The sequence below is a fragment of the Vigna angularis genome, chromosome 5 (assembly GCF_016808095.1).
Source record: "Vigna angularis cultivar LongXiaoDou No.4 chromosome 5, ASM1680809v1, whole genome shotgun sequence".
In the NCBI taxonomy this organism is placed as follows: Eukaryota; Viridiplantae; Streptophyta; class Magnoliopsida; order Fabales; family Fabaceae; genus Vigna; species Vigna angularis.
This window is the reverse complement of record NC_068974.1, coordinates 13187450-13259538: the sequence shown is the minus strand read 5'-3', so window position 1 is coordinate 13259538 and position 72089 is coordinate 13187450. Positions and strand designations below refer to the sequence as shown.

The 72089-nt window shown below is 35.3% G+C and overlaps 1 protein-coding gene and 1 pseudogene across 1 annotated transcript; both read right to left on the bottom strand.

The window, feature by feature from the left end:
- Positions 1–6656: 6656 nt before the first annotated feature.
- On the bottom strand, positions 6657–8163 carry LOC128196638 (ethylene-responsive transcription factor ERF113-like; annotated as a pseudogene).
- Positions 8164–14922: 6759 nt separating this feature from the next.
- On the bottom strand, positions 14923–25681 carry LOC108319825 (glucan endo-1,3-beta-glucosidase). Its single transcript, XM_052877377.1, has 2 exons — positions 25599–25681; positions 14923–15912 (listed from the first exon to the last, which is right to left on the bottom strand). Exons 1-2 carry the CDS (start codon positions 25648–25650, stop codon positions 14975–14977), a joined length of 990 nt encoding a protein of 329 aa, XP_052733337.1. The 5' UTR covers positions 25651–25681; the 3' UTR covers positions 14923–14974.
- Positions 25682–72089: the final 46408 nt, after the last annotated feature.

The window sequence follows — 72089 nt, the reverse complement described above, 5'->3', positions numbered from 1 at the left end:
ATAAAAAGATAGAAGATAGAAAGATAAAACAGATAGAATTAGAAATACAAAAAGATAAAAACAAAAACCAAAAAGATAAACTTAAAGATACAAAAATAAAAATAAAAAGATAAATCAAAATTATACAAATCAAGTCAAAGTTAATCAAAAATCACACAAATAGACTAGTTAAACCACGAGTCCTCGGCAGCGGCGCAAAAAACTTGTTAAACCCTCGGCAAGTATAACTGAATCGTATCAAGTAATAAACCTGGTAAGACCAAGTATCGTTCTTCCAAAGGACTCACGACCTAGACAGTTGTGTGGTTTGTTGATTAGATAAGACTTGTAAAATCGATTGATTAAGATTTAAATGCAAATACTCAAAAGTAAATATGAATGCATGGATTGATCAATGGTAAGAAGAACCAAAACACGTGAATTGAAATATATGGATGATTATGTTGTTGGGGTTTATCAATTTCATCCTATCTACTCTCATGTATTCAGGAATTCATCTTTCTTCATTAATTCTTAATGCTACTTTCTAAATTACCTTAAACCCGATGTCTCCGTGAAGAAAGCCTAATCATAATCACTAGTTTACAATGTCTTGTCTCCCTAACAATTAATCATGCATTATAGTGAACAGAAGCTTAAAGGCAACCAACCATCATACTCCTATGTCTAGGTTTATACTACTATTGGTAGAGATTCCCCATATCTAGATTTCCCCGTATGTGTCCATATCGGCAAAATTAATGATCATGACATCGAAAGAGTTAAACAATGCATGCTTTGAGCAAAGAGGAAAAACCCTAACAATTAATGAAAGAAAGCATGTATCTTAAAGAAGATTTTGAAGAACAAATTCCACACATGAGAGTTTCAAAAGGATTACATTGATTCCCCAACAACAATAAATGTTTAGTTCACCATATTCATGGTGAAACTAGATGAAATACAATGAAAGAGTGAAAGATAGAACCCTAGAAAGTTGAGAAAGGAGCCTTAGCATCCAAAATCCTTCTCCAAAGGGTGAAAGAGTGTGTTTCTGCTTCGTCCCAGCCAAAGATGACTGACCTAGGTTAAGTAAAACCTTATATAGTATTCTAAAAATTACAGAAAAGTGAGCCCAACCCCATCAGAATGCCGCTCAACGGTAAGTGCGTGTCCCCTATTCCACCCCTCAACTGCAGTTTTCCCCCTCAGCGGTGTCAACGAGTCTTGAAGAACACCGCTCAGCGGTAATTTCCGCTGAGCGGCACTTGGTTCTTCTCTTCTTGTGCACTTTTTATGTCCTTTTTTGATTCCATCTCTTTCCTACTTCACTTCTTTCATCAAATTCATCTCAAAATTTGCAAAAACAAGGAAATCAAGCATAAAACCTGTCCAACTCTCTTATTTTCAAAAACATAAGCAAAAGCATGATTCCAAGCTAGTTTCTAAGCCATAAAGATTTTTTTTATATCCATTTTAAGTATAAAAATAACAGTTTTTCAACTGTTATTAGAAGGGGTTGGTTTTCCCATAGTTGTTCGATGGTGGTGGGGGATATGATGGCGGCTTAATCTGCCAAAACGCAAACCACCAAACTATAATCCTAACCGGATTGCTCAAAATAAAAAGAAAAATCAAAACCAAAAAAAAGGAGAGAAAGGGGATAACAACTGAAGCAATGTAGATTTGAGATTGTTCACCATACAACACTAAAATTGGGGATGAGGATCTGGATTAGAAGCCTAGGAGATGTTATCGAGAAGTAGCTTCACTCCCAATGGCCACCGCTTGCTCTTCACTCTAGAGGCGATGCACTCGTAGGCAAGGTGGAAGTTGCGCTCGCAGCCGTCGAACACGACGAGGTGTTGGTGGCTCCCAGTGGTGGCGTGGCAGGGCTTGGAGCAAGCAGCACAAGGAGCGAGGCCACCGCTTTGGAGGGCAGTGGGGGCTCCCGGCGGTGGCCCGAGGTTCTCGTGATAAGTGAGGACGACGTCGGTGATGGAGTCTGGTAGGGTTTCGGTGAACAAGGAGGAAGGCGAAGGGGTCTCGGTTGATTCTAAGATCGAGCATCCTAGTGGTGGTTGTTGTAATGTGTCTGCGGCGGGCGTTAAGGTTGGAGCATAGAGAAGAGAGAGAAAAAAGAAAAGGAAAAGGGAAATGGAAGATGGGAGAGGAAGACGCTTGCGCAAGAAGAAGAATAAGAAAATATCAAGATACTGACTCGGTCTGATTAACCGGTGCCTAAACCATTTAAAGTTCATATTATATGCCTCGGGTTATAGACATACCGAAGCATAAAGGCCCTACTTCTTCGGGTAGGCAGGGCAATATCGATTGGATTTGGGAGCTGTGGAGATGTCAAGTCTGGCAGGCTATTATGCCTCGGTTCAGAGCAAAACTAAGGTAGTATCTCGTTGTCAGAAAAAAAAACCTGATTTTGTAGTTGGGGCTGATGAAGTGACGCGAATTTTATGCTTCGGTTGGCCTTCTACCAGAGACAGTAACATCTATAGGCATCAGTTCATATATAACCGAGGCATATAAACACTCAATATTTATGGAAATGTCACCGCGCTTTTATACGCTTCGGTTTCAATAAAACCGAGGTGTATATAGCGCGCTAAAAAAGCTTTTCTTTACTACTGGTTTTACGTTTTTATTTAGATTTCATTTTATTAATTACTTTTTTCCATACCTTTTATAATTATCTTTCCTATTTCTTATCATTTTAACCATTAACTTTACTTTCTTACCAAGCGCTTATGGTCTTGCAAATAACGTGATGAATACATGCACGCAAGAGTGTAAAAAAAGTTGTAATTTCTAAGAACTTTTGAGTGAAAAATTCATAGAAGAAATTGTATTCCTACACAATTTTTAGAAATAATCTTGATCAATAAACAATGTTGAATTATTTTCATACTTATTGTCTAACTACTTCATGCATCTTATGTATTCCTTTTTAATATTGCAACTTGAGTATTAATAAAATTAATAAAATAAAAGAATTTGTTTTAACAACATTATAAAGAAAATTACATGATATTCTAAAAAGAAGTAGTGATATTTAAGGTGTGTGAGCAAGATATTAAAATATAATGTGAATTAAAACTATAAATAAGTAACATCCCTTATGGATTATTATAGTGTTTTAAGACAAAATTTTATCGAAAGAGTGTAATGTAATTAAGGTAACAATTTAGTATTTTATAAATTTTAAAATAGTCTAGTTCAGGTCAAAACTATATTTAATAGATTATGCTGTGATTAAAATGCTTTTAAGGATAATCTAGCTTTACACATAACATATGTAATAGGCTCAATTAAACTAAACTCTAGATATGAAAACACATAACATACCTTATCATACAAAAAAAGAAATATTTGAATCCAATATAATAATAGTCTGAAGTTACATTATTATTATTATTTTATAGTTTTTTATATTCTTAATAGATCTAACGTTTTTTAAAATAATTATTACTTATACTAATGAAGAAATATGTGTTAAAAACTTTATTATCTTCTTTACCTAATTCTGTAATTGTAATAAAAGTTTATCATTATGTAATAGAAAACTTTTTCTATCAAGACATCGTTATATATATATATATATATATATATATATATATATATATATATATATATATATATATATATATTAAGCATAAAAACATTATGTTTGGGACATATTAATTAAATATATTTTATGCTATTAAATATTTGATTTCATGAAATATAATATTTATTTATTAATTTAACTGTGTTGTGTAACATCCCATAATCTCACACTTGAAAATTCATAGTTGATATATGTCTATACATGTTTTAAACTCAGATTTCAACTACTTTATTCTTCTACCTTTCTCTTCATTGGCAATGAGTCAGACGACATTCCTTCATCTGCTCCTGTATAACGAATTATACGATCATCGCACGTACCCAAACACAAACACAAATAAGTAGGGTGAGCTAACATGCAACCAATCATTTATAAAACAGGCATATTTACTTTGATGCACTCAACAAACCTCATATAATAATTATGTGAGACACACTCATACCATCATACAACAATCGCATCATAGATACTCATCCCACAATACCACAATTATTAATCGACACTCATCCCACAATACTTAATAGACACCTGTTCCACAATACTCAATGGACACTCGTTCCACAATACTCAATGGACACCCATTCCACAATACCCAATAGACACTTATCCCGATGATATGTTGATGAGCGGTCAACGGGAGGTTACGCACTTGTGATGCCTTCTTAGTCCTCAACACTATGTCCAAAACTGGCACATAGACCAGGACCTCCTGCCCCTCTCACCAGATAGTTCATCCTTTCTGGATGATTATTAGAGTATTAGGATAACCTCCAACTTCAGGACCCTCAACATCAACATATACACACATACCATGGCATTACAGAATCTCTCCATGAGACTCATACCATGCTCACATTCCTCAACTCATATTATACCATTACGAAATCTCCCCATAATACTCATATCATGTTTAGATGCATAAATTCAAATCCAATATAATAAATTACAATCATCACAGAAATCATACAAACTGAATATATCACAAAATAAATTAACAATACTAAAATATCACCATAAATGGTCACATGAGAAGAATTAAATGTTTGACGAATCAAACTCACCATAAACGTGAGTACATATGACTAGTCACAACTTACTAAATTGGACCAGGGCTGCTCTATGATCAGGGATGTACCAACTCCGGTTTTTAAGATTCCTCTATCCTACCATCACAATTATAATTCATAATTCCGTATCTACCACAATAGCATGAATCCATCAGACATTTTCATTACAACGAGATATATTGCATAATAATTTAACAGTACTCAATCTGTACAACAAGATTTAAGTTAAAAACATATCGAGTAGACTTCCAGGAAAGAGAGGTGTGTCACAATGGACAACTTAAGTACCAAGTCTTTCCTTAGCCAAAGTGTTCCTCAACTACTTTTTAACAAATTTCTTATTTACAGATTCAAAACAACAGCATATAATATTAACACCGAAATTCAATATAGATAGATATATAGTAAGCATTAACAGTATTCACATAGAATTTCAAGACATGAATAGTAATAAAACAATACTAAATCATAATATAAAACCTTAGAAAGGTTAGCTCCCCTACCTCTATTCCAGACTTCTCTTGCTCCGAATTTGTTTTCACCGAAAACTCTCAAGAACCTCTACTCTTCTTGCAACTAAAAATTTCTTCCTAACTCTTTCTTCTCTATTTCTCAAGGTTTCTTACTTGATTCTTCCTTTCTTTATGCAAAATAGCCTCCCCTCTCATGGCTATTTATAGTCCAAAAGTTTTACTATTCATCAATTTTTTAATATTATTTATTATTTTAATATTATTTTATTATATTAATATCTTAATCACCACTTACATAATGGATTCCTCAATAATGCTTTAAAATCTGAAGTGTTTTATCCACTATCAATATTTAATTTTATTTTTTTTTAATTTTTTTAATTTTTTTTAATTAATTTTTTTAAAACAAAATGGTAGAAAAGAATTTGAACCCATGTTCTTGAAATCACTACAATTTTCTACCAATTAAGCTACCAAAATTTCTTATTTAGCTTTCCACATTTAATTTTTTACATAAATTTATTATATTTTTCATTCACAAAGAAATTTATTACTGCTAGTAATAAAATTGTTACTATTAAGGTAAATATTTTTTCATGGGTCTTACATTCTCCCCAACAATAAAAAAAATTTCGACCTCGAAAATTCCATACTTCAAGAAAAATATATGATAGTACGATATATATATATATATATATATATATATATATATATATATATATATGTGTGTGTGTGTGTGTGTGAGTGTGTATTTATATATATATATATACTAATTTTTTTTTTAGTTTCAAGTCAATTATAACTTTTAATAGTTAAGTGTTACTACAGAATGATTATGGTAATATATTTTGATTCTTCAAATAATTATTCACATAAGTCATACTATGAGTTATGTATATCAGATGTACTATATATTACTGTTAACTACCTTTATGGGTTACCTAGTCAATTGAATTTACACTAATTACTCTACATACAAATACTAGAGCATTTTTTTTCTAAAAAATATAACAAACATAGCCCTTTCACAAATCAAAATACCATACACAAGAAATTTATCCAATAATTTCTCATACTCCTCACGTATACCAATATCATTATTATTATTATTATTATTTTTATAACCGACACTGTGACACAATCGGTAGCAACAACCGGAACTGTTGCTATAGTGAAAATGTTTGGCTATAAATAGAGCATTCCTCCGAGTTGAGCGACACTTGAGTCTCATAGTGCAGCGTGAGTTTACTCTCCTTGAGTGTCTTTCGAGAGTGTCCAAATTCTGTGAGGAGCGTCTCTCTCTAACTGTGTCTTTCGTTCTTCGCATCCGTATAAGTGTTTCATCTTCTCAATCTTTCGTTTTGTTCTTTCTTTCCTTTAAGTTTTCTTTTAATCCACACAGCATAGTACTTACACTTAACATTGTGTTCAATTCTTGCCGTGAAAATCACACCCTCTAGAAAAGCAAGAACCATAATACTCTCTCTCCTTGGAGTCACCGGCGTCACCTCCAATCTATTGATCAGACTCGGTCACAACAGAAGTGGACGAGAAAGAGAACATAGTTGAAGAACTAGAACCATGGAAAGACTCGGTGGGATTATGATGATGGTGAAGGCCTGAAGCAACACATTGTAGATCATCATCATCCCTACTCCAAAGAAGCTGTGCGTACTGCATTAGATTTGGAAACGCTTCTTCCTGTGATGGTGATAACAAGGGTTGTGGCTGATAAACTGGTGGTGAAGGTGTTGGTGTAAGAGGTGAAGAAAAAGAAGCATAACTGTTATTGGTGTTAATGTTTATGTTTTGAGTAGAAGGTGAAGGTGGTATATTGAAGCAAGAAGAACGTGTTCTGGGAAATTGAGCTTTGCTTTGGATCCTTTAAACTTCAAAGCAGCAGCATCATAAGCAGCAGCTGCAGCCTCTGCCGTGTCAAAAGTGCCAAGCCACACTCTAGCAGCCTTTTTAGGGTCACGGATTTCGGCAGCCCATTTCCCCCATGGTCTCTGTCGAACTCCACGATAGTGTCTTTTTCTCCCTTTCAATTATTGCACAAAGCAGCAACAACAATATCAATCACAACAACGCTTTGGTTAGGCACACAGTTTTGGTTTGGTCCAATTTGTCATCAACTATAGCCACCCTAAGAAATTAAAGTACCAATGGAAAATATTGCTCACTGAAAATACCTAACTTCTTGTCCCCACAATCAAAATAAACAGAAAAGTAATGTTGTATAAATTATTATATAAGTATATCATATCTAATAAAAAAACTTAAAAATCGAGTTTTATAATGGAAATAGTTATATATATATATATATATATATATATATATATTTATATGGTGACAAACATGATAATAATTATGCTTGTAACCTTAAAAACACAGAATATGACACTACAAAAAAGTGGTTAATTACCGAAGGTGTATTTTCGACGGTCTTTGGGCCTTCGGTAAAGTTGATTTATCGAAGGCTTTTGACTGTCGGTATTGGTGCAGTGATTACCGAAGGACTTTAACCTTCGGTATTGGTGTAGTGATTTTATCGAAGGAATATACTCGTCGGTATAAGGTTCTACTTTACGAAATTAGAATTTGGGATTTCCCTCTCCCATTCTTCCAAATTTTGTCTTCGTTAAAACTTCTCCTCCCAAACAGTAAGCAGCAGTCGACCTTTAATACTCCCCGTAACAATCCTGCATCTCTGCCCCTCGTCGTCACCCTAAACTGCATCGATGACTGTTCTCTCGAGCTCCAATCCCTCGCTGGCGTCGCCGACGTCGAGCATGTTCCCCTCAGCTGCCTCTCCAAAGGCAAGATCGAGTCTGCTGCTGCAGTCCTCTTGCACTCCCTCGCCTACCTCCTGCGCGCCGCCCAGCGCTGCCTCCGTTCCTACCACCTCATCCTCTGCCTCGGCTCCGCTGATCGCACGTCGACTCCGCCCTTGCCGCTAACCTCGCCTTCGCGTCGTCCATATCGACACCACGCGCGCCGAGGAGATCGCAAACACCGTCATGGCGCTCTTCCCTGGCCTCCTTTGCCGCATGCACCTCCTATCCCGCCACGCGCTCTCCGCCTCCGGCTGGCTTGGCTCCGTCCAGCCTCTTTGCCGTGGGATGCGCCGCTGCCGCGGCCTTGTTCTCGGCATCGTCGGAATCTCCGCATCGGCTAGGTCTTTGGCCACTCACAGCTTGGCCTTCAAAATGAGCGTGTTCTATTTTGATACTCAAGCAATACGTATTTTTAATCTTTCCTTCATTGAGTGAAGATCCCTTCTTTAGTTGAAATTAAAATAGAAATCGATGTATCAATGCTTTAATTTTGTGATCCACTTGTTGTTTGTGAGACTTTATTCTTAATTGATATTGTAGCATTTGTTTCATGATTCTGAAGCATTTTTTGTTTTTGTGGCACTGTAACTGGTGTGTAACAGTTTGGATTTTATGATTAGCGTGTGCGTTAACACTATTGAAATTCAACTTACAAGAAACCAGACAAAAAGGTGGAAATACTAGAACAAAACATCTGTTTGGTTTGAACTCATTTGTATGGAAAAGTCACAAATGCTCTTTGACCATTCATTGGCGCATTCCTGGACAATGGTAGTTCATAATGAATTCAGTTTTTGATAGAATTAGAATAGCATGTATGGATTTGTTGTTCAGTCCGTGCAAACAAGCATTTCTGTTACTGGAATAGTGTACACGGTATTTTTTATTTACTATAATTAGGTACTGCTATCCAGAACTAACGAATTCTTGATTGTTCTGTATTTCAACTTCTAAATGTTTATTTACTATAATTAGGTTTTTACTAATTGATAATTTTGTCGTCAACCTTGCACTCACAGGGAAAAGGAAAAGCAAAGTTCCCTCCTGCAGCACGAAGAATGGATACTCTTAATGATTTACTTGCTGCAAGTGACCTTATCACTCCATTGTGCTTTAACAAATGAAACAATGCAGATTATTAATGTCGAATGTCTTCAACATGTGAAGCCTGGTATTTACTTGTTCATATGCTACTATATATTTTTCTTTGTTTCTGTTAGTTATTTATTGTTTGAGTTTTCTTACAAATATATAATGTATATAATGTTTCCATAGAAGCTTTTCTTGTAAATACGGGCAATAGTCAGCTTTTGGATGATTATGATGTAAAACAGCTCTTGATTGATGGAACCATAGCTGGATGTGCTTTGGATGGTGCAGAAGGGCCCTAATGGATGAAAGCATGGGTACGATAAATTTAGGAATGCCCTTCGGTAATTACCGAAGGATTTTGGCCCTCGGTAATTACCGAAGGGCGGAAGCCCTCGGTAGATGTTAGCGACAAGGGATTTATCGAGGGCTCTTTGGCCGTCGATAATCCGTCTGTAATTACCTTTTACCGATGGTTTCGGGCTGTTTCCGAGGACTCCTAACCTTCGGTAATGCCCTTCTTTTTTGTAGTGTGATAAACATATATACGACTCTTTTACTGACACTTCTGATGTGAAAATGTGCGTTTACCTGAAGCGAAAAAACCATTATTTGAAATATGAAACCAACAGACAGAAAAGGTAGCTAGGTTCCTTGTTGTTCTTATACTTGTTTATTTGTTTTGTTATTTCACCACTCTTCACCCTTTTTTTTATACTAATAAACTAATAATGGGGTATATAAGCTGGAAAACCGTTGTTAATTTCCCTTCGTTTGAAGGTATGGGTAGAACAATGCTACAAACCCTAAAAATTAATTTAACTTAAACAAATCATGAATATAAACTTGTTGGACTTAGATCTAGTAAGATCCTTTGTAAGGACCGGAGAATACATGTAGACTGGACTTATGGACAAAATTGAGTTAAAAGAAAACTAACTGTATCAGCCCTCTTTGACACAAACATAATATTCCTTCACTTTTTCCTCTTAAAAAAATGAACAAAAATTTAAGAAATTTAAAAGTTCAAGACAAGCTAGGATATAAACGATGGAGTCCTACTAAAGAACAAGTTGCTCTACTAGAGGCCCTTTTTGCATTTGGGATACGAAATCCAAATAGAGAGCAAGTGCACGAGATTGCAACGAGACTTAAAGTTTATGGGGAAATTGGAGAGTATAGCGTTTATTGTTGGTTTCAAAATTATGAGTATCGTGAAAAGCAACGAAGCTTAAAGCAAAACACCGCCACCACATCTTACTCTCCACTGCCCCTCTTGCCACCTTTTATGAATGGTAAGATATGTTGTATATTTTTTATTATTATTTTTATTATTTTAGCACGCCATCTCTGTGGATCCGGCTAAAGTGTGAGCGGTATTGGAATGGGAGAGTCCACGTTCGGTCATTGAAGTTAGAAGCTTTGTTGGACTGGAGGGCTACTATAGGCGGTTCATTGAAGGATTTTCTAAGATAGTAGCGTCGTTGACACAGCTGACCAGAAAATATCACCCGTTCGCGTGGACCGATCAGTGTGAATCTACTTTCAAAGAACTGAAGCAGAAGTTGACGAGCGCCCCAGTCTTGGTTATCCTTGACGCGGCTAAATCGTCCGAAGTCTACTGTGATGCTTCTCATCAAGGTTTGGGCTGTGTGCTTATGCAAGAGAGAAGAGCGGTCGCGTACGCTTCTCGGCAGTTGAAGATTCATGAGAAGAATTATCCTACGCATGACCTGGAGTTGACATCTATGGTCTTTGCATTGAAGATATGAAGGCATTACTTGTATCGGGCTACCTTCCAAGTTTTCAGTGATCATAAGAGTCTCAAGTACCTCTTTGATCATAAGGAGTGGAATATAAGGCAGAGACGTTGGCTTGAATTTCTGAAGGATTATGATTTTCAACTACGTTATCACCCAGGGAAGGCTAACGTAGTCACGGACGCGTTGAGTAGAAAAGTAGTTCATGTCTTGGCAATGATGGTCAAAGAGCTCCGTCTGGTTGAGAGTTTTAGAGATTTAAGGTTACAGTTCGAGCTGGAACCGAGCGATATAAGATGTTGTAACCTTAGAGTATCCAGTGATGTCTTTGATCGGATCAGAGAGAAGCAATCAATTGATGAAGATCTGCAAAAGATCTTGAGCCTGATCGGGACGGACAAAGCTGACTAAGATGTATCAAGATCTCAGGAAAGTCTTTTTGGTGGTCAGGTATGAAGAGTGATGTCGCTCGGTTTGTGGCATCTTGTTTAACTTGTCAACGAGCAAAGGCAAAGCATCAAAGACCGGGCGGTCTACTTCAGCAACTGGAGATTCCTGAGTGGAAGTGGGACAGCATTTCCATGGACTTCGTGACTCACTTACCCCGTACGGTCAAGAATCACGACTCCATTTGGGTGATAGTGGATCGGCTGACTAAGAGTGCACACTTCTTAGTTGTGAACCTAAAGATGTCTATGGCAAATTTGGCTAAACTCTACATAAACGAGATCATTCATTTGCACGAAGTTCCATCCAGCATCATCTCTGACCGAGACACAAGGTTTACTTCTCGATTTTGGCAGTCCTTGTAAAGTGAGTTAGGTAGCAAGTTGCAAATGAGCTCAGGGTATCACCCTCAGACGGACGGTCAATCTGAGAGGACCATCCAGACGTTGGAGGACTTGCTTAGAACGTGTGTTTTAGATCACCTGGGCGTATGGGATGAAGTATTGTCGTTGGTTGAATTCACCTACAACAACAGTTTCTAGTCCAGCATTGGAATGACTCCTTTTGAAGCTCTATATGGGAGGAAATGCAGAACTCCTCTCTATTGGTTCAAGGAAGGAGAAAAAGTGTTGACTGGACCTGAACTTATCCAACAGACGACCGAGAAGGTAAAGGTGATTCAAGAACAATTGAAAGCATCTCGAAGCAGACAAAAGTCATATGCTGACAAGAGAAGAAGGCCTTTGGAGTTCCCTGCAGGAGAGCATGTCTTTCTCAGACTGAATCCAACTACTGGAGTAGGCAGAGTCGTTCGTCCTAAGAAGCTGTCTCCCAAATTCATTGGTCCGTATCAGATTTTGAGGCGCATCGAATCAGTAGCGTACGAGATAGCTTTACCTCCTCGACTATCCAACCTTCACCCAATTTTCCATGTATCTCAACTCTGAAAGTATATCGCTGATCCTTCTCATGTACTAGAGTTAGAGGACGTTCATATTCGTGAAGACCGATCGGTGGAGATGCAACCAGTTAGCCTTGCTGGGAGCCGAATTAAGTACTTCAAGGGAAAATCCATCAAATTAGTTAAAGTTGTCTGGGACAAGAAGACGGGCGACTCTACTTGGGAAGTGGAAGATGCTATGAGAGACTTGTATCCTCGTCTATTTTCTGGTAAGCCTTAATTTTCGAGGATGAAAATTTTTGTAGTTAGGGAGAATGTCAGAACCACTCAAATCCACGCACGTGCCGTCTAAGTGGATTCCATGTGTCAAGCGAGGGGTTCGACACTCAGATGGTGGAAGGCAGGTGTTAGCAGCTGAGTGGACGTTCTTTTTGACGTTGGAAGGAAAACTTTGATTTTCAGAAATTCACGCCACTCTCTCTGCATGCACCCTTCTTACCCAGATTCTGAAAATCTCCAATATCTACATCTCCTTCATCTTCTCTCTAAGAAATCCTCACCGTTTCTTACTCCGATCATCACTCAGGACCATTTGTACTCCTCTGGTGTCAAGAGCTGCACTTTGAACCGATCGGTTTCGAGTTATGAGCTGGTAAGTTCTTCTCTTCACTCAGCCGTGCAGTTTTCTTTTACATGTAAAGCAAGTACTGGTTTCATGTGTTGATCGTTCTTATAAAATAATAGGTTCTGATACTGTTTTGATTTTACTTGGTTTAGTTTGGAAAGTTGTTGAGCGTTGAGGGTAAACGTCTTGTTGTGGTGTGAACTGTATTCTGCCTCTATGAACGTTCGGTCACGCTCAGAGGTAAGGAAAGCTTATTTAATTTGATTTGTTTGTTTGGTTGGATTGTACGTATGTTCGTTGATTGTTGAATTAATATGAGATATGATTGTTGCTATGTTTTGATTGTATGAAGTATGGAAATTGACTATGATATGGATGTATGAAATTTTGAAGATAAGTATTTCTAAGTATGAAATTCCCTATGATAATGTATGTTCGTTACTGAATGGTCTTTGACCGTTCGGGTTTCTCGGAGACTCGTTTAAAACTAGATTCTTTCATTTGGAAGGAATTTATGTTGAGGATGAGCGTCTTCGTCTAGTACAATTTGTGTACAGACGTTCCGCCAAGGATATTCTTTCCTTGAAAATTTGATATAAATTTAAATATGTCTATATGTAGTAGTACGTTCGTTCATTCTTGGAAATTAATTAAATAATATCTTATATTTACCAAGCGCTCGTACGAGTTAGGGCTAGGTCTTTCACCAAGCGATTGTACTATTTACTCATAGGTCTTTCACCAAGCGCTCGTACTATTTAGTGTTAGGTCTTATACCAAGCGCTCATTCTCTTTTCTATAATCTACCTTGATGAAAATAGCGTTCGTCCAAACTCAATGGTGTTCACTCTCTACTTGTTCGGTCTTCGACTGGCACTCGGTTTCTTCATATGATTCCTTTAAGTACTATTATTTGAATGTCGTATAGTGTCTGTTTCCATTGGTTTCGGCCTAGAGTCTTAATACTTGGTCTAGGCTTTAAGGTGTTCAGTCTAAATGCTCATGGGTCAGTTCATCAAATTGACTCACTTTGTAAATAACGTTCGATCCTTTTAAATCTTGAGAAATATTATTGGACTCGGTCTCTTCCCAAATCCCGATGGTAATTCTCTCTCAGTTTTGATCTGTTCTGGAACTGGAAACCTCTCGGTCTTAGTCCAAGTGTTCGGTCTCGTTAAGGGTTGAAGTTGTACGTTTGGTATTTGGTATCTTAAGTGATCTTAGTTAAAATTGAAGTTGAAAATGGAAGATGATGGAATATGATGTATATAAAATGAGCATGATTATGAACGAGTATTTCGAGGAGGAATATCTCATGAATGGATATTGAAATTTGGTAAAGTATGAATGTGGGCATGCTAAGCTGGCGGTTCATCCTGATGTTCCGTGATTACTCGTTCTCACGTAGAGGAGGGTAAGTCATGTGTGGGAACGACAGGAGGTCCTAGTCCTTATGGTTAATTTGGACAGATAGGACTAACCTTGGGTGACAGCTGTTGGGGGTATCCCAGTTACTACATCACCCGTGTGCACGAACGTCGTAGCTACACAGAATTCATACAGTCTGGACAGTCAGTCTAGTATTAGGCTTTGCATGAGTGAGTTAATGAATTATCTTGTTTGGTTGAATTATGTGAAATATATGTTGATACATGAATTAAATTACATAAGCTTACCCTATGTCTTTCTGTCTTGTATGTTTTGTACGTTCGGTTGTCTTTCTGTTGCAATGATCATCCATGTGGATGTGAGCAGAAGGAGACGAGCTGCTGGAAGAAGCGCTGGAAGAAGAAAACTTAGTCGAGGTAGAAGTTAAGACCGAACAGTAGAACTGTTCGGTCAGTAGTATAGTTTGATAGTAAGGTGATCGTTCGATCACATTTTCCCTTTTCTTTTGTATGACCGTCCGGTGTTGGCTTTTGTAAATCGTTCGGTCAGAATTGCTTATCTTGTACAGTTTAAGTTTCTAGTTCTTTTTGTAAGGCCGTTCGGCCACAAGCGTACTTCTCTTTTAATGTAAGACTGATCTGTAATATTATTCAATGTGAGTATTTTATTATATAGTTTTAGACTGTATTTTTGGGATGTTACACACTACATTCACAAAATCAGGAGTGATTTATCAGGAGTGAAACTAATTGAAGATTATGTATATAAATCTGTCTGAATTTGAACTAATTGAAACTGAGTTGGTATTTAGGTGATTTATCAGGAGTGAAGAGACCAAAATGCTTCTCAGATTCCTCACCCTGCTTGTTACTTTCATCAAACATTGCAAACAAGTAAGTCTCTATAGACCCACCTGGTCGCTTCGGAGTTCCACTTCCACTCTTTGCATGAGCAATCAAATTGGCATAGTAAGTGGCTGCATTTTCTGCTGAAGCTCCATCTCCACCTGCAGATGGCCACCCACTCTCAGAAACAACAATCTTCACATCACCTGCTCCCTCTTTCTCAAGTGCAGCATATACTGAATCAAGCATTGCATCAAACAGGTTCTGGTACCCAACACTGTTCTCCCCCTGTTGGGTGAAAAGAGCATATTCAAGAGGAATGTTTTCTTTATCACCAATGTAAGCAAAGTAAGGATAAATGTTTGCAAGAAGTGGGGCTCCGGTGTTCTTCAAGAACTCAACAATGGGTTTTATGTATGACTCTGAATTGAAAACTCCATCATTAGGTGGGTAGGGGTTGGAAATTAGGGTTGAGTCTATTGCTGTGGAGACTTTGATTTGACCTTGCAAATTGACTGATGAAATTGCATTGTGAATGTTGGTCATGGCAGGCAAAATGTACTGAGCCTCGTTGTAATCTGCACGAATTTCGTTTCCTACTGAAATGTACTTGATATTGACTTCTTGTGCATAGGGTACCACGTTTGTGTTCACCCAATCCATGGCAGCGTTTTGGTCTGTGAGAGATTGAAGAGATTCCCTTGCCACGTCCATGATCAACTCAATTCCTGAACCTTTTAGAGCTTCCAGTGTGTCTGCTTCTGGAAAATATATACGCATTTTACCTATGCCATTGCTTTCGTATAGATCAACAACTTCTTGCTTTGATGGTAGAGAATCGCCAAGTACTCCATAGCAAACTCCTATGGATTCTGCAGCTGCATTGTGTTTAACAAAGTTAAATCATTGGAAGAGGATAAAGACAACCATGGCGTAGTTTTCTTGGAACGAAGCTACCCCATCGCTAGATATTCATGTAACAAAGTTGGAATCGGTGTTAATGGTGATTTTATAGTGTTTATAATATATATACATACATATATTTATAGTGTTTATAAAGTTTGATATACAATTTTATATTCATAGATATAATATGCTAAATATTCGATTTATATCATAAGAACATTCCATTCAGTTGTAGATTTTTTTTATAATAATTAAATAGAAAGTTATGTATTCTATATAACTTATAATATTACTATACTTTTATACTTTATCTACACGGAACATATTAAATGATAAATCTTGTATATTAATTTTTTAATCGATAAATTTCTATTTTTAAATGGATTAGTTCATCTAATTCTTTAAATAATTAATATATTTTCTTATCAATTTTTATACAACAATATCATATTATTATATAAAAATTGATAAAAAGAATATTTTTTTTCAAGGTTTTTAAAAACACAAAGTATAATATAATTTGATAAAATAAAAAATAGTTTAGTTCAATTTATTTTAACTAATTTTTAATTTAGTTTAGACAACTATTATTTGATTTATATCAATACTTCAGTTCTTTAATTTATCCGCTCTAATATTAAAATAATCATAGTTACCTTAAAAGAAATAAATAATTTAATCAGCTATGACTTACATTATGAGATCGTTAAAAGTTTATCAATTAATATCTCAATTTCAGCGGTTAATTTAAAATTATATAGTGAAAATTTTCCATATTTATAGTTCTTTTTTAAAAGATTATGGAACTTTACATAATTTACAGCAAAAATATGTAAAAAGAAAATCTTATTTCTTGTGATCTTTTTAAAACAGTCTATAGGAAAAATTTCAAAAAATATAAAAAATCATGTTAGTGTCACTATTTTTTATTTTTAAAATAGGAGACTATTTTAAGATAGAAAACTCAATTTGACATTTAAAAAAAATAAAAGGCCAACATTGTAAATTCTAAAACCAAATAAAATAATTAAATGAAATTAAAAGAAATAACAAATTTTAACTTCACACAATTAGAAAATTAACAAATTTAAGAATTGATATAATCATTTTAATTTAATATAATATTAATATTTTATATATAGTCAACGATATTACTTGACATTTGAGTTTGAACAGGCAAGGCTATATGTTAAGCAAATTTACACTAGTAAAAAATTGGGTTTTTACAGCGCACATTATGCCACGGTTCAACGGAAACCGCAGCATAATGGTGCGCGGTGGCAGTTTTGTAAATAAATCTAACACATATGCCGCGGTTCTGCTCTGAACCGCGGCATATACTCCAGTCAACCATTACCTTTGACGCCACGTGTGAATAAAAAATTAAATAACAGAGTATATGCCGCGGTTCTCTGGACAACCGTGGCATATACCACTGCCAATTTATTGCAGGTGATGACTGGGTCAGAGAATTTCAAAAGTTACAAGGGTATATGCCGCGGTTGTCCAGAGAACCGCGACATATACAGCAGTAACTTCTCAACTTCTCTGCCAGTCAGAGAATTTCAGAAGTTACAGGGGTATATGCCGCGGTTGTCCAGAGAACCGCGGCATATACCCTTGAAACTTTTGAAATTCCCCAAAAGGCAGTTGGGGAGACAGTTGTGTTCAGCACGTTACAGGGGTATATGCCGCGGTTCTACGAGCAACCGCGACATATTCTCCTATCTGAAATTAATTTAATATATATTTGAAATATTTCGAGGTATATGCCGCGGTTGCCCGCTGAATCGCGGCATAAAGTTTGAAAATAATTTCAAAAATGCCATTTAGGATAATTTTTTTAATCAGTATATGCCGCGGTTGGGAGTTAAACCGCGGCATATACCCCTATTATACCGCGGTTAAGTAGTGAACCGCGGTAGATTCCCCCGTTCAGAGTTAAAAATTAAAACTTGGAACAGTGTCGTCTTCCTCGCGTGCCCGTCTCTGTTTCGCGTTTTTCTGCTCCCTCCGACTCTGTTCATCTCCGTTTGCTCATTTTTCACCGTTTAAACTTGATATTGTTCGGTCATTATTCATTTTTGACGAGAAAAAACAGTTTTAGCCGATCAAAATCGTTTGAAACGCGTCATTCCCTCTCCGCTGTGATTTCGTTTTCTTTGCACCAAGCGTTTTCGCCGTTCCTCTTCCAGGTATTTATGCCCTTTTGCATTCTTAACGTGATTTCTTCATTAGTTTTTGCATAATGCTATAGTTTTGGTAATGTATGAAGTTTCTATAGTTTTGGTAATGTATGGTATAATTTTTGCTTTAATTTTGGTAATGCATGAAATTGCTATAGTTTTGGTAATGTATGGTATGGTTTTTGCTATAGTTTTGGTAATGTGTGTTGTAGTTCTTGTATTATTTATAAACCTTAAAATATTATTCACTAAGTTTCAATGATATGTATGAAATTGCAAGTTTGATTTTTAGTAGCTTATCTTTTTATGTAATATTTAGGAATATGGATCGAAATTGGATTAATTTACCACGTATTAGTGCTGAGTACGAGAGAGGTGTAGAGGAATTTATACAATTTGCGCAACGTAATGAGGGGAGAAGTGATGATGAAGTGAAGTTTAGATGTCCTTGTGTGAACTGTTTGAATGGGAGAAAGTTGAACGCAACTCAAATTAGAGAACATCTTATATGTGATGGTTTTCTAAGATGCTATACAACATGGATCTGGCACGGCGAAGAAATGCATTTTCCCACTGACTCTCAAAGTGTAAATGTTACTGATTCCACCATGGAAGAAGATCGACCGGATGAAGACAAATTGGAGGACATGATCCGCGATGTTGGAGCAGAAAATTTTGTCAAAGCTCATGTGTATGAGACGATGTCGACTGATGCGGAAACACCTTTGTATGTCGGTTCAACTAAGTTCACACGTTTATCAGCGGTGTTAAGGATCATGAATTTGAAGGCGAGCAATGGATGGACTGATAAGAGTTTTACAGAACTGTTGACGTTGTTGAATGAAATGTTGCCAGATGGAAATACACTGCCCACTCGTAATTATGATGCGAAGAAAATTCTTTGTCCAATGGGTATGGAGTATAAAAGGATACATGCTTGTCCCAATGACTGCATTTTGTATAGGAAAGAGTTTGAATTTTTGACAAAGTGTCCAAAATGTGGCTTATCACGATACAAGTCAAAAAACAATAGTGAAGATAATGGTCAGATAGAAAAAAATGGATCTGCTTTGAAAGTAGTTTGGTACCTTCCAATAGTGCCCAGACTTAAGCGTTTGTTTGCGAATCCCAAAGATGCTAAAAATCTTAGATGGCATGCAGATGAGAGAAAAATTGACGGGCTGCTTCGTCATCCAGCTGATTCAAAGCAATGGAAAAATATTGATCGACAATTCCCCGAATTTGGTAAAGAGTGTAGAAATCTTAGGCTTGCTTTAGCCACTGATGGAATGAACCCATTTGGTAATTTGAGTACCAATCACAGTTGTTGGCCAGTTATATTGATAATTTACAACTTATCTCCTGCATTGTGCATGAAAAGGAAGTACATGATGATGTCTATGATGATATCTGGTCCAAAGCAGTCTGGAAATGACATAGATGTTTATCTAAGCCCACTAGTTGAAGACTTGAAGGTTTTGTGGGTTGATGGGGTTGAAATATTTGATGCATTTGCTTCAGAGACTTTTATGATGCGTGCAATGTTATTTTGCACCATTAATGACTTTCCTGCTTATGGTAATTTGTCAGGATACAGTGTCAAGGGTCATAAAGCGTGTCCTATATGTGAAGAAAACACTGCAGCTCATCAATTGAAACATGGAAGAAAGACGGTGTATCTGCGTCATCGGAGATTTCTAAAACGTAATCATCCATATCGAAGGTTAAAAAAAGCATTCAATGGAGATCAAGAGAGGGACGAAGCACCAAATCCACTTACTGGCCTTGAAGTTCTTGAAAAAGTTAATAAAATACATCATGTATTTGGGAAAACATCGAAGAAGTCATCTGTAACGACCCCTTGGAACAAGAAATCAATATTCTTTGATCTTCCATATTGGTCAAAGTTAGATGTTCGACATTGCATAGATGTGATGCATGTAGAAAAGAATGTGTGTGATAGCTTGATTGGTACATTACTCAACATTCAGGGAAAGACAAAAGATGGAGTGAATGCTCGTTTGGATTTGGTTGACATGAATATCCGAGAAGAGTTGGCACCCAAGGAGATTGGTAAACGTACTTATTTGCCCCCTGCATGTTACACAATGTCTAGACAAGAGAAGATAAGTTTTTGTGTATGTTTAAAGAGTATCAAAGTACCACAAGGATACTCTTCAAATATAAAGAGTTTAGTGTCAATGCAGGACTTAAAGCTTGTTGGCATGAAGTCTCACGATTGTCATGTCTTAATGCAACAGTTGTTACCGGTGGCTATTCGTGGAATTTTGCCCAAAAATGTTAGGCACACCATAAACAGGTTGTGTTCATTTTTCTCGTCAATATGTAGTAAAGCCATCGATCCTACAAAGTTAGATGAACTTCAAGGCGAGATTGTTATCATCTTGTGTCAACTAGAGATATTTTTCCCTCCATCTTTTTTTGACATCATGGTACATTTACTTGTTCATTTGGTTAGAGAAATCAAGTTGTGCGGACCGGTATACTTAAGATGGATGTATCCTATTGAGCGTTATATGAAGATTTTGAAAGGGTACGTTAAAAATCCATATCGTCCTGAAGGTTCGATGATTGAAAGGTATATTGCTGAAGAAAGTATCGAGTTTTGTTCAGATTACATGACATCAATGAATCCAATAGGAGTTCCTCGCACAACATGGTTGAATAAATTTTCTACAAGTAAAAGCATCCGAGGTGTCAATGTGGTGACAAAAGATCGCGAAGAATTGTTGCAAGCGCATCTTTATATATTGAACAACACAGATGAGGTGATCTCTTTTTTGGAAGCACACAAAGCCATTGTTAAGAATAAAAATCCAAGACAATCAGAGAAATGGCAATTGATGGAGCATAACAAAACATTTATGTCTTGGTTCAAATCTGAAATTGACAAAGAGCCACATTCTTCTGAAACTTTATTGTGGCTTGCAAATGGTTTGAAGTTTGATGTCGTGTGTTGTACAGGTTATGAAGTCAATAATTGCACATTCTATACGAAGACTTTGGATGATAAAATCACAGTACAAAATAGTGGAGTCAGTTTAGAAGCTGAGTCACTTCAATTTTCCACATCAAAAGATCAATCTCCTGTACTTGGATCAATGAGATATTATGGTATAATAGAAGAGATATGGGAGGTTGATTACACCAAGTTTTTTGTTCCATTGTTCAAGTGTAAGTGGTTTGACAATAAGAGTGGTGTGAAAATAGATGACTCGGGTATGACACTGGTTGATTTTCGCAAGGTGGGTTACCGAGACGAACCGTTTATCATGGTACATCAAGCATCTCAAGTTTTTTATGTCAAAGATCCTGCGTCTGACCATTGGTATGTTGCTCTTCAAGGCAAAAGACAAATTGAAGTTAACGAAGACAATCTGATTAATATTTATATTGCTGACAACCATTCATTTCAAACTACAACAAATTTGGATGACCAATCTGTAGTTGACGATGATGTACATGCAATTCGGTCAGATCATGATGAGGGAATATACATATGATGAATCCATATCTTTATGTTTGAATTTTCAATTTCTGTATAAGTATTTTATTAATATAACATAAGTTTTCCTTTTATGCATTTCCTATGATTACTATTACATGTTTTGTTAATTTATATGATATTACATAAGTCTTGAAAGAAAATTTAATGTTGTTATTTATTTTGACAGATATATGGCTGATCATTCACATTCTTCAGGGGATGAGGCTCCCCCAACCAGATCCACTAGAGGACCCACTAGGATGAAACAACTATTGATCAGGAAAAATAGTGGTGAAAGAACTCCGGTGAATGTGAATGTCACCACGGGTGTGGCAACTGGCCCCCATGCAGATGACTTCCGATCATACCTTGGAGTAGTGGCACGTGATAAGATTAGCATTCTCATTCCATCTTTTGATCATGTGTCCGAGGGTGATCGGAACATTATTTGGCAAGATATATTGGTAAGTTAGTTAATAGCATTTGAATTAAAATTTGTTTATATTGATAATTTTGTACTAATACAACTTTATTATTTTTTTTTCAGATGACATTTGACATTCCAAATCTCCCAACACTTAGAAATAAGTGTTTGTCAACTGTTGCAGAAAATTTCAGAAACTTTAAAAGCAAGTTGACATCAAGGTACATCTTTGGACACCTTAAACATAAAAGTCCATGTAGTTCATATAAGTCCATTGATGAGGAGACTTGGCGGGTTTTTAAAGAGAGTCGGATGTCAGAGGAATGGCAGGTTAGTGTAGTTCATATTATTCAATTCCTCATTAACAAATATATATCATATGAACTAATTAATTAATGTGTATGTGAGAGGCAATTAGAAGCAAAGCACAAGGAACAAGTGCTCAGAACAAAAACCCCGACCTATTATCTTATGGTGGGTATAGGAAGCTTGAGGAGAAAATCCTCAAGCAAAAGGCAGATGCTATACCACCATCTCAGAGTGGTGGCCCTCCTCAGCCTCCTTCTCCACCGTCTAGACATGAGAAATGGAAGTTGGCCCGTATGCGACCATCGGGCACCTACTCTTCCGACACTGCACGAGAGATTTCTGAAAAAATTGTAAGTTATCACTGTTCCTAAAATAATAAATATTGTCATTATACATACTTCATTAAACTATTTAAAGAATAATGGTGTTTTGTAATGTTACAGGACGCCTTGGTTGAGCAGAGCTCCCAAGGCCAATTCACTCCAGAGGGTCGCCAGGATATTCTTGCTGCTGCAATTGGACGACCTGAGCACCCTGGACGTGTACATGCTGCAGGTCCTGGAGTAGGAATTATAGATTATTTTGGGAGCTCTTCTCGTCAGCCTTAATATTCATACAGCGATACACAAAGGATGACAGAAGAGATCACAAAAAAGGTCCGACAAGACCTTATACAGGAGATCAGGGCCGAGGTGAGGGCTGAATTCCAGATGCTATACCAGGAGTAGTTTCAAAGCATGGGCCCGGTGCAGTCTCCTATAGAGGAACATGTTATCCCTCCCCCTCCCACAGGTAAACTTAATAAACATTTATGTGCAATTATTTCTATCTCTTGTATAATCTAACATTTACTCTGACAGGGAGAAGCGGAAAAGGAAGTTGTTCCGCATCAGCCATCCCAGAGGATGACATGGACGATGGTAGTCCATGTCTGCTATACATTTTAGAAGATACTAAGATGGTGCTGGTAGCTCGTGGAACAGAGTTTAGGTCAGCGACTATATGTCATGGTATGCAACTATTAGAGGATGAGGTGAAGGTCTCAGTGGATGAAATGATCATACCAGATGCCTCGGTTCCACTGTCCACGGAAGAGATTTTCACTGTGGAACAAGCATATAAGTCGTTTATCACTTGGCCTAAATTTTTGGTTAAACCAGTTTCTGACCCCTCGGTATGAAATTCTTCTTTACACTTCTCAATTTTAAAGGTTTTTGATGTCAAAACTTATCTTATCTTTTCATGTAACAACAGACGCAGGCACAACAGAAGATTCCTCCATCTGAGGATGACCCTCTTTCTTCATTGCATCTACTTGCTGACATCCTTGATGATAAGCCTTTGGAGGTTGACTATGATGCTAATGTATTTGGGCATGGCTCTGAGGTCCCAATATACCTTAATAGCCAAGATGTCCGTGAGCTTGCGTCGGGAACACAAGAGTTGAATATTTCAATTATTCAACTATGGACGATGTAAGTCTATGACCAATTATTTATATATAAAATTGATTTATATATCAAGTATCCTTATATCAAAGTTAATTTTTGATTTCAGGTATATGTCTGGGGTCACTAATAAGTTGGGGCATTCTGATGATTATGGATTCATTGATCCCCAATCAATTCATGAATCAAATGATTTTGAGCATATCAACATGAGTCTGATAAGAAGTTTTGGAAGGGGCAAGAAAATATACTTTTTGCCTTATATATCCGGGTAAGTCAACTTTGTTAACATAATAATGTTCCATATGTGATTTTAATATTTAATAGTTACGTTATTATGAATTTCAGGCGCCATTGGTAACTTCTTGTTATGTCTATGCAAGACAACTATGCTTTGTGGTTCTGCTCATTGCACAGGCCTCCTCCCACACAACTCAAACAAGCAATTGATTGGTAAGAACCTCAATGTTTGGACTTTCTTTGTTATATAACTGAATGCTAAAACCTTTTTTTATATACAGTTCTATTCCAGCAAGTATGATGATGGGTGGGAGATCAATTGTTAATAGTAGAAAGATTGCTTGGATTTCTCTCAAGGTTTGACATATGCTAAAGTCATACTTTGTTATAATTGTTTTATAACAAATGTTATTCACTAACTATTATCAACTGTGATGATATATTGTAGTGTAACAGACAAAATGGGTCATATGAGTGTGGATACTATGTAATGAATTGGATGACCCATATTGTTCGTTCTCACATCACAAGTCGCTGGGAAACGGTAATATTTAACTTTAACAAATTTTGACTTTTTAACAAATGTTGAATTCATATACACTAATTAAAATGAATTGTCTTTTGCATAGATTCAAGACTACTACACCAGTTCCTGAGAAGTCACTATTATTCATTAGGAACGCTGCTGCGAAGTATATAGTTAGATTATACAATAGCTCTTAGATTTAAACAATGCATTTGATTAGATAGAATTTTCTTAGACTTTGTACTTTATTTAATGTTGAAATACATTTGAACATGTGTTTGCTATGTTCAAATTGAATTTGTGTATATGTTTTTATATGCAGGTCTGTTTTTGTGGTAGTGGATATCACAAAAACAGACCTGCAATTTTAAAAAACTGCAGGGGAATATGCCGCGGTTCTAACCACAACCGCGGCATATAGTGATTCGTTTTTTTTAAAAACGAGACATATGGCCGCGGTTTTGACACTAACCGCGGCATATGCTTCAGCCTTTATAGTATATTTTTTTTTTTTTTTTAAAATGGATTTAGGCAGTGATTCCCTCGACAACTGCGGCATATTCCGCAACCTATATACCGCGGTTATAATCGCGGCCTAAAGTGTCTGACTTACTACCGCGGCTGAATATGTCGCGGTTCTTGAACCGCGACGTATAGTGAAAATGAACCGCGGTAAAAGTTCCTCGCTGCACTAGTGTTAACTAAGTTGCATTAAGAAAATTATATATTTATTTATTGCAAAAGTTTGAGAATATATCACAGTTTAAGACAAATACGAATTTTAATTTTATGTTAAAATTTAAAATGTATTTAACCTTTATATATATATATATATATATATATATATATATATATATATATGTTAATGGAAAATTCATTACAATGTGAATAATGGTTGAATTCTTGGTAAAAAAAATATTAATTAATATTTTGTATTAATACGTTAGTTAAACTTACATTTATATACTCAAGAATATTTATTAAAAGAGGAAAAACATGAAAGAGGAGCATACAGACCTGTAATGGAAGATAATATTCCAAGAAGAAGAAACACCAATATGGCAGACATTTTTGTATTGGTTCTAAGAAACGAATGAATACGTAACACAACTTTTGTATATTTTTCTCTTTCCTAACCTCTATTTATATGCACACCACCATAGTGCTTATTACCAATCAAACAAAATATTTGACTTTAGCCCCTTCAATCACTTCTTCACTCTTCAAATTCCTTCAATTATCTACCACTAATTTCGGCCATGCATATTAATTGGAATTCAAACATATTATCAACACTTTTTTTTTCTCCATATAATATTATTACTCAACAAATATTAATATATTTCATTTTAAAATATCACAAAAATATATACAATTTTATTATAAAAACTTTAATTAAGTAATAATATTTTAAGAACTAACTGAATATAATATTGATATTCAGAAAACTAATAGTAGTAATTTCTGCATTCTAGTCTTCACGAAGGAAACTTCTTAAAACCTTATTAGGTCACATATTCAATTTCAGTCTTCTGTGTATTGGGAAGTCTATTTAATTAAATGGCCTTGTATCCCTTGGAATAGGTCAGAACTTAGATGCCACGTTTTATATTCCATTATCACCAATTTTAATATTTACAAATGTTAAATTTATTTTTGAAATAATTAGTGGCTGCTGGAAAAGGAGAACCATCTTATAGAAAATATTGGACCTATTGTACTTTTAATACCAAACCTACTTTTTTTTTATACAAAATTATTTTCATTTTATTTGTATACTCCAATATGAATTTTAGTTAGAATTATTTAAAGAGATAAATAATGCATTAACACCTAGTTTTAAAGATAAAAAATAATTAATTATTATAATGACTAATTTAATATTAATTTATATACTAAAATTTATTAGTATTTAAATTTTTTTTATTATAAATAAAAAGTTAGAATTAAATCATAAATTGAAATTTAAATTGATCTCTAATATTAGCTATCAAAATCTTAGTTACAAAAATAATTAGTGTCTAAATTAATTTCTAATTAAAAATCTACAATTGTTTAAAATTTGTCTTTTTGTTTCTTTTAATTTGGAAAAGGAATATTTTGGCGTGGATTATAAACTATCAATAAAATGATACCAAATAATATTATCAATGTTGGTAGTGTTCACCTTTATACATGTTTTAGTTCTACCTTCATATTTATACCTATTTATAATATATACGAAATATATTTTTACTCTTTTTTTTCTCACAAGTAGATAGAGAGAGAAAAGCTTTTAATAACAGAAACGAAATTAAAAAAGATAAAAAAAATTAGACTTGTATCTATCAGATGTAATATTGAAAGATATATTTTAATTTTTTCTTGACCATTTGAAAACTTTTATTATATCTTTTTGGAAGTCATTTTAGTACATAAAAATATGTTATTTTCAAATCTTGTTTTTTTAATGAATTTATGAAGATAAGTGATATATGTGTTTTTTTTAACTTTATTATTTATTTAAGATAATGTTTTGGAGTAAAAAAGTGTAAAAAAAAAACTAAAATAGGATTGGACAAACTACATCGTCGAGTCCAAATCTTTTTTACTCTCTTTTAATTTTATATTTAAAATTCATTATTTTGACATATTGAAAAATGATTTTAATATTTTAAAATATATTAAAAATTTAATATATTAAAATTAATATATTTTAAAAATACAGTAGAAGAATAACATAAAAAATCTAGTAGAAAATTTGAATTTGAGTTAAGTTTAGATAATTTTTAAGTAAATAGAGGGATAACAAAATTAAATATTCGAATTTTTATTATTTAACCTTGAACTTTTACCTTTCCCTTTTCATTATCATTATTATAAACCGTAAAATTTATGCTTTACATTCAACCTTGTAGTAACATTATAAAAATACCCTTAATCTTTTCTATCATTTTCTTTTAGTTTATCATAGACAAACACTAGTACAAAAACATTGTATAATGTCTTTTTTGGCCTTTTACATCGAATTCAAGGTCGACGTCATATCAGGAGATGTTAAATTGACGTCGAATTTAAAAAATTCGATGTTAATCAAATTGACATCGAATTTTGTTAAAAACAATTTTTTTGTTTTTTTTTACAATTTTACGAGATCTGAAAAAGTAGAAAAACAACAAATTTCAGTTTTTGATATTTTATAAAGCATGAACTATGAACGTATAGTATACTATCAACAACAACAAACAAGTTTAATTAAACAACAACAACAAACAAGTTCAACCAAATAACAACAACAAACAAGTTCAACAAAAAAGAACAACAAACAAGTTCTTCAAAACGAAAACTAACCTTCAAAGGGTGGGTTCATCGGAATAAAGTGTTTCCACCCGTGAGAGAGAAAGCAGAATGCGTCTATGAAGGATAAGAACACGAAAATAATCGGTCAAAAAAAATGAAAATTATATATAAAATAGTTAATTAACATGGATTTGTATCAAATGAAAGAAAGATTACATGTGATGGTCGTCAAACTTCTTCGTTCGAGAAAAGTTTGAGAAGAGAAGAGGGTCTCACGCGCTAAGATAAAGTGAATGAATTTTCAATTTCCCGCTCAAATTAAGAAGGGGAAACTTAATACGTCGAAGGTCCTACAAAATTCGATGTATTATATGTGGTTTAAAAGAAAAAAGAATAAAAGAATAAAAAAAATGGTACTTTTTTGCTTCTAAGTAACAAATAATACCCCTTACACAATTGTACATATTATTTGTTGTTTAAAAGAAAAATAAAATTTAAAAGGGCGACTCTTTGGCTTCTAAGTGACTTGGCTTCTAACTGACAAATCCCTACATGAGGTTTAAAAGAAAGAAGAGAGACAATGACGAACTGGTTTAAATAATTACCATCGTAGAATGTCGAATCTTCGACGTTCTACAATTTCATTTATTTACAAAAATGATTGACTATTCAGTAATTGAACGTTGAACACATGACATTATACGCTATTTTTGCGGTTTAATCCTTTTCGACATCCCTATTTATGTACGAATGTCTCAATTGGGTCCTCGTTTTCTAAAGCGTATCAAAATGGTCCCTAATTTTGAAAATTGATAGCAATTGAGTCCTTTCCGTTAAGTTGGCTGAACGGCGTTAAAAAAATTGCTGAGTGGATACTGAGATGACGAACGAACGCTCGTCCACCAGCGAACGAACGCTCGTCCATCAGCGAACGAACGCTCGTCCATCAGCGAACGAACGCTCGTCGACCACCGAACGAACGTTCGTCCAATGTGGAACGAACGGTCGTCCAGCAGTAAGAGGTCGACGAGCGTTCATTCTCTGGTGGACGAGCGTTCATTCTCTGGTGGACGAGCGTTCGTTCGCTGGTGGACGAGCGTTCGTTCGCTGGTGGACGAGCGTTCGTTCGTCATCTCAGCATCCACTCAGCAATTTTTTTAACGCCGTTCAGCCAACTTAACGGAAAGGACTCAATGACTATCAATTTTAAAAATTAGGGACCATTTTGATACACTTTAGAAAACGAGGACCCAATTGAGACATTCGTACATAAATAAAGAGTTTCATAAAATAACTTCCAAGACTGTTATAGAAAATACTTTTCAAAAATGTCTTAGGAAGTACAATTTAAGATTCGAGTTTGAAAAAGGTTTTAGAAAAAGGTTTCTTTCCCATACACTATCTTAATATAAAAAAAATGTTATTTTTTTGTTTTTAATATTTTAAAAGAAGAATGTTAATTTGAAAAGTATGTTATGAAATTAGATGGTAGTTACATATGCATTGAATATATATGTGACGTATTAAGAGGTGTTATAAGAAACGTCTGAATGAGGCTAATTGACTAGGTTTTGTCACTGTTAACATAATGAGTAGTCACGGTGGAATTCAAAGGTAAAATTTTGAACATTCAATTAAGTAATTGATGGTGCAAAAGTCAATTCATTATGTGCCATAAAAAAATTGTTGGTTTTACATGCATATATAAACACACCTTTGAGAGAGGTAAAAAAAAAATGTAACAATTTAATTTGGTATTATGTAAAAGGTGGAAGTTCATGAAGAGAAACATCATCCATCTACTACATAAAAAAATATAATTTTAATTTCGTTAAATTTATAACTTTATTAATAATTAAATATATATTTCAACTTTAATAATTATCATATGTACGGCAGGAATAATTACTATTAATGCACAATTAAACTTTAGAATTTTTTTTGTCCTTTGTAAATTTAAAATAAAAAATTATTTATATATTAATATTAATTTATCTTTTATTAAACATATGTAATAGTTATTAAAAACAAACTATATGTTCAATTATCTTGATTAATAATGAAATTTAAACAAAAATTAGTAGAATTAAAGTTTTTTATTAAGATTGTAATTTTATTATTATTATACTAAAAATAAAATATTTCAATATTTATCGTACTGAATTAACTATTTACTTGAGAATTTTTTTGACGTAACATGTTTTTTTATTCATTATATTTTGTGGATAGTGTGGATTTTTTAATTTTTAAATATAAAACTTAATTTTCATCTACTGTATTTTTTAAAATATATAATATAATTTAAAATAAAAATTTTAATTTATTTTCGTTTTAAAAATGATAGTTTTATTTTTAAGTGGGATGACATGTTTTTACAAATCCATATGGTATATCGATATATTCTTAGATTAATAAATGGTTGAGGATATAGTGAAATGCAACATATCATCTCATAATACAAGATGACTTAAACGGAGAAACTACAAGTTAAACAATTTTTAACGAAAAACTAATTTTACAAAACATTAATAAACAAAAGATGGAAATATAGTTATTATGATAAGTTTGTTGCCTTTTACAACACTAGTACAATAAAAGGAAATGACCTCGGTTGTTTTTGGTTATAGGCCTCGGTTGAGAAACCGAGGCATATCCGAACGAGGTAAAAAGTCTTCCTCTTATGTTTCGGTTGTAAACCGAGTTAGTATCTTATTTTATACTGTCTCAGTTGAAACATGAACCGAGGTAGTAAAGTGGTTTTTTTTTTTTCTGCCACACCTTGTGGAGCATGGGGAAGCAGAAGTGTGTTCAGAGAGAGTGGTTACACAAACTTTGAAGACAACAAACAATTCATCTCAGGGAAACTCTTGGCTCAACTTGGTAGCAATATCTCAACCCAATTTCCTGCTGGTAGCAATAACTTGGCAAATGCAGCAATAACTTCCAATCCTATGCTCTCTCCTTCAAAGAACCTCTTCTCATTCAGTGCTTCCTGCAGGATCTCCAAAGCTTCCATGGCTTCCTCCGTGGTGCCTTCTCTCGTCCCTTCTCATCACTCCAGCATGCATTCCATAGGCAAAATCTACAAAAATAAAATTAAATGATGAGTTTTGAAACTGAAGGCAGAGAACCCAAAAACGCAGAAGTGCTCGCTGCCAAAAATGAAACCCTTGCTGCCAACGAAACCCTCGCCGCGCCACCGCTGCTGCACCATCAGCTCGCCCTTGTCGGTCCATCGTCGCGCCTTTGGTTTTCCATCACCTCGCCCTTCGGTCCATCCCCTACGAAGGCGAGATCCACCGCCAGCCGCCAGCCGCCAGCCGCCAGCCGCCACCAATGAATCCCAAATCGAAACCCCAAATCGAATCGCTAACGGAGACAAAGTCACGTCGCGGACAGGGACCGTCACGCCGCGGACAACCTCCCACCTCCACGAACAGGGACCGTCACGCCGCAGAGACAAAGTCGCGGCGGCCGCCCCTACCTACGATAAATCGCGTCTGAACCTAAAAAGAAACAAGGGAAGAAGAGATCTCGCCGCCACCTTGCTCCGACCTCGCCGCGACCTCACCATGCCTCGCTGCCACCTCGCCATGCCTCGCCGCACTCGCCGCCAACGTTAAGTTGCTTCTGGATTTCGCATGCTTTGGATGCGTGCTCTGGATGTTGCAAGTGACGAGAGTAGTAGAGGATACCCCTTTTTTCATTTCGGAAGGTTTATGCCTCGGGTTAGAGGACCGAGGTATTTGGAACGTTTATGCCTCGGTTGGGTTAGAAGACCGAGGTAGTAAAAAATTAACCAGTTTTAGGTGGGACGTGGCAGAACATCAAGTCTCGATTTTATTTTTAACCGAGTTAATTTGGTTTTTATGCTTCGGTTTTTTTACAACCGAGGCGTATAAGTTCGTCGAAATTGCGAAAATGTCACCGCCTTTATATATGCTTCGGTTTTCTAAAAACCGAGACATATGACCCGTGTTCTTATCCCTATTTTGTACTAGTGACAATATCTTAAAACTTATATCAATAATTATTTTTGCAATGGTAAATCTTAGTTTAGTTGATACTGTACAAATTTTTACATTGATCGATACATAATTATCAAACCTTAAAATTAGGTTATAGTTTAGTTCAATTTTACTAACTAAATTTTATTTAGTTCACTCGTGTCATGATAGAATTCAATTTAGTTAAATTATTATACAATTTACATCAATTTTTTAAATAATTTTTAAATTTAATTTAATTTTTAATAATTCATTTAACATTTATAGATTTGAAGGGAAAACTCTCTTTACAATCTTTAATGATTAAGAAAGATTGAATCAAACTTACAATTAGATAGTCCAAATAAACGAAGAGAATATTAAAGGAATACCTTTTTTATCTTCTAATAAAGAAGATTAAAGAAAAATGGATTGTTTCTTCCAAATGTAGTTTTTAATGAACTTCTGTTGTGTTTTTTTTAAATATATGGTTAATGTTTTTTATTTATTTATATAATTTTTTACAATTGGGTGATGTTAGTGCAACTTTATTATCGTGACATCCATTAAATATTTTGTTTAACATATGATATTGATGACTACAAATAAAAAATTTGTAATATTAATTGTACGTAATCTTTTGCTGATGCTTCAATTGTATATAACATGTATTTTTCATATTTATGTAATGCGTAACTATTCTTCTATTATAATCACTCAAGTTTTCATATATTGAAAATTAATTTATTGTGCCAAATAACATTGCATGCAACTTAAAATTATATTCACAACATATGTCAAAGGCATCTATTCATGTTTCACGCGACAACCTTTATATCATCAATCAAGGAATTGAATTAGACATATATCATTTCTTGATTATTGGGATCCTGGAAGAATAATAGATAACTATATTTTCTCTTCATGCATAACCGATTAGACAGACTATAAATGATGAATAAAATTAGACATGAACTATGTTAACTACATAAGTTACCTTAAGAATTAATGTCATATATAGGTAATCCAATTCTCAAGTTTCTTAGCTTTACATACACTAAAATTCTAGAAATGATTCTTCAATATTCTTCCACTCACTACTAGAAATTCATTGATTATCAAAGGATTATTACCGAAGGCCTTTTGCCCCTCGGTAAAATCGATAATAGTGAAGGATTTCCCGACGGTCATTAAAGTTGGTCATTACCGAAGGCTTTTGCCCTTCGGTATTGGTCAGAGGATTTACCGAAGGCTTTTGGCCATCGGTATATGCATTCACTTAATGAAATCTAAATTTGGGATTTCCCTCTTCCATTTTCCCAAATACTTTCCAGGAAAGCTTCCCCTAAACTTTCACTCCCATCCCTACTTTCCACTCTCCCCTGCCCTAATCTCTATCTCCCTCTGTCATTCACAATCTGAAACCATCATTGCCATTGATTCTCAACCTGTCGAGCTCCTGTTTCTTTACAACGGTGGTTTGGCGGCGTTAGGAGGTGTTGTCGCTGCGTCAGGGTTGATGTCGCGGTGTGGGCAGAGCTTCTAGTTGCCAAGGGAGGCTAATCCAGGGGTTGTGTGACGAAGTAGCTTTCGTTGTGTGAGAAGGGTTGCGCGAGAGAGGGTATCAGAGGGTTGTCGCTACCGTAGAGGTAAGTTATTGGTTCAAATTATTGCTTGAAATTATGTACCTTTTGGTCGCTACCCTGTTTGTGATGCATGTGTGAGTTAACCTGAATATATGTGTATTGCTTTTGTTTCACATTGGAGATTTTGTTTAACACTAAATATCATTGGAAAATTATTGCAATTGTAGTGGTGCGTTGAAGGTCGAGTGAAGCGCAGTGTAGGGAAAAAGTGTGGTGTTAGGAGGCTGTCTTCGTCCAGGGAGGTTATAGTGTGGAGGTAAGCTCTTTGTCTCCGAATGAAGTGAGCATTGGTGGAGAATTATGGTTAAATGTTGAATAAAAATGTGGTTGCATTACTAAAAGAATGAGATTGTATTATTAGAGTGTTTTGAGTTAATCTTAGGAATTGCATTGCTTGTATTATTGATCCTTGTTTGGGAAGGATTGAAACCACAGACTGCTATGGTCATATTAGGTTGAATGCTATTTTTTCTTATATTCCAAGCTATGTTGCATGTGTGAAATGTAGTGTTATGGCCAGATTGCTAAAGGGTATGAAGCTTTTATATGTATTAAAGTCCTGGACATTTGATTCAGTTTTGTTTGAGTATATTAGAATAAATGTTGTTGTGAAACCGGTCATGATATCATGGTATGTGTGCATGTGATATAGGTACTTAGTTAGTTGTTACTTGTCTTGTTGATTCGTTTTCCAGTTTTAGCTCTTTTCTTTAGCCTATATAAAGGCTTGACTTGTCATTTAGAAACCAAAACACACAAACACAGTAGTTGAACGTGAATGCAATATGTTTTGAGTTTAATCCATTCATATTTGGCAAGTGACTTAATTCAAAGAGGGCCTAGATCACATTAAGAATTCACATCAAATGATTAATTATGAAGAGAAATAATGCAAGGCCTAGAATGTCATTTTCAAGAATGCACACACAAGAAAAACTGAAGTTCAAATCTCTCAAGGTTAACTTTTGTCAAAATTGTTCTTTGGAACTTGATGAATCAATATTTTCTACATTTCACTTAGTTTATTGTACCGAATTTAATCCGGGAATTGTGCTTAAATGTCCGGTATTTTCCTATTTTTACTAATTGTGCTTAAATTGACTAGAAATTCTTATTTTGATTAATTTGAATTTTCTAAGCTTAATATTTGCATTATTAATTGTAGGGAAATTCTTGGATAAAATCCACGGACTAATTTCTTTTGTGAAGCCATTAATTAGAAGCTTTTGAATTTTAGTTTTAATTAGGAAAGAAAGAGGGGAATGATGTTACGGCTGGAATGGTAACACTTAGCCAATTAATTGAGATGAAGGAATGGAAAGTGGTAGAAGTGATACACATGTTTCACGGCTGGATGGAAATTAGCAAGTATCACTTTGAATGAAAGGAGGGGACCACCATGGTGAAAATTCACGTCCACTTCCAAGTGCTGAATTTTATTCCAAATATTATTAAGGAAGTAGAGTCACGGTGGAAGTTATTTCAGCAAGCATCCAACAAACATTTTTTTTATTAAAGTGGGAGCCGCACACCTTTAGCTTGGAATGTGAATTATAGTTGAATTTGGCTATTTAGGAAAAGCAAGCACCTCGGCATATTCAATAAGCTAGCAAACATGGAAATATTGTTTTCAATTGAAGCATGCCACATGGATGAAGCATTCTCGGTAAAACACATACAAAATGGGAAGCTTAATTCTTGTAGTGGGAGACAACATAAAAGAGGTAGGGGCCACCACAAGAAAACCACATAAAGGAAGTAAACACACGGCCAAAGCTATGTTCCATGTTATATGTTATATTTTATTAAATTGAAAGATGAAAGATGATGGCCACTTCACGGTATTTCAGAACAAAAAAATTGGACAACTTCTTCTCTGGCTGATGAGACAATAGACATAGTATTTCAGGGAGCATGGCTGGAGAAAGGAAGATGGGTGCTAGTGATAGATGTTCCATATCCAGAGAGCTGGAGAAAGGAAGCACACTACACAACTCACAGGTTCAGCATCCAGCAACTTGGAGCAGCCACCAAGAGGGAGAGAGTGGTGTCACAGTGATGGAGCTTATGCAGAAACAGCATCAAGACAAAGTCCAGCAGCTTTGGAGGAACTCACGGCCCTTGAGAAGTTGTGTCCAGTAGTGAAGGAAGCAGCTGAAAGGTGTCCAGCAAGGAAGCACTCACGTTAATAGTGGAGGACCCTCTTTGCTTTCATTCACTGCATGATGACATGCAAGCAACCATCCATGTTGAAGGCATCTCTCGGGTTTTTATTCCAGCTACCATCAACAAGTTATTTTCTTATGGAAAAGAGAAGCATCCAGCAGTTCACACCCACCATATAAAGAGGAAGAAGATTGTCCAGAGCTGCAATGGTTGAAGGGGAGGCTACGGATGTGTGAAGGGAGAGCTCCAGAATGATAAACTTTTTATTCTTCACACGGCCCCATGATGAACAAATTATTTTGGCAAAACATCTTTGGTTTTGGAAGAATGAATCAAATGCTGAATGGAAAAGAGGGGCCACTTTCAAACAGGGAGCTCACGGTTAAATGGCCTAGGGGCCATAGAAGAGTCAATCTGGAAATGCATTAATCAAAAGGGACCACCATTTGTGAAAGTTCACGTAAAGAAGAGGAGGAAAGTGGAGTTGATGGCTTGGCAATTCTCACAAGAAAGGGAGTTCACGGGAGGAGACTATGCTAGGAGAGTTGGTGAGAAATTTGCTATTAAAAGGAGGCAGCATGCAGAGAAAAATGAATCAGATTTTTAGAGTAAATTGTAGGAGTAGTTTTAGGACACGCCCCTGGAAGAGGCTCTTGCCTCTTCCCTTTTCCAAAGCTATCTGTGTTTTAATTTTCCATCAGTGTAAATTTTATTTTTGAACGCTTGTTACATTAATTTGATCATTTTCATTTTCATCTGAATCTTTTGATAAATTTCATTTTCAGTCAAGTGATTTTATTTTATTGTCTATTTATTTTACCGTCTATTGTTTTCTGCATCGTTAAATTTTACCGTTTCTGCATATTTACTGTTCCGTTTTTACCATCTTTTACCGTTTTCTACACAGTTTTTACCGTTTTGAAATTATTTTAACGCTTTTGTATTTTCGTTTAATTTCCAATTTTATTTTATTGCATTCACAAAATCACAAACAATTCCCCCCTTTCGTGTGAAAATCTGAGACTGAACCACCAAAATTGGTCCTTGAGAGACGACCTAGGAGTCACTTCCTAGATATACTGCATTTAATTTCGTGCAATCAAATTTGTATGACCGCGACAGTCGCAGCAAATTTTGGCGCCGCTGCCGGGGACCAATAACGGTTTGGTTTTAGATTTTTGTTGTGTAAATTTTTGTTCTGTTAATATGTTTGTTTTGTGTGTTTTGTCTTGTATATTTTTGTAGGCGACAACGACACCTTCAGCAAATTTTGGCGGCGTTGTCACTTCAGTCCAGGTTCTTGTTTTAGATTTTTACTGTTTTTGTTTTATTACGTGGTTGTAATATATGTTTTGTCTTTTATATTTTTATTGTGTTGTGTTTTGTATTATGTCTGTTAATTAAAAAAAAAAATTAAAAAAAAATTATTAAAAAAAAATTATGTTCTGTCTTTTGTGTGCATGTAACATGTATAAATGTGTTGTGATTTATCTGTTTTGTAATTTTTAGTATTTAGTTTTTATTTGTTTTATTTTTATTTTTTCATGTCTATCTATTCTGGCTATGTGAATACTGCTTATTCTGCCAATGTCTGTGATAATGATTCTTATTCTGCATATTGCTCTGATTTTAATTCTGCTGAATTTTATGATGAAAATTATAATGATCATCCTCAATTTTCTGAGAGCTCCCTTTGGGAGCCGGTTCCACCTAAGGATGATATTCATTGTGTTCTTAGCACTGGACTGATATATCTGCTCCCTAAGTTTCATGGTTTTGCCGGAGAATGCCCACATAGACATTTGGAGGAGTTCCACAACATGTGCTCTTCAATGAAGCCTCCACATGTCCCTCTTGATCACATTTTCTTGAGGGCATTTCCACACTCATTACACGGAGCAGCTAAGGATTGGCAAGATTCTCTTCCTCTAGGATCCGTTACCAATTGGGGATATCTTGAGCTTCAGTTTCTGAGCAAATTTTCCCCTGTGCAAGATGGATACAACAACGGTCCTGGATGGAATGACCCTAACTTGGGATGGTACGATGCCCCACATCAATACCAAGAACCACCATTCCAGAGCACCTTTATGCCTCCACCAGTCCAACAATATGAGATTCAGCAGTATGATGCTCCTACTCAATTAACTCCTCAGCCTTCAACTTCTGAGCCCACATTGCAGGAGTTATTGGAGCAGATAACCATGCAGAATCTAAAGTTCAAGCAAGAGAGCATGAAAATCCAACAGGAAACTCAAGCTGCCATGCAGAATTTGAGTGATCAGATCGGGCAGATGGCCACTCTTGCACCTGAGGAGACTGTTGATGAACATTTTGAGGCCCAAGCAAGAATAAGCAGTAATTCTGACCCAGGTAGACCAATTTCATCTTCCACTACTTTTCAAATCTTCAAGGAAGTGGAGGTAAGCATACCTCAGTATGATTATGCTATTCATGATTATGTTAATAATTATGCTGTTGATATGTATGCGGATGACTATATTGTTGCTGAGCATGATTTTAATTTTCCCTCTGTGCATGATGAGAACAAATTTTTGCCATCATATCTGAATACTTCTTATCCATGCACTGAACATGAATCTGAATTTGTGGTAGATAATGTTTCTGAAATTGAAATTGATTCATGTTCTGAGGATGTATCTAAGGTTCAGCCTATTACATTGGGATTGGGTGTTATACCTCTGCATGATATTTCTGTGGAACCATTTCGTACTAACCATATTGCAGGAGGTACATATAAATTTGATCAGCATGCACCCACGCTGGAAGACAAAGGTGCTAGTACATACAGCAGTTCCGAGATCAAAAGGCACCTACTGAATCCGCTCAGTAACAATATTTGTGGTTTAGATCCGGCGGTGGAAGATATTTCCCTACTTGATCAGATTTGGAGGATGAAGCAGTTCGTCCTCAACACTTTCATGCTGGATCCTGAAGAAGGGAACATCTCCCTACAAGTCCAAAATTGGCAACTGCCACCTTGACCAGGGAAGTTTTCTTTTTCTTTCTTCCCCGTTTTCATATTTTTAGTGCACTTGTCCTTTATCTGTTTGTTGTTTTAGTTTATGATCTTATGTTAGAAAACATTTAGGACAGTGTAGTTTAAGTGTGGTCTCGGGAAGATTCTTCATTTTGTTTTTCTTTTAAGTTTGTTTTTCCTTTTCTTCTTAGTTTTCGAATTGTTTTTTTTTAAAAATAAAAAAAAATATAAAAAAAAAAAAAAAATTTGTGATAAAATTTTTTTGTTTAAAAGCGTGCCAAAAATGTATTCTGATATGTATATTTATTTTTCTTTCTTAGTTTTCAAATTGTTATCATTAAAAAAAAAAAATCAAAAATTAAGAAATTGTTTTGCGTAGTCCATGATTTTATTTCGACCCTCAGTTTCTTATTATTTCATACCAATTAGTCATTGAAAATTTTCACTTCCGATCTTATCTTTTTCCTTATTTTCTTCATTGTAAATATATTTTCTTAGTTGTCTCATACATGTTTTTGATTGAAAATTTTTAGACTAAGAAAATATTTCATTCATCAATGCAAAAATTACAGTAATGGAAAATTGGAAATTGAACAGATCTGAAATTGAAATTGCAGTAGATATATATGAAATTAAAGTTGTCCGGGGGTCGATCATTTCTGATCGTTAATATTACACACCATAATAAATAAAAACATAAAAAACAAAAATAAAAAAAAATAAGTGTTCATATTACAGCCTTTATTCTGGCCACACTCGGCCAGCAAAAACATAATAAAAAAAAAAAAAACATAAAACATTAAAAATTCAACGAAAGAACTCTCGAGCTGGTTGTGGCGGTCTAAGGGAGAGCTCCGTTGAGGGAGCTCTGGTTCGGAATGTGAGAAGCATGGGTGGCGGGATTTGTCGTACGTCCCTATCGTCGTCGATGATGATCGGAACGGGAAACAGATTCAGTAGCCTCGGTGCCCTCATAATCACCCAGTCATAATCTTTCGGCCAAAAAAAAAAAAAAAATTGTGTGTTAATAATAGAAGAGAAAAGAAAAAAAATTTCAATAAAAGTGAGATATGATCAGAGGTCTTACCGTACATATATAGCGGCAGTTGTGAAAACTGAGTGCCAGTGGGGTCTATCTCCGCTTGCCAGCGCCTGACCCGATTGCCGTGGTTGTTGAACCAGCAGTGCACGTTGTATTCGCTGGCATCTCCGAAGATCCTTAGTCGAGACGTGATCTCGACAACTTGCGCTCGACTTGGGTGTGTGACCCCAAAGTTGTAGATTCTGGTCATCATCTGGGTCTGATCTTCGGTAGGACGCCACCGCTGACTGGTGTATCTCTCTGATTCCATCTCGCTCGTCATCTTTTCTCTACTAGTATTCTTAAACATAAAAAAAAAAAAAAAAAATATAAAAATAAAAAGAACAAAAACATAAAAAAAAAAAATAAAAAAACTGAAAAATAAAAAGCGAAAAAAAAAAAATAGATTAGTTCTATGTTTTCTTTATTTGTTTTTGTTTCCTTTTAGATTTATTTTGTCCTGTGAGTCTTTGATATTTCTATGTCTGGTCTCAGATCTGTTTCACGGTCCTTGCAAAAGGGTCCTAAACGGATCTACGTCCAGTTGTCCGGTTGTCCTTGTCCATATTGTTCATGTTATTAAGTTTCTGTGTTTTATTTTTTTTAGTGGGGTACGTGGCGTTGTTCTACCCGATTGTCTCTGCAATACCTTCAATCGAAGGGAGATTAACGTCTGGTTTCCAGCCGATATACCCCTTAAGTTTTAAGACAGTTGTGTTTTATGTGTTTAAGTTTTTTTTTTCAGTTTCAGAAAAATAAAAAATTGAAGAAGAAGAAAGAAGATAGATCGGGCAAGGGGAGAGGACCAGTATTGCAGAAATGAAAAAAAAAATGAAATGAAAGACTGGAAAGCAGTAAAGCAGGAAAGCAGGAAAAGGGAGAGGGAGAGCAGGAAAGAAGCAAGCAGAAAGAAACAGAGATCCAGGTGCAGAGGACTTACCTGGAGTAGTAGGCTGGCAGAGTAGCTCCTCGCTGATCTCGGACTCTTCAGATGACACGGTGACAGAGCTTCCTCGCAGATCCAGACGCTCGAGAAGAGAGCAGAGAGAGAAGAGAGAAGAGAGAAGAGAGAAGAGAGGAGAGCAGAGAGAGGCTAGGTCAGGAAATGGCGCTCTGACGCTGAGGAGGTACCCTTTTATAGCCAAATTGTTTCCACTGTAGCAACAGTTCCGGTCGTTGCCACCGAGACTGTTGTCACAGTACCGGTCTCCTTTTTCAAAAAAAAAAAAAAAAAAAAAAAAAAAAAAAAAAAAAAATTAATTAATTAATTAAAAATTATTAGCATCTTCTGAAGGGTGCTAGGTGATTTAGACATCTGCTGATGGATGTCAATGATAACATCTACTGATGGATGTTATTGAAAAATTTCTTCCCATTTCCTAACTTTTTATTGCACTTGTCTATATTATTCGACTGCTTCGAAATTGATAATCTGATGATTGTTACACACTGAGGACATTGTGTGATTTAAGTGTGGTCTACTGGGGAGAAATTCTGATTTTTCTGTTAGTTTGTATTTTGTGTGTTAAATTTTTTGTTTTTGAGTGTTAAATTTTTTCTGTTTTAAGTTGTTTTTAGTGTTCTTGAGTGCAATAAATTTTACATTTTTCTTTTGATTTCTGGATTATCTAAGTTGTAGATTTTTCCTTCACTTACTTACTACTTATAGATTGTAATCCTTGCTTTTCTTTGCTTGGAAAGATGATTATACGTTTGAGAGGTTGATTTGATTGTGACGAATACCCTGTGAGAGATTTGAGCCACTTAATTTTCTTTCTTGTGTGTGATATGTATCTTGAATGCTTGCACATATGCCTTGGCTTGATTCTTTTTGATATACTTGATTGATATGCATGTTCAGACGTGATAAAGGCATTTTTGTTCTTGAGCTTCTTTAGCCAAATAAGCCTACCTTGTTATTATCCTTTGATAACCCCTTTGAGCCTATACTGTATATATTTCTTTGTGTTGAAGCTCATACACTGATCCTAAGTGAAAAACAAATGATTACCTTAACCTTAGGAAAGTCTGGAGCTATAGAAGTATTTTGAGAATAAGTGTGGTCTCCTTGGGAATTCTGATGAATTGGCTAGTTGGTTCCTCATCATGTTTTGAAATGATAATTTATATCCTGTTGTGTGATAAAAAAAAAAAGAGAAAAGAATACAGGAAAAAAAAATGATGAGAAAAAGAGAAAAATTGAAAAATAATTTTGTGAATAATGGAGTCAAGAAGAGGATTGAATTAGAGGTTTGGGTGAGATTTCACTGTGTTTACATTTTTTTCCCTAGTGCACCTCTAATTCTTCTGAGATCTAGCTACTTTTCCAAATTTATCCCTCCTTGTCCTTGGCCTCATTACAACCCATAAAAGACCTTTTGATCTGAATATGCATATGATTTAAGTGTTGATATTAGAAGCTTGCCAAGTCTACTTGTGTTTGTTTTCTTGAGTACATTGAGTTGAAATTATTTACCTTAAACACTTGAGAGAAACACTATTAGTGCATCTGTGAGGTTATGTTATTTTTAAATCACCTCTTGAGCTGAGTAATTATTTTTGCCATACTTTGAATTGCTTGGAAGATTTCTGTAAGTATCTGTTTTTCTTGATTTTGTGTTGGAAAATTTCTACTTCTTTCATCGGTCCATAATTCTCGAGAACTCTGTAAATTCTTTTTATTTTCTTGATTCTTTGTTTTCTGCGTGCTGAGTGTGTGTCACCTTCCTAGAAGTCCTTTGAGCTATTCCTTGATTTGTGTTTTAATTTTGCCCAGGAGTGCAAAAGACTAAGTGTGGTCTATTTTGATGAATCAATATTTTCTACATTTCACTTAGTTTATTGTACCGAATTTAATCCGGGAATTGTGCTTAAATGTCCGGTATTTTCCTATTTTTACTAATTGTGCTTAAATTGACTAGAAATTCTTATTTTGATTAATTTGAATTTTCTAAGCTTAATATTTGCATTATTAATTGTAGGGAAATTCCTGGATAAAATCCACGGACTAATTTCTTTTGTGAAGCCATTAATTAGAAGCTTTTGAATTTTAGTTTTAATTAGGAAAGAAAGAGGGGAATGATGTTACGGCTGGAATGGTAACACTTAGCCAATTAATTGAGATGAAGGAATGGAAAGTGGTAGAAGTGATACACATGTTTCACGGCTGGATGGAAATTAGCAAGTATCACTTTGAATGAAAGGAGGGGACCACCATGGTGAAAATTCACGTCCACTTCCAAGTGCTGAATTTTATTCCAAATATTATTAAGGAAGTAGAGTCACGGTGGAAGTTATTTCAGCAAGCATCCAACAAACATTTTTTTTATTAAAGTGGGAGCCGCACACCTTTAGCTTGGAATGTGAATTATAGTTGAATTTGGCTATTTAGGAAAAGCAAGCACCTCGGCATATTCAATAAGCTAGCAAACATGGAAATATTGTTTTCAATTGAAGCATGCCACATGGATGAAGCATTCTCGGTAAAACACATACAAAATGGGAAGCTTAATTCTTGTAGTGGGAGACAACATAAAAGAGGTAGGGGCCACCACAAGAAAACCACATAAAGGAAGTAAACACACGGCCAAAGCTATGTTCCATGTTATATGTTATATTTTATTAAATTGAAAGATGAAAGATGATGGCCACTTCACGGTATTTCAGAACAAAAAAATTGGACAACTTCTTCTCTGGCTGATGAGACAATAGACATAGTATTTCAGGGAGCATGGCTGGAGAAAGGAAGATGGGTGCTAGTGATAGATGTTCCATATCCAGAGAGCTGGAGAAAGGAAGCACACTACACAACTCACAGGTTCAGCATCCAGCAACTTGGAGCAGCCACCAAGAGGGAGAGAGTGGTGTCACAGTGATGGAGCTTATGCAGAAACAGCATCAAGACAAAGTCCAGCAGCTTTGGAGGAACTCACGGCCCTTGAGAAGTTGTGTCCAGTAGTGAAGGAAGCAGCTGAAAGGTGTCCAGCAAGGAAGCACTCACGTTAATAGTGGAGGACCCTCTTTGCTTTCATTCACTGCATGATGACATGCAAGCAACCATCCATGTTGAAGGCATCTCTCGGGTTTTTATTCCAGCTACCATCAACAAGTTATTTTCTTATGGAAAAGAGAAGCATCCAGCAGTTCACACCCACCATATAAAGAGGAAGAAGATTGTCCAGAGCTGCAATGGTTGAAGGGGAGGCTACGGATGTGTGAAGGGAGAGCTCCAGAATGATAAACTTTTTATTCTTCACACGGCCCCATGATGAACAAATTATTTTGGCAAAACATCTTTGGTTTTGGAAGAATGAATCAAATGCTGAATGGAAAAGAGGGGCCACTTTCAAACAGGGAGCTCACGGTTAAATGGCCTAGGGGCCATAGAAGAGTCAATCTGGAAATGCATTAATCAAAAGGGACCACCATTTGTGAAAGTTCACGTAAAGAAGAGGAGGAAAGTGGAGTTGATGGCTTGGCAATTCTCACAAGAAAGGGAGTTCACGGGAGGAGACTATGCTAGGAGAGTTGGTGAGAAATTTGCTATTAAAAGGAGGCAGCATGCAGAGAAAAATGAATCAGATTTTTAGAGTAAATTGTAGGAGTAGTTTTAGGACACGCCCCTGGAAGAGGCTCTTGCCTCTTCCCTTTTCCAAAGCTATCTGTGTTTTAATTTTCCATCAGTGTAAATTTTATTTTTGAACGCTTGTTACATTAATTTGATCATTTTCATTTTCATCTGAATCTTTTGATAAATTTCATTTTCAGTCAAGTGATTTTATTTTATTGTCTATTTATTTTACCGTCTATTGTTTTCTGCATCGTTAAATTTTACCGTTTCTGCATATTTACTGTTCCGTTTTTACCATCTTTTACCGTTTTCTACACAGTTTTTACCGTTTTGAAATTATTTTAACGCTTTTGTATTTTCGTTTAATTTCCAATTTTATTTTATTGCATTCACAAAATCACAAACAATTCCCCCCTTTCGTGTGAAAATCTGAGACTGAACCACCAAAATTGGTCCTTGAGAGACGACCTAAGAGTCACTTCCTAGATATACTGCATTTAATTTCGTGCAATCAAATTTGTATGACCGCGACAGTCGCAGCAGAACTGATTCATCATGTAAAAATCATTTAATTCAATGTATGAAACTGTACGAACATGACTAAAAATTATGCACTCAAGTTAGACACTCTATCTTTCATCTACAAATTAAGAGTTAAGGTAGCAAAATGAGAAATGTGCAAATCCGCAAAAAGTAGTAAAAACAGAGGTAAAATTTATTCAAGGAACTTTAAAATGACTAAAGAAAGCTAGAAACAAACTCAAATTAAATTGTACAATAAACTCAAAATTTTACTACTCATCCTACAAAAACACTCTAAAACTAGGTTAAAGAAGCTAAAAGTAAGAACTAAACTAAAACAGAAAGAATACCAGTAAAGAAACTACCTAAGCAAGTCTTAAATGACTAAAGAAAACTTCAAAAGTCACTAATTGTAAGAGATTCTAAAACTCACTAGTGAAAGCTTAAAAAGTATGCTAAACTAGTTTTAAAATGAGGATTGCACTAAACTGATATGTAGAACTGTTCAGACACTTTGTAAACAAGTTTTAAATGGTAAAAGAATGTCAAAACTAATATAACCAGTACAAACAATCAGAATTGCCAAATTCATCCAAACAAACCCAAAAAATGCTATATGAACCAAGTAAAAATAGGAATGTAAGTATGTAGACAAGTTCACAATGCTAAAATACTAATAAAGACTTAACTAATCACGACAAATCACTAAGCAAACAAATTCTGACTATGGATGTAAAAATTAAAGCACTTAAACTAAGAGTAAACCATAAAAAACTGCATTGAGTTTAAAATTGAGTTAAAATTTCATTTGAACATGTTTCCATTCATCAAACTAAGTTGCTGAAGTGGTTAGTTATGATAATTAAACTTGTTTGAGTAAACCACTACTAAAACCTTAAAATGAGTACTAAAAATGTACTATAATGGTCAAAATTTGCAAACTACACTAAACTAGCCTAAGAAACTTCAAAGAAATTGTCCTAACAAGTTTAGAATGGTAAAACCTAGCTAATTAGAAACTCACACTACAAAAACAACCAAGAACTCAAAATATGACATCCTTGAACCTAAAACTAGTTACTAGAATAGGCTAAATGTGGTCATAATGCATAGCGTATTAAAGTACTAACCAAAACAGTTAATAAACTATCTACACAAGTTTTAAAACATAAAAGAAAGATAAAAATGAGGGCAGAATTCAAAAATACAAAGAAATACAAGATTTGACTATTGAGAACCTAAAATTACACTACTTGAAACATAATAAGTGTACTAAATAGGTGACAATTAGGTGTGTATATATATCTGCTTTATTTTTAGAAGCTTATAAGTTGAGCCCCTGTTCTTGGTAATAGAGTGTTTGATGATTAATCTTTTGTTGTTGTTGCGTTTTGCTAATTAAAATTGTCCATTATTGTACAAGGTTTTGGAGTTTCAATTAGGAGCACATAACGTTTGGAAGCTTTGAACGGAGTGGTTAAAGTTAGTTGCAAAAGTGTCATTGTTTAAGGGCTACACTCAAGTGTCGAAGACTTCATCATTTCCAGGTAGGTAAATGATGTCTTATTCTGTTTGCCTTGCTTTATTTTGCTCCTGATTGATTTGTCTAAAAGCCTATAGTCATGCAACAATTTCATAAATAAACATGCTGGCCCCTCCTTTTGGTAAATAAAATTTTGTTTGCCTTTTATCTCTCTTTCTCTTTCGCCTTTTGTCTTCTCTCTTGTGTTCTCTATGTTGCATATTCTTCTTATATATAATCTCCACACCTTGTTCCCCACCCTTCAACCGAAATTCCCTCTTGGAAAAAGACCGGGACAACACCCTTAAAAATTTCTTTCAATACAGGGTAAGACTTAAAATGAGTAACTATAAGGATGAAGTAGAGTACAAGGACAAACCAACATGCATATATGTTGGTTATATATTATCTTGAATCCCCCAAGTTACCAAACTAGAAGGAGGAACCAAAGTTATAGTTGTTTTATAGTTTATATATTAACTAAAAAACTGAAAATTCCTTACTAAGGCTAAAGTAGAACACCTCTTAGGTTAAACTTTATTAACTTTGCTCCAACTGGCAGTGGTTAAGGGCACTCCAGTGATTAATTTGGCCTTCAAAATGTTAAAAGATATGTCTCTTAAAGTCTCCAACAACCTGGACATGAATTTGGACTTTAATGGTGAAAGTGAACTCTAAAGTCAAAGTTGAACATATGATTTTGGACTTCAATTGTGAAGTCTCAAAATTGAAGTACTTAAAACATAAAAAGTATTCTAAATAGGTGACAATTTCAAAATTCACCTAATATAACCAAAGAAAGTATATTGTTGTTATCCTAACAAGTTTAAAGTACTTAAATTAAGCTAATAGAGATGTCAAATTGGATCAAGTAGCAAAATCTCAAAATTTGACTACCTAAACCCTAAAATGAGTACTACTATATTTAACATCCTAACAAGTTTAAACTAGTAGAATGAAGCTAGGAAATTTGTCAAAAGCAAAGAATTACCTCAACTTCAAAGTTTGAGTATGTAGAACCTAAAAAAGTCTACTAAAAGGGTGAGAAAGAGGCAATTCACCTAAAGTAGACTAACAATAACTAATGTTAATATCCTAGCAAGTCTAAAGTAGTGAAATGACACTAGGAAACTACTCAAAAGCAAACAAGTACCTAAAACTCAAATTTTGAGTAGTTAGAACCTAAAAAAGTGTACTAAAAAGGTGAGAAATTGGTTTAAATCGTGTTTGTACTTGTTGTGCTTGTACTTCCAATGTTCCTTAGTATTTCTTCATCATTTTAATCAATGAATTTCATTTGCTTGAGTTGAATTCTAGCTTGCATATTCATTTTCCAGTTTTGTCTAAAGTCATGTGCCTTATGTGCAGTGTTATTTCTATCATGAAGTGTTGATTCTGTTCCAGCCTTTATTTTCTGTGTTTTCTATGCAAATATGTGTTTAGATGCATGTGTAGCAATATATCAATCCATAAAAGGCAATGAGGCAATGTCTAGCCTGGATGATATAAGCTAAAGCATAAAAAAAGTTATTTTGTTTTTCAAAGTCTCCACATAATTTTCAAATCTGGTGCAATATCCAAAACCTGTTCAGTGCATATTTTGTTGTTCTCAAGATTTGAACACGTTCATTTGATGTTACTACACATGTCTCAAGTAGTGGCAACTTGTATTAATCCATAAAATGCAAAAAGCATATCTAAGTTGCTTCAAATCCATTAGCAAAGTGCTGTCACATATTTTAATCAATCTTTTCACCGTGATTGATATCCTTGCATGTGTTTTATGTCTTTAAACATCTCGTAGCTAATATTCTGCAACTAGATCTAGTGAATTAGGACTTCCATAAGCTTTGATTGTGCTGTCCAGTTTGATTGTAGTATTTGTTTTCAATTCTGGTGCAAATTTGGTGTAAAAAATGTTGCATAATTGGCTGCAGTAGGGGTGATTTGATGAATCTGATTGTTTCAGTGCATTTTTACCATTAGTGCAAGTTTATTTTGTCATTTGGAACTTGTATGCACTGTTCATTTGGTCAAATTTGAGCCATTATGCAAAATCACTTCCAAAACCATCACTTTTGCCTAAAATTGGAAGTGAACTAGTGATTTTCTGCTGCAGTGTGTTTCTTGGCTGTTTCAGTGTTTAAACACATCCAAATCGATGATACAAAGTTGCTCAAAATATCAAATTATGTGTCCAAATGTGTTTGTGCAAAATCACCCTTTAAACCTCCAAATTTTGCCTAAAATTGGAAGTAGACCAGTGATTTTCTGGTGTAGTCTTTTTCTTTATTGTTTAAGTGATTTCACACCTTCAAATTGATGATATAAACTTGCTTGAAGCATCACTTGAGCTGTTGAAACACTTCCAAGAATTTTTGGGTTTGAAACTACCATTTTCAAAGTCATTTTCTGGTGTAGTGTTCATTTCATGTGCTGTTTGAAATTTGTCAAACTTTAATCTTTATTTTTGGATTGGCAAAAGCTGGTATGATGTTTCCAGATGGAATTATATGATCAAAGACAGTATAGAACATCCATAAAGAAGTCTAACTACAAAAACAACCTAGAACTCAAAATATGCACCCTAGAACCTAAAAAGTGTACTAAATAGGTGACATTTTCGAAATTCACCTAAACTAACCTAAGAATGTGTAATGTTCTTATCCTAACAAGTTTAAAGTACTTAAATAAAGTTAAGAAAGATGTCAAATTAGATCAAGTAACAAAATCTCAAAATTTGGCTACTTAGACCTAAAAACTGTACTAAGTAGGTTACAAAATGGGAATTGACCTAAAGTAACCTAAGACTGTGTATTCTACACATCCTAACAAGTTTAAAGTTATTAAAGGAAGCTAAGAAACATGACACAATAGATGAACTAGCTATATCTCAAAGTTTGCGTACTTGGTGTTAGCAAATTGATGAAGATGAAGTTTTGATGATGTCCAATTCAAGTCAAGAACAAACAAGACTCATGAAGAATGATCTTTGAAGACTTGTAATCTTTTGTAATAAATGTATGAACATAGGAAAATTAGTAGTTTTATGTATGCATTCAAAAGTGATGTAAAAATAAGCCATAAGCAAAATTTTGTGCAGTGCTAATCGATTAACAAGAGGTGCTAATCGATTAGCGTTAATCGATTAACAAGGGCTGTTAATCGATTGTTCCAGTGCGCCATGAAGAAGCCCAGCAGTGCAGTGCTAATCGATTAACAGAGGGTGTTAATCGATTAGCGTTAATCGATTAACAAGGGCTGTTAATCGATTAACAAGGTGAACGTTTGAAAAACTAGCCGTTTTTAGAGCCGTTGAAGTATCCGTTGGGTTGTTAATCGATTAACCACTGTAGCTAATCGATTAACACAGTCAGAAAGTCTAAAAGCGAAAATGGAGGAGCCTTTGGATGAGTCTATAAATAGACTCTCATTTTCTCTCAACAAAAACTCTTCCCTTGTGCTCAAGTACTCTGAACTCTTTTGAGAACTCTGTGAAATTGCTGAAGCTAAGGAAACTCTTGTCTGCAAAGTCCTGAAGTGGTACTGCGGTGACAGAGGAATAGCTTGATCATCCTTGGTGTGTCTGAGGAAGTGTCTGGAAGAGAATCATCCTTCGTGAAGCATTCGAAGGAGGTGATCATCCTTTGTGAAGATTCAAAGGAGGTGTAAGTTCATCTCTTGTGGTTTCAAGAGAGGTGGTAATTTCTAAACTGTTACAAATTGTTTTTCTGTGTGACTAATATTTGTAATAGTTTTGTGATAGTGAAAAAGGTTTATCTTGTTTGAGATAAGCGACTGGACGTAGGATCCTAGTGATCTAAACCAGGATAAAATACCTGTGTAATTTTTCTCTTTCCCTTACTCTGTTATTTAAGTTTAATTATCTGCTTAGTAAGAAATTAAGAGAAAAATATTAAAAAGGGATAATATTTGAATATAACCAATTCACCCCCCCCTCTTGGTTTGTTCGCACGCTAACCATTCCGCTGCAGCCGCTCTGACAATTGGTATCAGAGCTTGCTTTGATAGTCATTCAAATGGCGGGATCACATCAAACCTTTGCAGAGGGTGCTTCTATCAATAGACCACCACTATTCACAGGTGAAAATTACGCATTCTGGAAGGTAAGAATGCAAATTTTTATGGAATCTATTGATATAGATATTTGGGATGCTGTTGTATCTGGTCCTTTTGTTCCAATTAACAATATGCAGGAACCAAAGCCCCGTGACCAATGGACTGCTGAAGATAAGAGAAAATTTGGTAATGATGTAAAAGCTCGTAATATTATTTCATCTGCTCTAACTGTTGACGAGTTTTACAGGATTTCTATTTGTAAAACTGCACAAGATATGTGGGAAGTACTTAGAGTAACCCACGAAGGTACAGATGATGTTAAGAGAGCAAGAAAGAATACATTAATCCAGGAATACGAAATGTTCAGGATGAAGCAAGGGGAAACAATAGTAGATGTTCAGAAACGCTTCACCAACATCGTAAATCATCTTATTGGATTAGGTAAGTCTTTCGATACTGATGAGCTTAACATTAAAATTTTGAAATCTTTAGACAGGTCTTGGCAACCAAAAGTGACTGCAATTTCTGAGTCACAAAATCTCAACACGATGACAATGGCTGCATTATTTGGAAAGTTGAGAGAGCATGAACTTGATCTTGGAAGACTTGATGAAGAAGAAGCAAAAGCCAAAAACAACAAGAAGAGTTTGGCATTAAAGTCGGAGGTTGAAAGAAACAAAGGTAAATCAGAAGATGAAGACTCAGACGAAGAAGAAAATTTAAGTCTCATGATCAAAAGGTTAAACAGGTTCATGAAGTCTAAAGGTAAAGGAAGATTTAGATACGAAAAGAAAGATAATCAAGCATCTTCCTCAAATTACCGATGTTATGGCTGTGGAGAAAAGGGGCATCTAAAAGCAGACTGCCCAAATCAAAAGAAGGGTGAAGACAAGAAGGAGAAAAGATTCTTCAAGAAAAAGAAGGCCTACATTGCCTGGGAAGACGACAATGAGACCATTTCAGATTCAAGCGACTCAGATGAAGAAGCAAACATCTGTTTGATGGCAGATGATGATAACGTCAGCCAAGTAAGTAGTTCACACTATTCTGATAATGATAGTCATATGGATGAAGATGAACTGCATGATACTTATGCTGCTTTATTAGTAGAATCTGAAAAATTAGATATAGCTCATAAGAAATTGAAAAAGGACTTCAAAAAGTTAAAATTGAATTTTGAAAATATTCTTGAAGAAAATGAAAAATTGAAAATTACTTCTGAAAACTTCTCTAAAATAAATGATAACTTGAAAACTGAATTTACAAATTTATCTGAAGAAAACAGAAGTTTGAAAAATAAATTTTTATATCAAGCAGAAGAAATTAGAAATTTAAAAATTAAGGTTTTATATTATGAAAAAGAAAAATATGTTGCTAAAAATGAATGTGAATCTTGCATAAAATTCAAATATTTTTCTGAAAATACAACCACTGGAGAATGTAGTAAAACTAATGAAAATAAGGTTGTTAAAAATAAGTATGTTCCTAAAATTAAACATAATCATAGAACCCGTAGAACTTGGGTACAAAAAGGAACTACTTATAGGAACACAAATGTTGCATCATGCTTTTATTGTATGAAAAAGGGTCATACATCTAATAAATGTAAAATTAAGCATTATGGTGTTCCAAGTGGTAGATATGCTTGGGTTGTAAAATGATTTTAATCTTTTTAAATCTAACCCAAAGGACCCATACAAAGTAGTTGGGTACCTAAATAGCTTGTTCTTTTTATGTTGTAGGAATTATCAAAACCAAGGAAGTATATGTGGTGTCTTGACAGTGGATGTTCAAAACACATGACCGGAGATAAAAAGAAATTTACAAGCTTCCGGAAAAAGGAACGAGGCTTTGTCACCTATGGTGATAACAACAAAGGAAAAATCCTTGGAATTGGAGATATTGGAAGTGAAGATACCTTGATGATCAAAGACGTGCTATATGTGGAAGGATTAAAGCATAACTTAATTAGCATTAGTCAATTATGTGATAAAGGATTCAAGGTAACCTTCGAACAAATTCTTGCACTATTTATAAAAATGATTCTTCTGAAATTGCTTTGAAAGGAATTAGGCATAACAATATTTATTTGATTGATTTAGAAAATGCATCAAATAGGAATATTTCATGTTTAGTAGTAAAAGAAGAAAATCCATGGTTATGGCATAAAAGAGCTGCACATATTCATATGCAACAATTGAATAAACTCATTTCTAAAGACTTAGTAATTGGTCTACCAAAACTAAAATATGTGAAAAATAAATTGTGTGATGCATGTCAAAAGGGAAAACAAGTGAAATCATCTTTCCATTCGAAAAATGTTGTTTCTAGTTTAAAACCCTTAGAACTTTTACACATGGATTTATTTGGTCCCTCTAGGATAAAAAGTTTTGGAGGAAATTATTATGCTTTAGTTATTGTGGATGATTATTCAAGATATACTTGGACTTTCTTTCTTACTCTTAAAAGTGAAGCTTTCAAAGAATTTAAAAAGTTTGCAAATTTAGTTCAAAATGAAAAGGACTTGAAAATAAAGGCTATTAGAAGTGACCATGGAGGTGAATTTCAAAATGAATCTTTTGAAACTTTTTGTGAAGAATATGGCATTTCTCATAATTTTTCTGCACCTAGAACTCCTCAACAAAATGGAGTTGTAGAAAGAAAGAATAGATCCTTAGAGGAACTTGCTAGAACTATGTTAAATGAATATAGTGTTCCTAAACAATTTTGGGCTGATGCTATGAGTACTCCATGTTATGTATTGAATAGAATGCTTATTAGGCCAATTTTGAAATGTACTCCTTATGAACTTTTTAAAGGTAGAAAACCAAATGTTTCACATTTAAGAATTTTTGGATGCAAATGTTTTGTCTTAAATAATGGAAAACAAAATTTAGGAAAATTTGATTCCAAATCCGATGAAGCTATTTTTCTAGGATATTCTCTAACTAGCAAAGCTTATAGAGTTTTTAATCGGAAAACACTTGAAATAGAAGAATCTGTGCATGTTGTCTTTGATGAAATTGTGGACCTTGAGGTAAAACCTCTTGAGTCAGATGAATCAGATGCAGGTGAAAATGAAGACTTGCAAAAGACAACCAATGAAGAGAAAATGAATAATCCTCAAGATGATGAAGATCTAAACAAAATATGGCAACAACCTAGAGGATTATCATTGGACAACATCATTCGCGACATATCAAAAGGGGTAAACACCAGAAGAAATTTAGTTAATTTTTGTATGAATGTAGCTTTTATGTCGCAGATTGAACCTAAGAACATTAAGGAAGCTCTTCAAGATGAACAATGGTGTATAGCAATGCAAGAAGAACTCAACCAGTTTGAAAGAAATCAAGTTTGGGAATTGATTCCTAGAGAAGATACTCATCAAGTAATTGGAACAAAATGGGTATTTAGAAACAAACTGGATGAAGATGGAAACATCACCAAGAATAAAGCTAGGCTTGTGGCTCAAGGATATAGTCAAGAAGAAGGTATAGATTATGATGAGACATATGCTCTAGTTGCCAGGTTAGAGGCAATACGCCTACTTCTTGCTTATGCATCTATAATGAAATTTAAATTATTTCAAATGGATGTTAAAAGTGCATTTCTAAATGGTTTTATAAAAGAAGATGTGTATGTTGAACAACCACCCGGTTTTGAAGATTTTAAATTTCCAAATCACATCTATAAATTAAAGAAAGCACTTTATGGTTTAAAACAAGCACCTAGATCTTGGTATGAAAGACTTAGCAATTTTCTTTTAGAAAATGATTTCAATAGAGGAAAAGTTGATTCCACTTTGTTTATTAAGAGAGTCGGAAAACATATTTTGATTATTCAAGTATATGTTGATGATATTATTTTTGGATCAACTAATAAATCTCTTTGTGAGGAATTTTCTAAGACTATGCAGGGTGAATTTGAAAATTCTATGATGGGAGAATTAACATTCTTCCTTGGCCTTCAAATTAAGCAAATGAAAGAAGGTACGTTCATTTCTCAAACTAAGTATTGTAGAGAAATTCTTAAGAAGTTTGAAATGGACAAAGCAAAGGAAGCATCTACTCCTATGGGAACCTCTTGCTATCTTGACAAAGATGAGTCAGGTAAAGAGGTAAATCAAACTAAATATAGATGTATGATAGGTTCTTTGCTATATCTCACTGCTAGTCGACCAGATATTATGCAAAGTGTTTGTGTGTGTGCTAGGTATCAATCTAGTCCTAGAGAATCTCACCTTATTGCAGTTAAAAGAATATTGAAATATCTTAAGGGAACTGCATCCTTTGGTTTATGGTATCCATCTGGAACGGAACCTAGTCTTGTAGGATTTTCAGATGCTGATTATGGAGGTTGTAAGATAGATAGAAAAAGCACTAGTGGAACATGTCATCTTCTAGGTAGCTCCTTAGTTTCTTGGCATTCTAAGAAACAAGCCTGTGTAGCCTTATCTACCACTGAGGCTGAATATATTGCTGCGGGAAATTGCTGTGCACAAATCTTATGGATGAAACAGCAATTAGAAGATTATGACATTCACTTAGATCATATACCACTTAAGTGTGATAATACAAGTGCAATAAACCTTACAAAGAATCCCATAATGCACTCTAGAACCAAGCACATTGAGATTAGGCATCACTTTCTTAGAGATCATGTGCAAAAAGGAGATTGTGAAATAGAGTATATTGATACCCAACACCAATTAGCTGATATTTTCACCAAAGCATTGCCTAAAGATAGATTCTATGAGCTTAGAAGAGACCTAGGGATATTAAAAACATGTTAAAAATTGAAAAGCAGAACAATTTGCTGATTTTCGGAAATCAGCGTCTGTTAATCGATTAACACGTCCTGTTAATCGATTAACGTTAATCGATTAACACACCCTGTTAATCGATTAACAACGGTAACCTGCAGTAAATTCTGCAGAATCTAGCCGTTATAAACGGCTATAAACGGTAACTTTTTGAATTTGAACGTTGGGGGGTCATTTTTTAGCCTATTTAAACCCATACCATCCCTCATTTTTACCCACTCACTTTACCCATCCCTCTACAACTCAAAATCACTTCATTTCTTCTCTCAAAATTCAATTCTCTTGCTCTCATGGCTGAACCATCAAGAAGAAGAAGAAGAAGAAGCTATGGATCGGAAAGCACACCTATTGCACGTGGTCCGAATATTCAAGGGTGGATTTCCGATGATGGAAAGCATGAAGAATATCTACAAATGTGGAAAGAACGCAAGATTCTTCGTCAAAAATTTGTAGATCTAAATTGGTTTACCACACATCAATTTCAATTTTCTCAGCAATTGATTGAGCAAGGTGTCCAGCATCTACTGCAACTTCAAGGGAGATATTATCCAGATTTGGTAAGAGTATTCTACTACAATCTAAAATCCCAAAACGGTATTATTTACACTCGTGTGAAAGGGATAGATATCATTCTGGATAATGACATTTGGACCAATGTTGCTCATCTTCCCATCTTAGAAAATACCATGCATGTGCCAAATGACTTTGGTGATTTTAACAAAATCTTGGCATATCGTTCTTTCATGCGCAACCCTCAACAACCTCTACCAAATAGGCGATATCTTCTTGTAGGAAATCTTAGAATGGAGGAAAGGGTTCTTCATTATCTTATTGTATGGTTGTTGTGTCCAAGAGGCTCAAACCTAGCCCAATGCTTTGAAATTGATCTCATAATCATGTCTGCCATTACTCAAAATATCAAAATCATTTGGGTAGATCTTATCTCCGACACTATTGTCCGGGCAAAGAGGTATGATAGAGGTCATCTTCCATATCCCATCCTTATTTCCTTAATATGTGTGTATAAAGGAGTTGATGTCACCGGAGAGAAACATCTATCCGTCTTAAGAAGTCATGAAATTGAGGAATCAACTTTGCATCAAATGGGATTTATACGCCAAGGAAATATGTTTGTCCGTGCTGAAGATGATATTGCACCAGAAGATGATGCATCAGCTGAAGAAGATGAAGATATACCTATGCCTCATCCAACCAATGTTGCTGGACCATCCCATCCTCCCCAAGAATATAGTCTAGAGAGTATATCTAGACAAATTGCAGATATGGATTCTATGCAGCAATCACGGATGGATGATATGATGGCTTATCATGCTCTTAGATATGATGCAATTGATAATCATCTTAAGGAGATTGATGAAAAACTGGCAAAACTCTATGTACCCGATAGCGATGATGAGCCCTAGGAAATTTATGTTTCTATGCTTTTATTAGTGTGTGCCCTTTATATTTCCTTGTATGCTTGCATCTTAATATTCAATAAAATGTATGTTGTCTTTTCTTATTCTATGCCTACATGCTTTTATTAAGGGGGAGTATAATTTCTAATCAAATTAGGGGGAGCACTTATTCATCACTTTTTAATAATGATCAAAAAGGGGGAGAAATATTTAAAGCCTTAAACTTATTTCTAAGTACCCTAACCATTATTTCTTCCTTAAGTTGTGTTTCAAATACAGATTATTACCAAAAGCTTTAAATCAAGAAAGTTTTGATCATCATCAAAAAGGGGGAGATTGTTAGCAAATTGATGAAGATGAAGTTTTGATGATGTCCAATTCAAGTCAAGAACAAACAAGACTCATGAAGAATGATCTTTGAAGACTTGTAATCTTTTGTAATAAATGTATGAACATAGGAAAATTAGTAGTTTTATGTATGCATTCAAAAGTGATGTAAAAATAAGCCATAAGCAAAATTCTGTGCAGTGCTAATCGATTAACAAGAGGTGCTAATCGATTAGCGTTAATCGATTAACAAGGGCTGTTAATCGATTGTTCCAATGCGCCATGAAGAAGCCCAGCAGTGCAGTGCTAATCGATTAACAGAGGGTGTTAATCGATTAGTGTTAATCGATTAACAAGGGCTGTTAATCGATTAACAAGGTGAACGTTTGAAAAACTAGCCGTTTTTAGAGCCGTTGAAGTATCCGTTGGGTTGTTAATCGATTAACCACTGTAGCTAATCGATTAACACAGTCAGAAAGTCTAAAAGCGAAAATGGAGGAGCCTTTGGATGAGTCTATAAATAGACTCTCATTTTCTCTCAACAAAAACTCTTCCCTTGTGCTCAAGTACTCTGAACTCTTTTGAGAACTCTGTGAAATTGCTGAAGCTAAGGAAACTCTTGTCTGCAAAGTCCTGAAGTGGTACTGCGGTGACAGAGGAATAGCTTGATCATCCTTGGTGTGTCTGAGGAAGTGTCTGGAAGAGAATCATCCTTCGTGAAGCATTCGAAGGAGGTGATCATCCTTTGTGAAGATTCAAAGGAGGTGTAAGTTCATCTCTTGTGGTTTCAAGAGAGGTGGTAATTTCTAAACTGTTACAAATTGTTTTTTTGTGTGACTAATATTTGTAATAGTTTTGTGATAGTGAAAAAGGTTTATCTTGTTTGAGATAAGCGACTGGACGTAGGATCCTAGTGATCTGAACCAGGATAAAATACCTGTGTAATTTTTCTCTTTCCCTTACTCTGTTATTTAAGTTTAATTATCTGCTTAGTAAGAAATTAAGAGAAAAATATTAAAAAGGGATAATATTTGAATATAACCAATTCACCCCCCCTCTTGGTTTGTTCCCACGCTAACCATTCCGCTGCAGCCGCTTCGACACTTGGCACCTAAAAAAGTAGATGAAATAACTAAAAATCACTACTTAAACCTAAAAAAATTGTACTACAATTCCAAACTGCACTAAACTAGGAAAATATACTACAAATAAACTATCCTAACAAGTTAAGAATGGTAGAACCTAGCTAATTAAGAACTCACACTACAAAAAAAAACCTAAAACTCTAAATTTGACAACTTAGAAACCTAAAAGTAGTACCTAAAATACACTAAAAGTGCAAAGAATGCAAAGTCTATTAAAGTACTCATCAAAACAGTAAACTAACTATCTACACCACTTTTAAAAGATAAAAGAAAGATAAAAATGAAGTCTCAATTGAAAAATAAAAAGAAAAACAGAATTTGACTATTGAACACATATAAGTAGACTAAAGTAGGTGAGAATGTTATTTCCTTGCAGAAATTTGTTATCAAACCTACATTTAGACCATGAGTGAATGTTCATGTATATGTTGTATATTGATGTATATATTGTATGTTCCTCTATATTGTATGTTCATTTATTAGGCTACAACTTGATTAAGTTAAGTAGTCTTTTAAAGTCCTATGGTACTACACACATTCTCAATGGAATGAGAAGGGTAAAAGTACCTTAAACACTTACAATGTACAAAATATGTGGAAGTACTCTATAAAAGAGAACTTCAGTAATGTCAAAAAATTGACTACCCTAAATTTAATACACAACCACTTAGGATGTCAAAAAAATTTCAGTTATTGCTTGCCCTTATTGCTTCCACCCTTCGGTAATTACCGAAGGCTTGCCCTTCGGTAATTACCGAAGGCTTTTGGCCCTCGGTAATTACCGAAGGGCGAAAGCCCTCGGTAAATGTTAGCGACAAGGAATTTACCGAGGGCTCTTTGACTGTCGATAAGCCGTCTGTAATTACCTTTTACTGACAGTTTCGGGTTGTTTCCGAGGGCTCCTGGCCTTCGATAATGCCCTTCTTTTTTGTAGTGACTGCGAAGAATAAACTAATGTCAAAGAAGTTTGATATGTAACGCCTCAATTCTGAGAGCCACTTAAGCGTAACAAATAAGAATTTTCAAAAACAACTTAAATAAAATTGTGAAGTAAAATTTAATTATTACAAATAACCTTCATAGTCAAAAGTTGTCATAATCCAAAGCAATGTAAAGTGTTAAATACATTAATTAAAACATACAACCATGAAACTTTTTTTCTTCAAATCCCCATAGCTAATTCCCTTCTCACGTAGCCAACTCAGATCCATAAGCCCCTACATTCACATTTGTTCAGTAACAACAAACCACCACAACAAACAAGTATGGATGAGCTAACAAATTAAACAGCGAAACACCAATACAACACTTATATCTCAGATGTTGAGTTCTCACCACAATCCTATCACATCAAATAACATAAGCAAATAGTAAGACTATAACAAGCAATACCATGACCACCTAAACATTCCCTTATAAGAACTTGTGATCAACCCACTAGCTTTACATAACCTATCAATTCAAGGCAACTCGTGTCAATACCAACCATCTCTTAGGCTTTGTTTTTGAACTTTTTTGTTGTTTTTGTTTCGGTTACAACAATTAGATAACTATATTTATAGTTATATATTATATTATATATAAAGTTAACATGTTGAGGCATGTACTCTTCTTTTGGGTTTAAGTTTCATGTGTTGTTGCATGGAGAATGGGTATTCACATGTTCATTTTCGTTTTTCTACTATATGGGGTAGTTAATGGACTATACATGTTTATATTTTATGAAAAAGTGGTGTTTTTGTAATGGGTATACATGTTGGATGTATTGGGGTGTTGTTTGTGTATGAAAAAGTGTCATGGGTACACTTTAAAATCATGTATATTTTGTATATCTTGGTTATTATTACCTTGCAAGAATTATATATTGTTGGGAGCACTTATCTACACTCTTTAACCAAGAGTGTGGGTAAGAGGGTATTGAGAATTCTCTTCCATTGTTGGAAGAGGAAAGAATGAGTTATGAGAATGAGAGGAGTGAAAGTGATGTTTGGTGAGTTGGGGTATATGTGATTGATGAAAAATAGCGAAGAAGGATGGAGTTTTGATGTCTTGGGTAGAAGAAGAACATGATGGAAGAAGAATAGAAGTGGAAGATGGAGATGGGCATGGCTTGGTTGATGTAAAAGTGGCAAAGAAAAAGAAAGGTGCTGGAAGAGGACCAAAAACCGTGAAGGAAGAAGCTTGGGATGGCCTTCGAAAGCAAAGAGGAAAAGAAAATGAAGGAATGATGGGAAGATGTGTGACATGAAATCGGTGAGAGAAGTTGAATTATATGTAGTTTTGGATATAATGAAAAATTGGATGAGAAAGAGAATGGTAAGGAGGTGTTATGTAAAAGTAAGGGAGAAGGAGAGAGAAGAGAAAAGGGGAGTGTGAGAAGAAGTGGTTGCTACATAAATGATATTGGTGCATGGAGTGAAGTTGTAGTTTTAATATATAAAATAGATTAAAAAGAGTAGAAGAATGAGAGTGGGGTCCACGGTTTTGCTTGGTGAGAGAAGAGGGTGAGGTGGACTTGGTGTAGTTAAATGAAAAACAAAAGATAAAGAGAGAATGAAAGAAAAGTTGCGTAAAAGTAAGGGAGAAGGAGAGAGAAAGAGAGAGTTTGGTGAGAAATGGGTGGTTCCATGTGGGACCTACTTTGGAAGTGAGAGAAAATGTAAATTAATGGCCTTGGGCCCACTTAAAAGGATAGATGTAGAAGGGAGTGTGTTTAGAGTAAAAAGGGGATTTATTGGAACTATGTGTTTTTTTTTATGTTGGGCATTTAGTAAAAGTGGGGGTGCACTAGAAATGTTGTTCTAGTTTATGGAAGTGTGAAATTAGAAATTTCACGGGGGTGCGACAGTAGGATAAAGAATTAAATTAAGTTATTTAATTATTTGTGATTTTAATTAATGGTTGGTGAATGAATTTGGTTGACTTTGTGATCTGTGTATGGTTGTGATGGTAAAATTGTGAGAGCAAGCGTTCTGTCATTTCCTTAGAAATTTTGTCGAATCGATGGTGTTCGTATTGCGATAAGATAGTGTGTTGAGTGTCTGTGGAGACTGAGGTTCGAGTGTCACCCTTTCCTTGTGTGCGGCGACTAGAGAGGGTTGGATGTCTTGCCCAATGACTTCGGCTTGTGTGAGTATAGTGCTCGGTGGGTGCGCCTAACCGAAGTTTTTACTCGTAATTTCTTGAGGAGTCGGGGAGATAGGTCTGAAGTTGCGATGGAAGACGACTCGAATCGCCCTGTTTTGCGAAACAGGTTTGGTACGATGATGACAAATTTATGAACACCGAAAACGGTGCCACAAACTTGTTTAACAATCGGCAAGTGTAGTGAGCGGGTCGCACCGTACACAAAAGTTGAGCATAAAAGAAATGCAGTATAACTAGGAAGTGACTCCTAGGTCATCTCTCAAGGACCAATTTTGTGTCGGTTCAGTCTCAGATTTATCACGGAGTGGGGGGGGGGGGTTGTGAATGTTTTGATGCAGAAAATTAAATAAATGCAGTGAAAATAAAGTTGATGAAAATGTAAATCAAGCGGTGCAGTAAAAGTAAAACTGAAAAACGTAAATCGCAGAAACAGTAAAATGTGCAGAAAATGGTAAATTCAGAAAACATTAAAACAAATAAACTACTGACAGAATTTAAAATGCACAATTTGAAATAAGGCATGAATTTAGATGAAATTGAATTGAGCAGAAACTTGCAGTAAATTAGAAAATGACAATGATTTGATCAAAGCTTTAAACGTGCAGATGAAATTATAAATTGCAAATTCGCAGATGAAAATAGAGTTCAAGAACATTGACTGAAAAACACACTGCAAATTAAAATTCAACTGAAAAACAAACTGGAAAACAATCTGGAAAACAAACCCAAAACCTCCCCAAAGGGGGAGGGGGAAAAATGAAAGCTCAGCTTTTGCTACGTACTCTACTCCTACTCCTAATTCTACTGGGTTTCTTCTTTGCTGCTGATGCTAATTTATAGCCCAAAACTCAGACCAACTCCCGTGAGAAAATAGGGCCGTGAGCATCTTTTCCTTGCATTCCCGTGAGAAAACAAGGTTTTGGGCCCCTCCAATTTCCAACTCAGCTTGTCTTCTTTTCTGTACCCATGCTGGATGTGCTCTAAGTGTTGGCCTTGAAGACTTCTCTCCTGAAGACGACGTGAGCTGCTGCCATTCCTCTTTTCTTCATTCTTCCAACTCCAAAGAGTGCAGCGTGTGGTGCTTCTACTCCAGGCTGAGACTCCTTCAACCGTTACAGCTCCATTTCTCCTCATCCAAGGTGGCTGCTGTCTTCTCTTTCCATGCTTCATCCAAGCCGTTACCAGCTGCTCTCCCTTGTATCAATCCCGAGAGTTAATGGAAGGGAAAGAAAACGAGAGCTTATCCAAGTCGAGACACCTCCATCTTCATCTCCAGCTTCCCTTTTCCACTCTGCTGGACTAGCTTCTTTCTCTTTGGACCAAGGCTTTGCTGCTGTTCCCACCGTGCACCTCTCAAGCTGCTGCTGGGATGGCTTCTTCTCCATTCTCTTCTTGCTTCCAACAAAGAAAGGTGTGGCGTGGTGGACCAAGCCGTGAAGTGTTGGATGCTTGCACTGCTGATGCAGCTGCTCCGTGTACACCTCCAAACTGCTGTGAATACCGTGAGCTGCTCTCTTCTCCAGCCAGCCGTGAGCTACTCTTTTGTTTGCTGGATTTTTGTGATGAAGAATGAATGGGCGTGTGTTTTTGTTATCAATTGAAAGAATCAAAACCTTATGTGTGTAGTGGAAAAGCATGAGATTAAATTCTGCACATCCTAGCCAAAATGGCCGTGACATCCTTCCATCTTTCTCCTGAAAACGTTACCTGCGTAAAACAAATCTGCATATTCCAAAGTGAATACATTTCTTTAACGTGGGACCGTGACACCACTTCCTTTAATAACAATAATAAAATTCAGCATGGAGCTTGTGAACGTAAGCTTTTAAATTGGTGGCCCCCTTTACCATTTGTTTTTACTCCTTAAAGAAAGAAGATTCCAACGTAGATGCTTGAATGTTTTGCTGAATTTTCCAATGGCCCTACCTATTGCAAATTATAGTTGGAACATGACATGACCGTGAATGCTTTTAAGAAATCAAATTCCCTTTTTGTGGTTTGATGCAATGGGCGTGTGGTATTATTTTTTTCCAACAGACACTTCAAAAAATCAACACCCTCAATACAAAGTATAAATTAAAGTAAAGCTTTCCAAAATAATTTTTTTCAATCGGCCCTAGGCCGTTTGCAGCTGCTGGTTCCGTGTGCATCTCTCATTCAATTCTCAATTGGAAATTCAAGCTTTCTTACGTGTGCAAAGTGAAAATGAATTTTTACTTTTGTTTCTCAGTTTAGTCTAAAATCTAATTGATAAGAAATTTCTCTTCCAGTCCCAAAATAGTATCCAACAATTTCCCTACACTCAATAATGTAAATAATTAGTCTCAGATAATTCAAATTAATTAAAATAAGAATTTCTGATCGAATTAAGCATAATTCAAAAAAATGGGAAAATACTGGACATTTAAGCATAATTCCCTGATTAATTCTAGTACAATAAACTAAATGAAGTGAATAAAATATTGATTCATCAAAATAGACCACACTTAGTCTTTTGCACTCCTGGGCAAAATCAAGACACATACCAGGGAATAGTTCAAAGGACATAAAAGGAGTGACACAAACGCAGCAGACAGAAAAATAAAAACTCGCAAGAAACAAACAAAATTTACACAATTCTCAAGAATTCTGGACAGAGAAAAGAAGTAGAAAATATCCAACACAAAATCAAGAAAAGCAGATACTTACAGAAATCATCCAAGCAATTCAATACATAGCAAAATGATTAATCAGTTCAAGAGGTGATTCAAAAATAACAAAACCTCACAGATGCACTAACAGTGTTTCTCTCAAGTGTCTAGGTAAATAATTTCAACTCAATGCACTCAAGAAAACAAACACAAGTAGACTTGGCAAGTCTCTAATTATCAATACTTAAACATATGCATGTTCGGATCCAAAGGTCTTTTATAGGTTGTAATGGGGCCAAGGACAGGGGAGGATAAATTTGGATAAGTAGCTATAGCCCAAAAGAAATAAAGGAGCAATTGGGAATAAGTTGAAATACAGTAAATTTCACCCAACCTCTAATTCGATCCTCTTCTCGACTCCATTCTTCACAAAATTGTTTTTCATCATTTTTTTCTTTTTCTCATCAAAATTTTGTCATCCTGTCTTTTTTTTTCTTTTCTTTTCTCTCTTTATCACATAACAGGATATAAATTCCAAAACAATACAAGATGAGGAACCAACTCGCCAATTTATCAAAATCCCCAAGGAGACCACACTTTTTCACAAAACACTTCTATACCTCCAGACTTTCCTAAGGTTAAGGTAATCATGGTTTTTCACTTAGGATCAGTGTATGAGCTTTAACACAAAGAAATGGATACAGTATAGGCTCAAAAGGGGTATCAAAGGATAACAACAAGGTAGGCTTATTTGGCTAAAGAGGCTCAAGAAATAAAATGCCTTTATGATTTCTAAACATGCATATAAATCAAGTCTATCAAAAAGAATCAAGCCAAGGCATATGTGCAAGCAATCAAGATACATATCACACAAGAAAGAAAATTAAGTGGCTCAAATTCTCACAGGGTTTATTTGTCATAATTAACTCAACCTCTTAAACATTATAATCATCTTCCAAGCAGAGAAAAGCAAGGATGTCAAACCATAAGTATTAAGTGAAGGAAAATACTACAACTTAGAAATCATCCAGAAATCAAGAGAAAAATGTAAAATTTATTTCACACAAAACACACTAAAAACAACTTAAAACAGAAAAATTTTAGCACACAAAAACAAAAAATTTAACACACAAAACAGAAATAAACAAAAAAATTCAGAATTTCCCCCAGTAGACCACACTTAAACTACACAATGTCCTCATTGTGTTACAATAATCTGATTAACAATTTAGAGCAGTCAAATAATATAGACATGTGCAGTAAAAGTAGAGAAAGGGGAATCAGTGACATCCATCAGTAGATGTCATCATAACATCCATCAGTAGATGCTAATTTTTTTTTATTTTAATTTTATTATTATTATTTTTGTCATTGATATCCTTCAGTAGACACCAATGTTTGTCATTTTTATCGGCATCCATCAGCAGATGCCCAATCACCCAACATCCTTCAGTAGATGTCGTAGAAGCATCATTCAGTAGATGCTATCATTACTGCCATCAGTAGCAGTATTGAACCTGAAAACTGAAAACTAAAACACACAAAGAAAGAAGAAAATTAAATCAAAACCAAACAATTAAATAAATTAAAAAGAAAAAATTCAGAAAAAATGTGCTATCATCCATCGTAACAACATCCATCAGTAGATGTTGTCATTTGAATCTTTTTAGCATCCCTCAGTAGATGTTGTCCAGGATTCATCAGCAGATGTTGCAGAAGCATCCTTCAGTAGATGCTGCAAAACAAAAATCAAATCCACACACAACTAGGTCCAGAATTTCATCTAGTCATGCACTCAGTAACAACATCCCAATGAAATGATAGTACAAAAATTTCAAAACACACAAAATTTCCAAGCAAACAAAACACAAAAATAGAAACCAGAACATATATTTACAAAACAAAAAATCTAAAACTTTACCAACAAATGATTGATCCCCGGCAGCGGCGCCATTTTTGATAAGCGGGTCGCACCTCCCACAAAAAGTGATTGCACGAAAATAATGCAGTATAGTTTACTAGGATTTGACTCCTAAGTCATCTCTCAAGGACCAATTTTGTGTCGGTTCAGTCTCAGATTTATCACGAAGTGGGGGGGGGGGGGGTTGTGAATGTTTTGATGCAGAAAATTAAATAAATGCAGTGAAAATAAAGTTGATGAAAATGTAAATCAAGCGGTGCAGTAAAAGTAAAACTGAAAAACGTAAATCGCAGAAACAGTAAAATGTGCAGAAAATGGTAAATTCAGAAAACATTAAAACAAATAAACTACTGACAGAATTTAAAATGCACAATTTGAAATAAGGCATGAATTTAGATGAAATTGAATTGAGCAGAAACTTGCAGTAAATTAGAAAATGACAATGATTTGATCAAAGCTTTAAACGTGCAGATGAAATTATAAATTGCAAATTCGCAGATGAAAATAGAGTTCAAGAACATTGACTGAAAAACACACTGCAAATTAAAATTCAACTGAAAAACAAACTGGAAAACAATCTGGAAAACAAACCCAAAACCTCCCCAAAGGGGGAGGGGGAAAAATGAAAGCTCAGCTTTTGCTACGTACTCTACTCCTACTCCTAATTCTACTGGGTTTCTTCTTTGCTGCTGATGCTAATTTATAGCCCAAAACTCAGACCAACTCCCGTGAGAAAATAGGGCCGTGAGCATCTTTTCCTTGCATTCCCGTGAGAAAACAAGGTTTTGGGCCCCTCCAATTTCCAACTCAGCTTGTCTTCTTTTCTGTACCCATGCTGGATGTGCTCTAAGTGTTGGCCTTGAAGACTTCTCTCCTGAAGACGACGTGAGTTGCTGCCATTCCTCTTTTCTTCATTCTTCCAACTCCAAAGAGTGCAGCGTGTGGTGCTTCTACTCCAGGCTGAGACTTCTTCAACCGTTACAGCTCCATTTCTCCTCATCCAAGGTGGCTGCTGTCTTCTCTTTCCATGCTTCATCCAAGCCGTTACCAGCTGCTCTCCCTTGTATCAATCCCGAGAGTTAATGGAAGGGAAAGAAAACGAGAGCTTATCCAAGTCGAGACACCTCCATCTTCATCTCCAGCTTCCCTTTTCCACTCTGCTGGACTAGCTTCTTTCTCTTTGGACCAAGGCTTTGCTGCTGTTCCCACCGTGCACCTCTCAAGCTGCTGCTGGGATGGCTTCTTCTCCATTCTCTTCTTGCTTCCAACAAAGAAAGGTGTGGCGTGGTGGACCAAGCCGTGAAGTGTTGGATGCTTGCACTGCTGATGCAGCTGCTCCGTGTACACCTCCAAACTGCTGTGAATACCGTGAGCTGCTCTCTTCTCCAGCCAGCCGTGAGCTACTCTTTTGTTTGCTGGATTTTTGTGATGAAGAATGAATGGGCGTGTGTTTTTGTTATCAATTGAAAGAATCAAAACCTTATGTGTGTAGTGGAAAAGCATGAGATTAAATTCTGCACATCCTAGCCAAAATGGCCGTGACATCCTTCCATCTTTCTCCTGAAAACGTTACCTGCGTAAAACAAATCTGCATATTCCAAAGTGAATACATTTCTTTAACGTGGGACCGTGACACCACTTCCTTTAATAACAATAATAAAATTCAGCATGGAGCTTGTGAACGTAAGCTTTTAAATTGGTGGCCCCCTTTACCATTTGTTTTTACTCCTTAAAGAAAGAAGATTCCAACGTAGATGCTTGAATGTTTTGCTGAATTTTCCAATGGCCCTACCTATTGCAAATTATAGTTGGAACATGACATGACCGTGAATGCTTTTAAGAAATCAAATTCCCTTTTTGTGGTTTGATGCAATGGGCGTGTGGTATTATTTTTTTCCAACAGACACTTCAAAAAATCAACACCCTCAATACAAAGTATAAATTAAAGTAAAGCTTTCCAAAATAATTTTTTTCAATCGGCCCTAGGCCGTTTGCAGCTGCTGGTTCCGTGTGCATCTCTCATTCAATTCTCAATTGGAAATTCAAGCTTTCTTACGTGTGCAAAGTGAAAATGAATTTTTACTTTTGTTTCTCAGTTTAGTCTAAAATCTAATTGATAAGAAATTTCTCTTCCAGTCCCAAAATAGTATCCAACAATTTCCCTACACTCAATAATGTAAATAATTAGTCTTAGATAATTCAAATTAATTAAAATAAGAATTTCTGATCGAATTAAGCATAATTCAAAAAAATGGGAAAATACTGGACATTTAAGCATAATTCCCTGATTAATTCTAGTACAATAAACTAAATGAAGTGAATAAAATATTGATTCATCAAAGTGTGACCGAATCGTATCAAGTAATAAAACTAGGTAAGACCAAGTATCGTTTTCCCAAAGGACTCACGGCCTAGTTAGTTATATGATTTGTTGATTATTTGAGATTTGTAAACAATTAATTGTAGGTTTAAATGCAAAAGACAGTAATTAAACATGTATGCATGAATGTTGATCAATCGAAAAGAGAAAAACAAAACACTTTAATGAATTAAATGGATGAGTATGTTGTTGGTAGAGCTGTCAACTGAACCCTAATCCCATGGGTTGGCCCTAGCCCCATTTAAAATTAAGTCCATTTTCTTTGGCCCATTTAATGGGGGGCTTTTCAGAAGCCCCAGCCCCCAAAGCCCCTAGGAGGAGGGTTGGGTTTGGGATGGGGTGGGGCTGGCCCTCAATCCGAAATTTCATCTTTTCACTCAACATCTTTCGCGAATTCTTCTCTTCCACGACTCATCCACGACTCGGTTTCTTCGTTCTCTCCCTTCCGCAAGGCCAAGGGGCTCACTTCCTCCATCATTTTCTAGGGCATTAACAACTAAAGAATTGATTCACTGTGTTCTTCATTGTTGCAATAGGTTGGTCCTTTACCCTTGTTTTATTTTTCCTCTAAAATTTTATATACCACTTTCTGATTTTGTATATACATTTGTGCAAATTTTTAGACATGATTTTGTATATAGAACCTGTAAAAGTTCTCTGTTTATGCTAGTTGATGGGTAGAGTGGAAAACAATGTTATTTAATACCATAATTAATGTTTTTGTCTTCTATTTATGCTCTGATTTGAATTTAAAGGTAGGTAAATAGGTGAAAGAATATATGTTTTTGTCTTCTGTTTTATGCATTTATATGCTAAATTTCTTTACTTGTCTCAACACTAATTACAAGTCTGTTTATTAGAATGAATGGTGGATTAAACTTTGCATGTCACTAGTTTTTCTCAACCATTCTTTAGTTGATAATTTTTTAAATGCAAAGTTCTAACTCTCGGCTTCAATTTCATTGACTCTTCATATCTTTATCTAGGAAAAACGTTAAGCAAAAGAAGTTTAACTCTGAACAAAAGAAAGCATAAACTCCATTTATTTTGGGTTTTATTTTTTAGGTGCGTGAGTAAAAAAATGAAGAATAGTTTTATAGTTTGGGGGAAATGCCCTTTCTCATCCCAGTTATGGTTAATCGGTTTTAAGTCTAACGGGTTGTTTTCTGGCTCACGTCTTTCCCTTTTCAAAAGCAATTTTCCTGACCCAACAATATCTTTATTGAAGACCTACTAAAAATATTGTTCATTTATATAGGCAGCTGTGTGAAATAACTTTTAAATATGGACCACCATAAGAGTAACCCTTTGATTTTGGTTGATGATCTTGCATCTGAAACTCCTGGTCCATCTGAGAGTGCTACCACCAATAAAAAGGAATTCTCAAATGTTTGGAATTTTTTCACAAAAATAGGAAAAGATGAGGATGGCATTGAAAAGGATGCATGTAAGTATTGTGGTAATAGCTACAAAGTTGGAAAAAACCCAGTTACTAAAAACAATTATGGAACTTCACATTTAAGTCGACATGTCCATGTATGTAGAAGTATTGCAAACTTAGGTGTGGATCTGAATCAAGAAGGAAAGTTTGGGACACGAAAAATCAATCAAAAGATTCATCGGAAGTTACTTGCAAGAGCCATAATTAAACATAGCCTTCCTTATAATTTTGTTGAATATGAAGGAATCAGAGAGTGGATAAAATACATTAATCCTAATGTTGACATGAAATGTAGGAACACTACTGTATCAGATGTGGAAAAGGAATACATTGAACAAAAGGATAAAGTTAACCAAATCATGTCTAGGATTCCTAATAGAATTTGTTTAACCTCTGATGTTTGGACTGCAGTTACTTCTGAGGGATATATTTGCCTAACTGCACACTTTGTTGATGAAAACTGGAAATTGACAAGTAAGATTCTTAACTTCTGTCGAATGAAACCACCACATACAGGTGTTGAACTAGAAAGTGTTGTGTTTGATTGCCTAAAGAAATGGGGTATTGATAAGAAAATTTTCTTAATTACCCTAGACAATGCTTCTACCAATACTAATTTGCAAGACATTATGAAAATCCATCTTAGTGTTCATAGAAATTTATTATGTGATGGTGAGTTTTTCCATGTACGATGTTGTGGTCATACTCTTAATTTGATAGTTCAAGATGGTTTAAAGGTGATTGACAAAGCACTCCATAGTATTAGAGAGAGTATTAAGTATGTTAAATCATCAGATGGAAGAACTCTCAAATTCAAAAAATGTGTTAGTGATGCTGGCAAAAATATGAGCATGGGTTTGAGATTAGATGTGACTATAAGATGGAATTCAACCTATTTAATGCTTGAAAGTGCAATCAAATATAAGGAAGCTTTTGAAATTCTCAAAGTGGTTGATAGAAATTATAAAAATTTTCCATCTTCTGAGGAAAGGGATAAGGGAGAGAAAATATGTCAATTCTTAGAACCATTTTATGAGATTACAAACATGATGTCTGGTTCATCTTATCCCACTTCAAACTTGTATTTTATGCAAATTTGGAAAATTCAGCTCATCATTGGAGAGAATTTGTTGAATGAAGATGTCATCTTAAAGGACATGGCTTGTAATATGAAAGAAAATTTTCAAAAGTATTGGAAGGAGTATAGTATTGGGTTAGCTTTTGGAGCTATTCTTGATCCACGACTAAAGGTTGATTTTATAACATATTGTTATAAAAATTTGGATCCTCTAACCTATGCAGAGAAAACAAAGAAAGTGTTAGAGAAGTTCAAGAGGTTATTTAAAGAATATGTAAATAACTTTTCTACCTCTAGTGTTTCTCTTTCCCAATCACCTACTGAATCCATCTTGATGTCTCAGTCCAATACTGAAGGGAAAAAGTTTAAGAGATCAAGGATTATTTCGGTAAGCGTTTTATATCTAGTGTTAAATTTTTTTTCCAATTTTTCTAGTTTTGTTTTGATAATTAATATGTAATGCATTGTAGGATTTTAAAATGTATCAGAATGAGTCAAAATCTATCATTGGAAAGAACGAGATAGATGTTTATTTAGATGAACCAACAATAGATGATGATGAAGACAGTGAAGATTTTGATGTGCTCAAATATTGGAAGACTAATGAGAAAAGGTTTGCCATATTGTCTATAATGGCTCGAGATGTGTTTAGTGTTCCTATTACTACAGTGGCATCAGAGTCAGCTTTCACTACAAGAAATGCAGTAATTACCGAAGGATAAATACCGAAGGCTTTTTGGACCGTCGGTAATATCGATTTACCGAAGGCTTTACCGAAGGGCATGTGAGGTGGTAATTACCGAAGGATTGTGACCGTCGATAATGGCTTACGACCGTCGGTATAAGCATCGACTTAATGAAATGCGAATTTGGGATTTCCCTCTCCCATTGTCCCAAATTGTTTTCGCGCAAGTCTTCCTTTCTCCCTTTACCCGAAATTTCTTTCTCCGAACACTACTCCCTTTCTTGATTCCCCAATCCATTTGAGTCCAAGAAAATTGTTTGTCCTTTGCTCCCAATCAACATTGGCTTCCTTCTTCGGTTGGTGGTGGTGAGGGGAGGCTTGGAGCTGGTTTGGTGCTGTCGCTACGAGAGGTTGGGTGGTGCGTTTCTGTCATCTTGGTTAGGGGTTTTCTTTGACGACTATTCTACGGTAGAGGCTGAGTTGCTGCCTTTTGTGCTGTGGAGGAGGCTATGTTAGAGGGAGGGTGTGGACAATCTCTGCGGTGGAGGTTTTGTGTTGCCTTACTTCCCCTGCCGTCAAGGTAAGTAGGTTTCTTATTGAACCTGCATGTGTTGAGCCCTTATTCTTCGTAAGAGGGTGTTTGATAATTACTATTTGT

Excerpts from the sequence above, each read along its gene's own strand:
- LOC108319825 (XM_052877377.1), bottom strand. The coding sequence starts at position 25,650 with ATGTCTGCCATATTGGTGTTTCTTCTTCTTGGAATATTATCTTCCATT. Across the intron at positions 15,913-25,598 it reads AATATTATCTTCCATTACAG|CTGCAGAATCCATAGGAGTT; the intron begins GTCTGTATGCTC and ends AACACAATGCAG.